Source organism: Rhinolophus sinicus, chromosome 17, assembly GCF_057876585.1.
Source record: "Rhinolophus sinicus isolate RSI-liver-muscle chromosome 17, RSI-T2T, whole genome shotgun sequence".
Taxonomy (NCBI): Eukaryota; Metazoa; Chordata; class Mammalia; order Chiroptera; family Rhinolophidae; genus Rhinolophus; species Rhinolophus sinicus.
Window position 1 is genome coordinate 21,666,561 of NC_142517.1, and position 65,910 is coordinate 21,732,470.

The 65,910-nt window shown below is 38.5% G+C and overlaps 1 protein-coding gene and 2 long non-coding RNA genes across 5 annotated transcripts; 1 reads left to right on the plus strand and 2 right to left on the minus strand.

Moving 5' to 3' along the window:
* Positions 1 to 318: 318 nt before the first annotated feature.
* On the minus strand, positions 319 to 16,657 carry LOC148754741 (uncharacterized). Of its 2 annotated transcripts, XR_016019731.1 has the most exons (4): positions 14,839 to 16,657; positions 14,038 to 14,175; positions 5,588 to 8,648; positions 320 to 1,164 (listed from the first exon to the last, which is right to left on the minus strand). It is a non-coding gene; the product is annotated as an uncharacterized LOC148754741 (long non-coding RNA). The 2 variants fall into 2 exon arrangements; XR_016019730.1 differs by having other exon boundaries at positions 319 to 8,648.
* A 31-nt stretch (positions 16,658 to 16,688) lies between these two features.
* Positions 16,689 to 41,824, minus strand: LOC148754742 (uncharacterized). The gene is made up of 3 exons (XR_016019732.1): positions 41,415 to 41,824; positions 20,954 to 21,029; positions 16,689 to 19,618 (listed from the first exon to the last, which is right to left on the minus strand). It is a non-coding gene; the product is annotated as an uncharacterized LOC148754742 (long non-coding RNA).
* On the plus strand, positions 40,696 to 57,295 carry BTG3 (BTG anti-proliferation factor 3). 2 transcript variants are annotated; one of them, XM_019732034.3, is made up of 5 exons: positions 40,696 to 40,833; positions 44,592 to 44,770; positions 48,736 to 48,873; positions 53,541 to 53,748; positions 56,631 to 57,295. In XM_019732034.3, exons 2-5 carry the CDS (start codon positions 44,598 to 44,600, stop codon positions 56,868 to 56,870), a joined length of 759 nt encoding a protein of 252 aa, XP_019587593.1. In that variant the 5' UTR covers positions 40,696 to 40,833; positions 44,592 to 44,597; the 3' UTR covers positions 56,871 to 57,295. The 2 variants fall into 2 exon arrangements, with proteins under 2 accessions (XP_019587593.1, XP_088650302.1); XM_088794176.1 differs by lacking the exon at positions 40,696 to 40,833 and adding an exon at positions 41,412 to 41,435.
* Positions 57,296 to 65,910: the final 8,615 nt, after the last annotated feature.

Sequence of the window (65,910 nt, forward strand, 5' to 3'; positions counted from 1 at the left end):
AAATATCAAGTGTCCAGCAATGTAAAAAGCAATCCTTTTCAACCATGAAAAATAATGCTATTATTTAAACCTCAAAGAAATCCCTTGAAATATTATTTTATATATATATATATATATATATATATATATATATATATATATATATATATATATTTTTTGCTGCATTCAAGGCTGCTAACCTGAAAATAAAAAAATTAGTGGCAGGCCACTCACCTTTTTTTTTTTTTTTTCACATGAGTATTTCAGCAATTTTATTTCTGATAAATTTGAACAAATGTGCCTGCTTTAGTATTTGGCTTGGAGAAATTTTTTTTGGTAAAAATAATGCAAAGTCAAAAAAAAAATGCAAAGTCATGTTTTGTTTCTGAAATGTTTATTTTTCCTGAGATTCTGACAGATGGTCACAGATTTCAGGGAACAACTTAAAATTTAGATTTAGTTTGGCACCTTGGAGTCATCATTCAATTTATAGGGTTATTGACCTAAAAAACACTAATATTCAAATGCTGTCCAATTAACATATCTTGATTCCTTGAAATATTACAGCTGTCTTCTTTACGCTGCTTGAAGTTGCTAAGTAGAACCACTAGTGAAATTAAAATGTAAACCTAGGGACTAGGATTCTTCATTCCTAATTCAGCTAGGGCCCAGCTCTGAATTAGAATACAACAAAACCCTCAGGTTTCCTGACAAAGAAGCATAACTCAAATGCTGTGTCCACAGACTCCGACATGCAGCTTTGTCTTCCTGACTTGCCAGCCACAATCGCTGCAGAAGCCACCATGGACCTGTAAATTAAGGCAACTCTTCCTTTGGCTGGAATTTTCTTTTCCCTGGCTTTCTTCTTCCAACAAAACAACAAAATGACTGCCAACCTCCTCTTCTGTTCCACAAATACTTCCCTACAATGGAGGGTGCTTTGAAAACACACACTTTGAGGTTATTTTCCTCCTCGATGAGTTCGTTTCAGCCTTGTGTGTTCAGGAAGGAGGACCAACCCTTCTCCCCAAAGAGCAGAGGAGTGACTGCTTACAAGTAGGAAGAATGCTCCTGGCTAGAGGAAGGGAGTTACCAGCTCCGGCCTCCGTATCACATCCCTGCCAAGTAACAGTTGGTAGGCTGCCCCGTGATTTTCCACACTCCAGATTCAGAGGGAGTGATGTTCTTTTTCATTCAGATCAACCCGAGAAAAGAGAAAAAAATAAATAAAGGAGCAATAGGTGTGGCCTAATTCACTACCGCCTGAACTCCTGACAGAGAAGCAAAACCTTCTGACACCTGCATGTTTGAGCAAAGCTCAGCTTCATCAGGAATGTGGAGTGGAAAGCCGATTGCCAGCAGGAAGAGTTGGAATTGCCTTAAGCCAAGCTGCAGAGTGTCAGTATAGGTTATGACTTGATGGGATGCCTGAGGCCTTGACATCTCCCTTCTGTGGTTTCTCCCCAGCTGGTGTGTAATAGGAGCTAGAGAGAAAGTGACCTGAACCCAGAGTTCTCAGGAAATTCAAGAAGAAAAGCTTCTGTGGAGCAAAACTGAACGTACGTATCTTCTTCTTAAAAATACCCTACACTTTCAGTAAAATTCTGTGTATTAGTGAGTGAAGCAAATCCAGCTCTATTGTCTCCATGAGGAGAGAGGAGAGAGGATGTAAATAAAAGAGCTGCTGAAATAACTGTCTTGGCCCAAGATGGATCCTTTCCTGACCAGAGGGCCATGTTAGCAAACCAAAACTGAGATAATTTTTGTATCCTTTAAATGCTCTGCTGGACCAGAAACACAGTATATCCTGTCTGCCAATCTCCAAACGCCAAGCCAACTCTGGCCCTTCTCACCTCAAAAAAAGGTTAACTAGGTGGCCCCAGCCTATCAGATGCTTTCTGTCTCTTCCTTGTTCTTTATTCACTATCCTATGAAAGCCTTCTCTGAAAGGAGACTGCCCACTTCATGAAGTGTTAAATAAAGTGTGTTTTTATCACCTAACCAGTCTTCTGTAATCATTTTTTCACAAAGCCAAAGACATGTATACACCAAGCCTGACAGATCCACATCAGATTTTCCGTCCTTCCTGTAGGGACGAATGTTGGTGCCACGTAACAGGCATTGAAACTGAAACTTGGAAATGTTACATCACTAGCTCATGGTCAAATGACTGTTATAAGACAGAGTCTGAATTTGAACCCAGCATGGCCAAACTTCCAATCGGGGTGTGTCCTTTGTCTTAGTGGCTCCCAAATGCCACCCCCTGGGCTGATGCCAGCATCCTTGGGCAGTGTGGTCAAAATACCTGGGCCACCAGCTCCAGAAAATCTAATCCAATAGGTCTGGAATGAGACCTGGAAAACTGTTTTTGTTTGTTTTTTTACATATCCTTGACATTTTTCTGCAGCCAGACTTGGGAACCATTGCATTATATACTCTTCTAAGCTTTTTTCCCCCATCAATTCATTAATTGATTTCACGGAAATCTTAGCTCATCTCGTAAATCAAAGTACAATGCATCTATCACTTTTAGGGAATATAGGTGACCTTTCTATGAACCGTAAAATATATTTTCCAATTATTTAAAGTTGCAGTGGTCCTTTAGAAAATGTCCTCGAGTTGGGACTCAGGGATGCTTCTTTATGTTCAAAAAATTAGGGTGCATCCTTGGGACTAATTTATCACTCAGAATTGTCTTGCTGCAAAACTCTATAGTTTTCTGCAGGGCTCAAGATTTTCCTTACCTTTTGGTGGCTGAGAATACCAGGGCTACAGATGCTCAAGGCAAACTCCCCATCTCAGACATTTTTTATTTACTACACCCTCTGGGCTTTACTTATTTTAGACGTAGGGCTATGCATCTGCTTCATCCAATTTTCTAAAATACACTTTTTCCTAAGACACTTTTTTTTCTTTTGGCTTCTTGCTAAGGACTCTGTTGAGCATTTCTTGAGGCCTGAGGTTAAGCTTTTTATATCCTATGCTCTCCAGCTAGAGGTTCTGTGTGTGCACCTATATCCAGGTCTCCCAAGTTTACTTCTCCTTCTCACTCACCTCTTTTCTGTGAAGGGGGACACAGCTAGACTAAAGCAGCCAACTGCAGTCCTGAGGCCAAACCTAGCCTGACATCCGTTTTTGTAAATAACATTTTATTGGAACACAAGCAGGCCCATTCATTGGCTTGTCTATGGCTGCTTTCACGCTACAGTGGCAAAATTGAGTAGCCAGAAGTAGACAGACCATATGGCCTGCAAATCCAGAAGCATTTTCTATCTGGCCCTTTACAGAAAAAGTTTGCCAGTCCGTGCACTAAAGGAACATTTCCAATGAAAATATTTATAAATTTTCCTCTGATAGAGAAACACCACATGGACTTCCAGGATCACTCCACACCACATACGAAGTGAGGATTTTGTTGTCTGCCTATTTTTCTTTATTTTTAATCTGTAGCTTTCGGTCACAAACATATATATTCTTTTTCAATCCCGTGTTCAGATTTCAGTGGTTACTAAAGAGGCAATACTAGGGCCTAAAATAACACAGTCTTATCACTAAAAGCCACTTTTGAATATACAGTGAATCACCGTGTTACATGGATAGGGGAAGGAGTACCGAGAAGAGTATTTGAATCTATTAATTTGCCATAATGCTCTCCAATTACCCTTTCTTCCTCCTGCTAAAATGAACCCTGATTTCACCAATTTGATTTACAGTGCTGAAAACAAAAGGAAACAATTTTTTCTTTTGATTTTCCCCAAATCATCTTGATAACCGGTAATGACACAAAGTATATACCCGGGGTACCAAAAAAATGTACTTGTATTCATCTTTTGTTATCGGTATATATTGAGTATTATAATTTTAATAGTTTTTTTCCTTTCTTAAAATGTGTGTACCTTTTTTTGGCACCCTCCATATCTAACAAAATATTAACCCAGGAATAAATTTTTAGAAAAACAATCTCATTTCTTTCTATGAAAATAAGAAGCAACGTGCCTTTAAAAACCTTATTACTGTTTTCTCTTTTTTAAAAAAACTTTTATTTATTTAAGTGTGTTTTTCCAGGACCCATCAGCTCCAAGTCAAGTAGTTGTTTCAATCTAGTTGTGGAGGGTGGATCGAACCAGCAACCTTGTTAAGACCACTGTGCTCTAACCAACTGAGCTAACCAGCTGCCCCCATCTTATTACTGTTTTCAAATCTCACAGATTTACTATAGAAAATCTTCTGGATTTAATATGTGATGGTTGCAGAAAAGCAACAGGCTTGTAGCTGAAATCTGCACCTGGTCTGTAATCGTGCCCACTTCGCCTGCCGCGTTCTTGATACTTAAAAGTACCAGCGCGCCCTCTTGCGGTAAATTGCAGTTACTGTTCTCTTCTACTAAGAATTTAGACGTGTGGTATGGGCCCATTACGTTTTATGTAACTCATTTTACAAGAGCCCACTCCACCTTACATTTCATCTGTGATTGATTCATATGGAACAATAATCAATAATATATGCTGAGACTTGCAGAATGACCTGCTAAAACTTCCCTGGACTGTAATGAAATATGACTACCAGTGTCTGACACCCAGTCTGAGTTCCCAAGAGCAGTAATAAATCCGCCATCCATCTCTGGTTCATAGAATTACTTTGTAAGAAGAAAAAACGTAAAATCTAACATTATCATATTCTTGCATATACGGTGTTATCAAAAACTTCTATTTGCTCTGCTTTCCAATTTGAAGATGTGGATATATACATAAGGGTAAATACTTTTTATCAAAGGGCACGTGAAAATTCCCCTACATGGAAGAATAAAAAGGCTTCATCAAAATCAAATCCACATCCCAGTTTCTGGTTGTCTCCTTTCAAAGGGAGCTTTGGGTACCTGTTCTGGCCGCTCGACTTTGTGAATTCATTGGTTTGGACTATAGTGCAAGCCCTCTGGAACCCCTAGTTTGTATTTTGACACTTGTGAGACCAACTACCCATGATATATCCTCTTGACTGCTTGCGGTTTTTTTGTTACTGTTTGTAGTTTTAAATATATACAAGCCCCACCACTTACTAGTTTAACTGGGATCCCTTGAGAAAGTTACTTTAACGCTATCAGCCTTAAGTCCTCATCTGTAAAATGGACCGATTAATAATGACAACTTCATGTAGCTGTTATGAGGATTAAATATAAGAATAAAAGCTAAGCTGCCCAGCTCAGTGCTGGTCACATAGGAAGAGTTTAATAAGTGCTGCAATCAGTATGATTTTGAGGTTTCTGAACATATTCTAACACTGATTTCTTCATATTCCTCCTCTCCCTTTGTCACTCCCCCCTTTTCTAATGTATTTTTTGTCTGTTTATGTTTGCTTTTGCTTCCTGTGTAGCAATGGAAAAGCTAGGTTTCTCAGTGTGGGGTTTTGTTTTAGAGCCCTACATTTCAGTAGACTTATTACTATCTCTAACCCGGCAGACTGCACCATAGGGCCAATACCAAGAAATGTGAATAGTGAACTATCTCTGTGGTACTCAGGTATTTGGACCCCGTTTTTATTGGAGAGCTGAACTAGGTCTCCAGAAAGATGTTTTTTAAAACTAGGAAGAGCAATACAATGAAGTACTTACTGTCTGTACTTTCAGAGGTCAGGAGATTTTCTTCATCTATCTGGAAGCTTCTAATGCAAGTTGCTTTCGTGAGGAAACACTCCCCCATCATGGATCTGTCCATTAGAAGAAGAGTAAACATTGACTATGATACATCACTGGACAGAAAGATGCTCCAACTATTGCGGGTAATATTTTGTCCACAGCTTCATCAAACATCAACAGTGACTTTATAGGTCAGCTCCAGCTGAAAAAAGTAGTTATTTTAGAACAGTGATTTCTCAGTTTCCTTAGCAATGCTGTGATATCACGTCAAGGTTCTTACACTCAAAATTAGGGCCTAAACATGTTTGGTGGTTCTCCGTATACAGCTCCTTTCGGGCGGGGAGGCCTGCGGGGTCTCTGCTCCCGCTCCCCATACAAGAACGCAGGATATGGTGAGGCCAAAAAGGAACACCCACGGAGCCATAGGTAGGGGAGTCATACCACTACGGTCTCACTGGAGGCTGGGTTCACTGGACATGTGACCTGCTGTCCGTTTTCTCTGCAACTGACCGATGACTCTCCTCCACTCCCCTCGGCTCTCCTTCGTAGCCGCAGCAGTTATATTAGTGGCCAATGGCTCAATGGCTACAGCTGACGGCCAATTAGCCACAGCTGATGGCCATCTACTACCCGAGCCAGCACCCCTCCACGTGAGGCCGAGAGCCTGTAAACTACATTATGGGGCTCTGTCCCCACAGCTCCTATTTGCAGATGTTGCAATCTCCTCATTATATGTAGCAAGCCTAAAATATGCTAGGGGTGGGGGTGGGGTGGGGACTTTTCAAACAGCTAATATTTAAAAAATAGAATTTTTACCTGTGCCCACTCTGGTATCCACGATTGTTGTCTGTTACCTAGGAATTAACTGGTGAGTTGCGAGGAATGATCACCATAGTAACTAGAAGGACACTGCCACGTTGTAAATGTGGGAAGATGTTAAATTTAGATCAAAGTGAGTATATGTCACATTATCAACCCTCTTCCTGTAGGAGCTAATTTTCGTCAACAGATCTTCCTTATACATCACATGAAAGGCCCTTTTTCTTCCTTTGTGCCAATTTTCAAAACTGTTTAAATTAGCAAAATTTTATTTTTGGTCATCAGAAATACTTGTTTTTGTTTTCTCAAACTATAATCATGTCCCAGTGCTAGTTAGCTTTCACTGGATGATGAATAATACAAATGTCTTGTGTTTTCTGGATACGCACTTTTAAGTAACGCTTTTATATTTTTAACACCAGAAATACACCATCTGACCTGCATTGTGACTGTTTGCTGTGAGTCATTCAAAAGCTGGCGTGTTGTAGGATTTTACTGCTTTTTGTGGCATTAACTTCCCAAGCCACAAACAAACAGCCTTCATACTACCGAGATGAGATCAAACAGTTGATGGCATTTATATTTTCCTAAGCGTCAGAAAGAATGCAATCCCACAAAATTAAATGCCTTCAGGAGAAAAAAAGTTACCATGTGGATGTTTGACATCAAAGACAGAAATATCTTCCATCTCTGTTTAGTGTTCCCAAACTCCAGGCAGCCTTTTTTTATAATTTTGCTTTTTCTCCATTCTCTTTCCTTCTTGGCTCTCTGAATTATAATTAGGAACCTGGAGGATAGATTTCCTTCACTTGTGCTCATTTTTAGTAATATACAGAATCTAATAAAGGACCGTTCTGCTTCTTCATAAAAGATTGATTCTGCTTCTTTGGTGTTCCCGACACAAACCTGTGGGGTATTTGGCAACTGTCTCACCAACAGTGAACTCCTGAAAGAGGGCTGTGTTCCAAGTAGTGCAAAAGCTTGTGTTGCTAGTTACATGTCTTGCTTTGTCCATCATCTATTGTTGTCTAAAAATAACAAACGTTCATGATCCAGCTTTTCACTAAAGCTTTCAGGAGAAGTTGACCTTCCTTGGATTGTGTCTCTGGAAGAGCTGAGTGAAGGGCTGTACTTTGAAAGACTGTATTTTGCTTCCAACCAGACCCTCTGACAGAGCAGGCTCCTCCCATTGGTCTGGACTGAGGAGTGGATGAGAGGTGCAGTATTTCCATGGTCCAATAAAACCAGCAGGATACAGTTCGTAACAATCGAAATATACCCCCCTCTTTTCTGCCTAAAAGTCCAAGAAGAATGAGGTATATAGTTCATTACCAAAAAGAAACAGTCCTTCTAGTAACTAGTCCAGAGAATGGCCAGAGGTGAAATATTCATTTTCCAATGAGTTGCCTGACAGTCTTGGTAGAGTCTGTCTTGAGTAAGAGCCCAGGAGCCCCTTCTCCCTACAGTCTCCTTTCTCTCCCCACTTCTCCCATGATGCCGAGTCTCCTCCCTGGTGCTGGCGCCATCTCGGGAGTGGAGTAGACAGTAGGATTTCTTAAAGTAATGATGGCTATTTCTCCTAGACAACTCAAACTCCATTATACTTGCATTCTCCCTTGTAAGGAGAGGCTTCGGCATTTGAGAATCTTCTGATTAGAGCATTTAAAATCAAGATAAACCGTTTTACTTATAACATTGACAATTGTACATAGCATCACGTGCAATGAGCTTAAAATTTCATTCACTGAAGTCTGTATTACAAAAATCCCCTCATCAGAGGTAAAGAAAGAAGAAAAGATAAAAATCTATATATACATATCCATTCAAGAAGTCTGAACATGACTTACTGCCTTCTTTGAACCAGGAATTGTAGTAGGTGCTGGGAGTACAGAAATGAGTAATTCACAGGCACACTCTCAGTGTCTATAAATTCATAAATTAACTGTGGGTGGTGTAGGAGTGGTAAACAGACATATAAAAAGTTAATGGCAGTGCAGTCCTGTGAGAACTTGCATCTCGATATGAACAAAGTATTACATTGGCTCCGATGAAGGCACTCGTCCCTGGGAGAGGCTGGACAAGTGGGAGGAACGCAAAACAACACAAAGGAAAGCACATACCTTGATTAATTTTCCTGGACGTAGCCTCAGCAGAGCCATTTCCAAAGTGGGCGTGCGCCATTTTACACAGTGGGTCCGCATTCCACACTGGTGTGTAACTATCGTGAAATAGACACAGCCACATATCAAGTGGAGATGCCAGGAGGCAAAGGGGACATGGGTTTGAATAAACTTAAGATGCTCAGACAGACCACTGTAGAGTGTATTCATTTGCTAGGGCTGCCATAACAAAGCACCACTGACTGAATGGCTGAAACAACAGGAATTTATTTCTTCACAGTTCTGTTGCCTAGACATCTAAGATTAAGGTGTTGTTAGGGTCAGTATCTTCTAAAGGCCTCGCTCCTTGGTTTGTAGATGGCTGTCTTCATCTGCTGTCTTGATATGGTCATCCTTCTGTGTGTGTGTGTGTGTGTGTGTGTGTGTGTGTGTGTGTGTGTGTGTCTTAACCTCCTTTCTTATAAGGACACCAGTCATATTACAGTCCACCCATATGATCTCATTTTACTTTAGTCACCTCTTTAAAGGCCTTATCTCCAAATGCAGTCACATTTTTAGGCATGGGAGGGTTAGGACTTGACAATGATTCTCTCATTGACCAAACTTTGGTCGAGCTCTTCTGAGCTCTTTTTTTGACTAGGCCTGACCTTAGGCTCCCATGCCCTTCCCTGTAGAGTCCATTTCTAGCAAGAACCCTGCTAAGTCACTTTAACCAAAATCACCCATCATCATCCAGGCGAATTGATCAACCTGGTCTGCCTTCAGCAAGAATCCTGCTAGGTCCATTTAAGACAGAATCCTCCCTTACAGATGACGTTTCTTCTTAGTAATTTCCCATCTACTGACCCTCCCCACCACACACACACACCCTTTTTCTTGGCTACAAATTCCCATTTTTCCTTGTATTTGGAGTTGAGGCAATCTCTCTCCCCTACTACAAAACCCCAGTGTAGTGGTCCCTATACCTATTTTGATAGTCCCCAGGATAAAGTCGACCTTACCCTTCTCTAACAAGTGTCATGAAGAATTTTATTTTTAACAGACTTCAACATATGAATTTTGGGGGACACAATTCAACCCATAACATAAGATCTTGACTGGCAAAGGTATGGTAAGGAAGCTCTAGTCACAAGCTTCTCCTTCAGGAAACAGGGAGAGGGAGAGGGAGAGGGGGAGGAGGAGGGGAGGGGAGGGGGAGGGGGAGGGAGGGGGAGGGGAGGGGAGGGGGAGGGGAAGGGTGGGGGAGGGAGGGGGAGGGGAGGGGAGGGGGAGGGAGGGGGAGGGGAGGGGAGGGGAGGGGAGGGGAGGGAGGGGGAGGGGGAGGGGGAGGGGGAGGGGGAGGGGGAGGGGGAGGGGGAGAAGAGAGTCCTGGTTTTCTTAGAGCTCTGTAGGACATTGATTGTTTGGGACAACCTGGAGAGTAAGGAGGGGAAAAAAAGGAGAACAGGACAAAGTAGTTTGTTGTCATCCTATAGGATGACACTTCCATTTAGTTTAGGAAAAATAAACTTAAGGAAAAAAACAAAATCAACAAATGTTACGACATTCTGCCATATGTATCTCATGGCAATTGAAACTCCAACTACTATTTCACCCCCAAAGAATCATTTTTATAATTATTACCAGTTATTGACTGCCAACTAGGTCAGTCCAGCAGAGAAGGCAAGGGCAAGGACCCTCGAGTCAGACAACCCAGCATTTGAATCACAGTTCTACCACTTACCATGGTTCCCCAAAAATAAGGCCTAGCTGGACAATCAGCTCTAATGCGTCTTTTGGAGCAAAAATTAATATAAGACCCTTGTTTTACTATAAGACCGGGAATATAATATAATATAATATAATATAATATAATATAATATAATATAATATAATACCAGGTCTTATATTAATTTTTGCTCCAAAAGACGCATTAGAGCTGGTTGTCCAGCTAGGTCTTATTTTCAGGGAAGCAGGGTACCATGTGACCTTGAACAATTCAATTTCTCTATGCCTCATTTTCTCGCCTAGAAAATTTGAATAACTGTGTCTTCCTTAGAGGGCTCTAGTGAGGATTATATGAGATCGTAAAGATTATTGCTATCTATTATTAATATTTTTCCGGGACTCTGTATAGGAGGTGCTTTATATATTTTATCTATTTTAATCTCCTAAAAAAGTCCTACGAGGTATATATCAGCAGCCCCACAGCCTCCTAATACTCCACCTGCCCCTGCCATCACTGACAACTTCCATGAGGAGATTCATGAGAGTTTTACTCCCGAAAACTGATGGAAAGAGTAGCTTCACAGTCACTTACTTCTTCTCTTCTTTGGATGGTGCATTCTATTCTGCTTGTAGCTGCTCTCCTGGCATAGTTTCTATGACAACCTGTCTCTGGGATATTTTTATGTTCATCCATAGTACTCATGTCTCTTCTTGTTACAAAAAGAAAATCCATCAAATAAAGCCTTACATAAAGGTTTTGTTAATGGAAAAACTTCTGTTCATGGGGAATCTCAAAAAGGAACCATGATGCTACATCGACCACGGCAGTACATTACTTAAAACTGCTTTTGTTTAAATGTTATAAAGCCCCATATACAACTCATTCTCTCCAGCATAATAACTGGAAACATGTATAATTAGATCTCATAGTTACTAGTACAACGCAAAACAGATGTCCAGTTTCATTCTGATGTTGGAGCTTTTGTAAAATTTGTGTCTTGATGTTTCTTTTGGCTTTATTGTTCATTGCAATTTGCTTGACCATACTGCAGTATGTAAATGTTGGGAACTCTCTGCACAATCTAATCTATACCCTAGGAATGGATAAGCGTATGAAGTGGCCTAATAGAGTTAATACCCTAAGAACTGGCCAGGCAGTAGTCGACAGTATTGTTGTCAAAACGAACACCAGAAGTTTTATTATTTAGCATGTTGTAAAGAATTTCTAATTGACGAAATAAGTGGAGGTTAAGTCAGGCCAGTGTTAGAAGTTGGGCATCTCCACCTTTGCAGGAAAAACATATAAATAAATACCTGTCCAGGCAGATACTTCATACCAGGGGGACACCGGTGAGGCCCTGTGCCTCTCCCATCTGTGGATGATCTTGTCCTCCAATCTGAAAGGCCTGACCTGCCTTCCATCAGTACCTGCTTGTCTTGGTCTTGAAGGTGAGGGTCATTTTGTCAAAGGTTGGGCCTGAAAATACTGCAAGTATACACAGGCAGCATGAGCATTTTGTGCCTGCTTGCTAGCAAATGTTTGTTTGCTTAGAATATTATGGTCTGAAATGTGCTTTTGCTGCAACTGCCTGGTAGATGAGGGGTGGGTAGGAGACACAGAGCTGACATGCCCCCTGAAGGTGCTGGAGAGTTCTGATGATGTCCAAACCGACCTGACATGGCTGGGATGGTAAAAGGCGTTAAGTTCGTTCAAATTCTCATCTTCTATTCTTCAACATATACCTCATACTACCCCTGTGTACCTGAATTTCCTCCTGTCACACTAGAACTTGTCTTCAAGAACAGGCTCAGTGATCTTGACACAAGGACAGCCTACGGGTCAGCATACTGGTATTATATTCAGACAATGTAGAGATGCTCTGGTTTCCATAACCACCACTTAGGTACTGAGTCATGAATCCTCATGCTAGCTCCCAGACTCTGTTTTGTTTTGTCTTTTTTCCTTTTAAACAGACTTTATTTTTTTAGAGCAGTTTTAGGTTTACAGCAAAATTGAGAGGAAGGTACTGAGATTTCCCATTACCTTGTCTTCACATACACACACGACTTTCCCCACTATCAACACCTGCCGCCCCCAACCCCGCCAAGGGGTACATATGTTGTAGTTGGTGAACCTGCACTGTCACATCATTATCACCCAAAGGCCACAGTTTACATTAGGGTCCACCCTTGGTGTCATATATTCTATGCGTTTTGACAAATGTACAATGACATATATCCATCATTAGAGCATCATACAGAACAGTTTCAGTAACCTAAAAATCCTGTGTTTCACCTATTCATCCTTCAACATATGAACTGGGGTGGGGGGATGACCCCTGCCCCCACCCTCCACCCCCACCGGCAACCACTGATTTCAGTGTGTCCATAGTTTTGCCTTTTCCCGAACATCATGTAGTTGGAATCATACGGTGTGTGGCCTTCTCAGATTGGCCTTCTTCACTTCATAATACACATTTAAATTTCTTCCATGTCTTTTCATGGCTTGGTAGCTCATTTCATTTTAGGGCTGAAAATATTCCACTGCCTGGATGAACCAGTTTGTTGGTCCACTCACCTACTGCAGGACAACTCGGTGCTTCCCAGTTTGGGCAGTTATGAATAAAGCTTCTATGCATATTCACGTGCAGGTTTTTGTGTGGACATAAAATTTCAACTCCTTTGGGTGAGTACTGAGAAATCTGATTACTGCATCATGTGATAAGAGTATGCTTAGTTTCATAAGAGGCTGCCAAACTGCCTTCCCATTTTGCATTCCCACCAGCGGGGACTGCGAGTTCCTGTTGCTTTTGGTGTTGTCAGTTTTATGGATTTGGGCCATTCTGATAGGTGTGTAGTTGTATCTCCTTGTTGTTTTAATTTACATTTCCCTAGTGACATATAAAGTGCAGCATCGTTTCATATGCTTATTTGCCATCTCTATATCTTCTTACGTGAGGTGTTTTTTCAGGTCTTTTGCCACTTTTTGAAATCAGGATGTTCGTTTTCTTTTGTTGAGTTTTAAAAGTTCTTTGTATATTTTGGCTAGCAGTCCTTTGTCAGATATATCTTTTGCAAAGACGTTCTCCCAGTCTGTGGCCTTTCATTCCCTTGACCAGGCTCATTGTCAATGCAGTGAAAACATGTGTATATGCTTATGCATTGGACTGATTCATTCATCTTTTCTTTCATTTGTTCAGCATGTATTTATTAAGCACCTGCTAAGTCTGAGGCACTGTACCAAGCACGTGGTAACCAACATAGGCCTGGGTTGCATTTGCCTCTAAGCCATGATAGGTCATAGTTTAAATCCTCAAACATGTATTCATACCCTTAGTGATTTAGCCTCTGAAATATTGTGGAGCCTGACCTGTTTTGATCCCCAGACACTGCCCTGATTACTCCCCTTATTGCAGATAAGCACACCTAAGTGGTCTCATTTTTCACTCACATCTCCCTGTCCCAATTCTTCCTCTGCACACAGGCGATATTTATCCTTCTAAAATTTATATACAATCAGGTTATATTTCTGGTTTTAAAATGTGTATTACCTATAGCTGTAACAGATATCAGTTTATTCTATAACACTGGAGTGCAAGAGACATCATTTCTCTTAACTTCTTTAAAATAGTTAAATTATGCTGAGCCCCCTTCTACTCAATAGGAAACACAATTTCAGTCTTTGTATTGGGCTCCTTCCTTCCACCAGGGTTCTTCTGAAGCGTACAGGAATCTCTTACAGAATATTCAAGAATGGGCCCTCTGGTTTACAATGCTCACCTCTGATCTTCACCTTGACTGTATCCAGTTGGTCCTATGAAAGTAGGTAAAGCCAAGCCTAGCTCTTTAGAAATATTTGGTTTCTGCCCAGCAATACAAAAACATATGAGACAAGGAAAAGCAAAAGTTAGACACCTTCTTTGGTGGTAGAAAGTAAATATATATATATATATATATATATATATATATATATATATATATATATATATATTTATATGGAGAGAGAGAGAGAGAAACAAAACCATTAAGTAATGTTTCAAATTATCCTGCTTTGTGGAGAGAGTCCAAATTCTTTAGCCTGGCTATAAGACATATCTACACTTTCGAGTTTCACCTTCATCCTGTGATGTGCTGGAGCCAGTTCACACCAGCTCATGAAAGCCAAGTGCTAGACTTTCAGGCATGTTGTGAGCCAGTTGCTAAACATAGCTATTATTAAAAATTAAATGGTATAAATATCACTCCCTCCCCCTTCCCATCTCCCTAGAGAGCCTTCCCATCCCCATCTGAGCTCCCAAAGTACTTTGTCAGTATTTGTATTACAACAAATCTGACACTGTTCCTGATTGTTGTTTGCACTAAAATATCCCCAGACTATGATCTTGTCAATAAGACTTTTCATTCATATGTGTCTCCCTTGCTCTGTGACGAGGGCCCGGCACATGGTAAGAATTCAATAATTGTTTGGTGAGTAAGTGAGGAAATGACTCTTGGAGATTAAAACCTATTCTCTTCCTGATATCTTGGGATCTCCCCTCTACCCAGCAGCACCCACGGTTTCCCAGCTCAGGCTTTACATACCTAAGTCTGAGTCCTTCCCTTTTTTCATCAGTCACCACAGGAAAATCTTGGTTTCCCTCCACAAGAGAAGTGACTTTCATTCTTCAAGGCTCTTACTCCGGGGTAAGAATTAAAATACAGATCAAACTCAAGTAGCAAAGAAACACAGAATATTTAACAATACCCTGACATACATAAAGCCAATTACAAGTCTCAACATCCATATGTAATGTCCTTTGTACATGAGCCGAAAATGGAAAGTTTATGTGACTGGACGGTAAGTCAGTGCAGGGGCTCTCTTCAGCCCAATCGATACTTTACAGACAGAGCATGAATTTGGTGAAAACTGTGGGAATGGCTAATGTGCCTAGCATTGTTGGGTGGGTTGGTAATGGACAAAATGGCCAGGAGCATGGCTCATTATAGCGATATGCCTGGGAAACATACTTCAGAATAGAATGTCATGAACATTCTGGAAGGTTCATGTCAGAAATGTGACAAAGACTGGGAAAAACAAAGGTTGAAAACCACTGCTTTTGATTTTAGACTGTGCAACCTCAAGTACAGAACTGCTTAACCTAATTTCTGATTCCACAAACAGCTTTGGGGAAATAGTCATTGCTTTGCCCTAGTCTTCCCAGAACAAGAACCAAACGTCCCTGAGGACACCAAATGACACCACCACCCCACCGCCAAGCTGGCACCGGCAAAGATGTAGGCTATTTGCAGAGAGCACACCGCCTCTGCTGTGAGTGGGCAATAAACTACCAGGGAGATGCATGCTGCCTGCCTGGAGACAGGGTTGCTAGGTACCTCTGAAGTAGTGAGACCGAGAGGTGTACATGATTCCCCCCACACTTCTTATTTTACACAGTGACAGTCGTAGCCTGGAAACAACAGCGAAGAATGGCATCTGTGGTATTAGAAATAATGGCCAGCCAAGTGCCCTATGGGGCACGAGGAGCGGGTTGAGGCTTTTATCAAGAGCAGGAGAAAAAAGTAATGTGATTTGGTTTCACCATAATTGCTTAAGCAGCCTGGGTGAGAACTAATTATGAGTTCATCTGGCTCCAGAGAAACCCCCCTCTTCCCTTCTCCAGGATGATACTGAAATATCAGCATTGCATCACCAGAAATCACTCCCATTGGTGGCCTTTCTTAAGGCGAGCAGCGTGCTCAGTCTCTCTGAAAGCCACTGGAATCTGTATAGACCCAGGAATTTATATCTTTCCAAGGCAAATAAAATATTCCTGGCACTTACTTGTCACTTGAAAACTCAGAGTGCTTGCCCGTTATTACATCATAGAGGAACTGTTGTTTTCAAAATGTGGGAGTGATGAAATGCAGAGAAGGAAAGGAAGGGACACGTTACAGGCCCTATGTCACTACAACAGCCCTGCCATTGTTAGATTTGAGGGAGATCCTGGGTTTCAGAACCATGCTGTTCATTGAAGATATCTTGACACTCCAGGGCACTCACCAGGCTCCAATGGCCCTAAAGAGACAAGCACATTTGCTCAGAAAGTTGGTCGCCTAACTCTCAAACCAGCAGTGCTAACACTGGAAGTCAGCAGGATGGGACTTGTATTCCATCTAGGTTAGTAGTCCAAATTACAAATCTAGATGAAAGCTAAGTAACGCTGCTATACTATGCTCTTTTGGGTCCTATGTGAATGAAAATTAGGTGAGCTGGATTGTGGGAGTAGGAGAACATGGGTTCAACCTGGGTTCAAATCCTGACTCTGATGCTTAATAACTATATGTGAGCTATATGCAAGTTAGGTTGGTGCAAAAGTAATTGTGGTTTAAAAGCTTGAAAATAATTGCAAAAACCACAATTACTTTTGCACCAACCTACTAGTTGCCTTCACTGAGTGTCAGATTCAACTGAGAAATGAGGTAAAAATATCAGTCTTCTTGCAGCATCTTCTCCAGGATGATACTAAATAGTAAGGATGAGAAATAATATGTAAAGTGTCTAATGGCACTTGGGACAGAGAATATACAAGATAAATGGCAGCACCTGTCCCAGTTCTCTCTAGGTGAAAAAGCCTAATCTGAGCACCTCTACATGACTGGCACTGTGGAGGTTACAAAGACATACCACTTATGAGTTGTGTCTTCTAAACCATCACAATTTAGATGGGGAAGGGAGTGGGGCAGAGGAGGAATAAGGGCTATGTGAGACAAGCAGCAACAAAACAACACTATAGAATTCGATTTGAAATCATGTGGTGCAAACTCTAGGTGGGGTAGGAGTTCAGGGGAAAGGAAGAACAATCTGAGTGGGGTAATAACTTCAAGCACTTGAACAGAAAGACAGATACAAGTGGTATCTGCCAACGCTAAGATTTACTCAGAAGTCAAACTGTCGATTTAACAAAAAAAAGGAAGACCAATCCACTGAGAAAAGGCTCGTTATAGCACCCAAAGGACTGGATAGTAAAACCAGCCAGCTCTGGGTCACACTCTCAAAGAAGATGGGAGCTCTTTGGAAGTTCGAAGTGTGGACCTTGGCTAGGCTCACAGGTGGTGGATAGGAGCTATGAGGCCATCTTTATTTTGCAAATAAAGTCAGTTTACGCCTAGAAAATGAGGAGCAGAAATGAACCATTCAACTCCATAAAAAGTCCAAACTACAATACAAGTTTAAAATGTATTACTTTATAAAGTTAAATGGCTTACTGTACCCATGACTCTGCTGATCTCCCTTGTCATAGATTCCTTTAAATATAAATTGGGCTTATGCCCAATTCCATAAACATGGATGAATAATAAATAGCACTTTATTTTCTGTAATTCATAGTGATTTGAATCTGTATCCCCAGGAAAAAATTCATCATTCATCATTATTAACCACCTGCTTAGTGCAAGAAGAGGGAAAACACAACAGCACTGATTATGTATTTAAGTTATACCCATGCTTTATATTTTGTACAGATTTGCCTAAATACCATATGATTTTGAATATAAATATTTTCTCCAAAAAAGCATGCCATAGAAATAAAAGAAATTGCCTTCTATTTAAGTCTCTACAAAGCCCCTCCTATTGTAGGAGGTCTATTCAATTATTTTAAAAAGCATGTACCTGAATTAAAGGTACAATTTTTCCCCACATTTTCCTTAGAGATAAAAAAGTTCACCTTAATTTGAACCTGTACAAAGTCTCGCCTGTTATGGGAGGCCTAGTCAATTATCCTGATTTAGTTTCAATAAGTAGAAGTTCAAACTGCTTGTAGAATTCAGCTAAGAAAATAAATAAATAAATAAATAAATAAATAAATAAAAAGGGGGAGGCAAAAATATTTTACATATTGAAATTATTCCTGGAGGTATAAATTCTAAATTATAATAGTTGGGTGAAATTATAAATTCTTTTAAAGATCAACTGAAAAAGCCATATAGTAAGTGATTAGATTGGAAAGTTATAAATATAGACCCATGGTATGGACTGAATATTTGTGTCTCCCCAAAATTCCTGTGTTGAAATCCTAACCCCCGGGGCCAGCCCGGTGGCTCAGGTGGTTGGAGCACCAGTGCTCCTAACGCCGAGGTTGCTGGTTCAAGTCACACATGGGCCAGTGAGCTGCGCCCTCTACAGCTAAGATTGTGAACAAACAGCTCTCCCTGGAGCTGGATTGCTCTGAACAGCCAGAGGTTGGCATGGCATGTGCTGCTGTGTGCTGCCGTGGGCTACTGTGTGCTGCCAGGAGCCGCTGGTGGCCAGCGTGAGTGGCCGGCAGACAGCGAGAGCTGCCGTGAGCTGCTGTGAGCGGCCGACCGACGACCAGTGACCGACTGCCTCAGCTGGGGAGAGCGCAAGGTTCATAATACCAGTGTGGGCCAGGGAGCTGTGTCCTACACAACTCGACTGAGAAATAACAGCTTGAGCTGGAGTGAGGAAGGGAGGTGGAAGAAGGAAAAAAAGAAAAAGAAATCCAAACCTGCTGGCCAAGTGTTGTTTATGAATGACTACTTGTGTCTTGGGAATAATTTCCCAATGATAGCATCATACACAAATTCCTTTCATCCCTAGTGCGGCCAACTTCTCTTCTAAGCTTCCTGTAGGTTTTCTGTTCTATGTCATGATTCCTGACTCCAAATTTTCCCACTCAATTTCCCTATGGCCTCCCCCATGTTTCACCTGCCTACATTTCTTGCTTAGACATATAAACCTAGTACTTCTAGATGGTCCTATATATTTAATCTGCATCTTTAATTATAACAAAATCCTTGAAAAACTGTAAGTATGTCTTATGCTTTTTTGAAAACCTAGCACCTGATTCTATTCTTGCAACAGTATGGACACATATAAATATTTCCTGGTGATAATTTATTGAATATACATTACGTGATACAGTCACTTTATACATGTCATCTAATTTAATGCTAAAACAACTCTGCAAGGTGAGTTTAATATTCACCATTTTACAGATAAAGTAGGGGAAAGAAAGGGCACTGAAAATTTCACCATAACTCTGAGTGTAAGAAATATCACATTATTTTGTGTAAATCAAATTGAGTTGCTTAGAGCAGCAACTGGCTGGCAGGAAATTCCATTTCAGCATTTCTCGATTGCCCTCCTCCACTCCCATTTCCAGGTGATAACAAAGGTCAGGAGTGAGGGTGTCTTATGCAGTCAAAAAAATTGGTCCCCATTGGTCCCCATTGATATGCTCATTGTCCAGGCCACATAATCTGGTCCCTGAGGGAAGTTGTACTCACAGATAAATTTGAACAAGTGTCTCTGTCATGTCAATTCCTGAGATCATGGCTCCTCGAGTTCTTCCTCTTTAGCATCCTGTGGCAATCCACCAAACCAGGAGTTAACCAGCAGGACTTGTGCTGTTTCTTTGGAAACTACCCAAGTCCCCTTCCCCTTGCTCAACTCAAGGAATCGCTTGCCTATAGTCAGTTCTATTTCCACGCACCTCCCAACCCCAAAGCTCTGTCTTTCTTCTCTTCCACTCTGAACGAGGTGGCCTAATCCCCATAAAGGGTCTAGTGTTCCAAAACAAAATGAACAAAAAGGAATAAAGCTGTCCTCTGGCAACATCTGCTTTCCATTCAACAACCCAAAGCCCCTGGGGCAAAGAAATACAATGGCTTGGCTACTTTCTTGGAATGGGAAAGGAAAAAATACCTTTAGCAGAGAAAACAAAGCACAATTTTTTTTTATTGTAGAACAATAAAAATTAAAATACTACCTCTAATATAAATACACATATACATATATAATATAAAGAAGCACGTATTCATATAGTATATTTAGAACATACACAGTGGTTGAATGAATACCTGTGTGAAAGGGAGACTTTCACTGTAAAAGCAATAACTTTTATTATAATGACCTGTCTTATCTCTAGTCTTCTTCTAGTATTGCCTTTGAACCACATTCCAAACTCAGGGGAAAAAAACATGTTTATAAAACTGCAAAGGTCAAGGCCAGTAATGGAAATTGATTTTACATGCTCAGCGGAGTGTTTTTAAAACCATGGAACAGTCGAAGGGAAAAGAAATCTATTTAATTACTCGACAGTATTTTGTAGTCCATTAAAAAGGCTCCACAATTGTCTACCTCTCCTGAACCAACTTAACATAAATCCCTCCCATTAAAGAAGCACTTCTTAGAAATTGCACAGAGTGCACCCTTCTGAAGAGGTGAAAACTCCAGGGGATGAACTCAAACTGAGAATAATGATTACTACATGAGGACAAGATGCTTCCTATAAATGTTTGTAATGAGGCAGAAATGTTCATTTGAAACTCCTGCCCAACACCTGAGTAGCTGGTCCCTTTGAACATGTCTTTTTCTCCCTTCACTTTCTATTTGATGAGATCATGGGGAAGAAATCAATAATAGCCTATGCTTCAGGAAAAATTACAGTCCATTTTTGTCTTTATTCTTTTTGAATTTCAGTCTATCATGGTCAACACTAAAATCTTTTTCCCACATTTCAAAACAAATTCATGATACGTAATTTGAAATATGATTTTACTGTTATTAACAATGGACTGCTTTTTAAATTCTTACCATTTTAGATGGGAGACAAAGAAGACGAAAACGGTACATAAATTAGGCTTAAGGAGCTGTGTAGCTCAATGACTATTTGGTTATACAAGCAAGTGTGCTTACCTTGATAGGTCAGTGCGCAAATGAGTCTCTTGGGACAATTGTTCTCCAGTTAGGGGAAGTCAGACTGCAAGTCCTTCTAAAGATCATTACATTCATTAGATCATTAATTCAATTGATTCCATTTAATTAAAGTTCTTGAATAATGGCAGAGTCAAGTACTATTGTCTGGAATTTTAGTAGCCTTTCTACATAAACCATAATTAATTAATTATGCATTAACTATTCAGCATCTGTTCTAAGATAGTAACTTAGAAACCACGATGATTTGTAACACCATTATTAGCTTAAACAAATTATAGTTCAGGTTGATTTATAGTGCTCGCTCTGCCCATACGAACAAGATTTTGCTATATTCAACTGTTATGTCAAGGTAGGTACCCATCTAAAGCTACTTCAACTCTCTTACCTGAAATTTGGCTTTCTCCAGATTCCTTCCCTTACAGCCTATTCCATTACAGCCTCTTCCCTCTTCTAGTTCTAAATCTGCAAGAGAGTTGCCATTTTTCTTCTTGCAAACTGTGGTTTCCAGCCTGTTTTTGAAAAACTGCCCTCAATAATTTCTATTGCTCTTTTTGAAATTCATGCTATTTGCTTATATTAGCTAGGCCCACCTCAGCCATGTATTCATGCCCTTCCATAAGGTTTTGAACAACTAGGTTTGTTTTCTTCTCTATCTATGATAAGCTAATAAATGGGACCTCAAAATGCACCCATGCCCTAATCACTGGAACCTATAAAAGTTACCCTTCTTGGAAAAGGATTTGATCTGATTAAATTAAGCATCTTGAAATGAGGAGATTGTCCTGGATTATCTGTGTGGGCCGTAAATGCTGTCACATGTGTCCCTTATATGCGAGATGCAGAGGGAGATTTGACACACACACAAAGAAGAAGGCAACGTGAAGACAGAACAGAGATGTGAAGATGCTGCCCTTGAAGACTGTAGTGATCACAAGCCAAGGAATGCCAACAGTCATCAAAAGCTGGAAGAGGAAAGGACCCATTCTCCCGTAGACCGTCTGGAGGGAGCACACCCCTGCCGATACCTTGATTTCAGCCCAGTGGTACTGATTTTGGACTTCTGTCCTCCAGAACTGAGAGAGAATAAATTCCTGTTGTTTTAAACCAAGCGTGTGGTATTCCAGAGTCATAAGAAACTATTCTATTCTTTACTTTCATTCTCGAAGGCTTTATCATCTATATAGTGCCAAGAAGTCATACAGAAAACCAGTAGAGAAGGATTCATAAAAGCCTATGCAACATCTCAAGAACAAGGAAGTAAACAATATCTGTAAATATTACCAAAAGATTGAGATAAAAATTTTAAAGTGTCCGCGATTACGGAATTAGGAAGTCTTCAGTAACCACAAGAATAGTTCCACAAGAATAGTTTCAATATGGTGGTACGGATGGCAGTCCCTCTGATGAGTGATGAATGGGAAGTCAGAAAGATGAAATCCATAATAGATGCAATTTTCAAAAATTGTGTTTGTAATAAATTCTGGGGCCCATAGGCAGGGACTACGCCCTCTCCCAGCAGGAAGTAGCAAGAGCAGTCACAGCTTGTATTCCTGGATTTAAAAACTGTCTTAATCTGTTTATAAAGAGTAATTGTAGTTGTTTTGTTTCCTCTCTAATCTAACCTTACTGATTTTACAGAAATAAAATGAACAAAGGACAAAGGGGATTGTAACAGTGACCTTATATCTTCTATTTTTGAAATTTAAACTTCTGATGTAATTCAGCTTGACAGTGGTTTGGCTTAGGACTTTTTGAAAGTTTTTTTTTTTTTCTTTCTTTGCTTCCCTCACCTCCACCCCACAACCTTGAAGACTGTTTACTGTGCATTTACTATGCATACCGGTTCCAAAGGATCTCTTTACTTCAGACCAGTGAGCACACCTGGCTGGTAACTTGGGAGGAGTTTTTTTGCATCTGTACAGGGTTCACTCCTGACCCTGGGGCAGAAGAGCCTCTAGGATACACCTTTTCCTAAAGTTGCCTGGCCAACTTCTCCTTCCTTCTTTCTGCTCCTCCAGTGTGTCTATAAGATCTTTGGTGATATTAAAAGCAGGAAGGCAGTCTTTGTGACAGGGAGTCCACTGTCTTCCTTTAATGCTGGCATTTTGGAATAAAACCTACTTTTCTTTTCACCAAAAAAAAATAATAATAATGTTTGTACATAGAAACATAAGGTATGGAGCAGAACACAGAACCAAAGATGAATGTATTATTCTTAAGGAGGAGACTTGAGGATATTCATAAGAAACCAACAAGTAGAGGGAGAAGACTAAACACACAAGAGGAGAGATGCTTGATAAAACAAGGTCTCTGAAGAGATGGGCAAGGCTAAGCACAAGCTGCTATGTTAAAAGATCAGCTATGGACAGACAGAGGGACACCACTCTGAGATGGGAATGAAGAAAGTAAACATGGGTGAGAAGATAACCAATTCTGTGTTAACATATGGCAGATTGCATATGCTCTTCAGTAATGGAACTGTACCACTCCTCCGTGGAAAGACGGTCTTTCTCCTAACCTTGAATCTAGGTTGTTCTTAATGACCTGCTTGACCAATACAATGCAGTAGAACAGACATTCTGGGACTTCCATGCTTATGACATACTTTTGGAATGCTTGCTCTTGGGCCATTCATACCCAGCCACCATACCATGAACAGCCACATAGAGAGGCTGGCACCACGTAGGTGCTCTGGTCCACAGCCCCAGCCCAGCTCCTAGCTTACAACTAGCATCAGTTGCCCAGCCAGCTGGGAGAGACATCTTGGGCATCCAACTTAATCAAATCTTCAATTGTCTATAGGTCAAACTGTCAACAGCTCAAGCTGCAATAACATGAAAGAGCCAAAATGACAACTGCCCAACTGTGCCCATCAACCCACAAAATCTTAAGAGACAAATGATTTTTGTTTTAAGTCATGACATCCTGGAATGTTTTGTCACCCAGCCAGGGAAAATCAGAACATGGAAGAATGGGGAGTTAAAGAATTCATGCTTTATTTTCTCTCAGTTGAGTAGAAGGCTAAATGATTCGGAATAGCTAATATGAGGAACAAATAATTGATCAGGGAAGTGTAGAAAGATTGTTCAACAGTGTTGAGGGTCCAATTCATGTGATAGACTCTAAATCTGTGATGACACCAATCTCTTTTATGATTTTTCTCTAGTAGAGCTCAAAAGATTCATATAGGTTTGAGGTTTGGCAGTACAGATACACAGAAAAACAAAGGGCCAAGAGAGAAAAGGGTGGTGCTGAGAAAGATGGTTAAAGCAGTAAATCAGTGCCTAAGAGCAGGGCCGAATGATGCTTTAGGCACAAAGTTTAGGGCCCACAAAAAAACGTTTAATTTCTTTTAGGATCAGAAACAAAAAACAAACTTCTGGGCCAAAGAAAATATTATAATATATATTAGTATGTTTATCTTTATGTAAGTACAATTGCAAAATATAACTTTTTTTAATGGAGAAAGGGGCCCATGAAGGCAAAATGTTTAGGGCTCATAAAAGTCATTATGTAGTCCTGCCTAGGAGAAGCAGACAATATGAGAAAAAAGAGAGATGCTAAGGGTCAGAGGTCTTCATGAAACTATTTTGAATTTGTAGCCAAATTAAGAGGTCAAGAGACCTAGAAGAATAAGAGATTGTGAGGAGGGAGTGGAATGTGAGTTTTAAGTTTTTAGAAAAGAAGATGGGTCTCATAGATGATGAGAAGTTTTGAGATATGTTGGTGAGAAATGCGAAGGGTAGTAGCTGTTGAAGTAAAGAAAATCAAGGACCATGGTGGATAGAAGATTGAGAGAGTCATTAATACTGAAGTGATCCACAATGGCGGCAGGAGTTAGAAAGACTAGGATTCTAGATGGACCAAAGATTTGTGTGTAAAAATTGAAGTACTAGAAGAAACAAAGGAAATTTTTTCTTAGTTGGCATAATTGGCAAAATTCACCTTAAGTGGAATTTTGAGAAGCTCCTTAGTCAAGTTTTACAATAATGAAATATGTTTTAAATATTTCTTTTCTACCAAAACTAATACGAAGTTCCTTTTTTTTAATTGAGATATAATTGACATATAACATTACATTAGCTGCAGGTGTACAGCGTAATGATTGCAAAATGATCACCACCACAGTAGGCCTAGGTAATGTCTATCACCATACATAGTTACAATTTTTTTGTAGTGAGAACTTTTAAGACATACTCTCTTAGCAACTTTCAAATATTCAATACAGTATTAACTATAGTCACCATGGTGTACAGAAACTTTTCAATTATCTCAAAATAGGGGAAATATAGGAATGATATGAGATCTAGGTAGCAAAATGGAAAGGTTGATAAACTAAACAATATACAAATAAAATTACTCTGCATGACACCAAAACCAAAATGGCAATTCAATAAACTAGGAAATAATATATTGCAACTCATATTTCAGTAGAGGTCTATTTTCCTTATAATATAAAGACCTACAACAAAACAATAGGTCAGTAGATAAAGGTTCTGCACACAATTCCAACATGTGGATTCCACCAAGCAATTCTCTGACACCTGCTAGGTGTTTTACAATTCAACCCAATTCTGACATCATCTACCAAGAGAGAGCATCAGACTCCACAGGCTAAGGGCTCAGTCCTACAAGACTGCCTTCCACTTCAGATGCCAATCACAAGTTCAGCTGTTATCTGTGCTTCTGACCTAACGGCTATAAGTCAGAGGTTCCCCACAACCTCTTCCTTGGGTTCACTTAATTTGCTAAAGCAGCTCAGAACTCTGGAAACCCATTTACTCAAAGGGTATTAAATGATACAATCAACAGCCAAATAAAGAGCTACATAGGGCAAAGTCCCAAACAAAGGATCTGCTGTCCTCTTGGAGTCCAGCATGGTGGAACCAGGAAGAGTTCTGGCTCACAAACCCAGGAGCTCTCCCAACCCCATCCTTGTGCATTTTCATGGAGGCTTCAAAAGCATGATTGATTAAATCATTAGTCATTGGTGACTGATTCAGTCTCCAGCCCCACTCCTCTTCCCATAGGACTGAAAGTTCCAATCCTCTAATCACTCAGTTGCTTCTCCTGATCTTAAGTGCCAAAAGTCACCTCATTAACATAACAAATGATATCATATTGCTCTTGTCACTTAGGAAATTCCAAGGTTTTTAGGAGCTCTGTGCCAGAAATGGGAACCAAGACCAGAATACTTTTTTCGTCTTATAAATCATGACATCACAATAGGCAATGGAGTTGGCCAACAGTTCACAGAAAAGGAAATACAGTGTTAAACAATAGAAATGATACACATCCTCAAAGTGCAATCACAAATTAAAACTTCAATGAAATATTTTTCAATTGTCAAATTGACAAAGGTGAAAAAAATGAATAAAATATTGTGTTGGCAAGGATAATGGGAATCTGACTCTCAAATATTGCTGATGACTGTAAATCATCACACAGCCTATGGAGAACAATTCTGTCAATATTTACTACAACTTAAAAAAAAAGTAAATAACTTTAGATGAGCAATCTCACTTCTAGGAACTAGTGCCACAAATAACTTGCAAATATAAAAGATGTCATAGGTAAAATGTTATTTATAGCAGCTTGTTTGCAATGGCAGAAGACTTTTTTTAAAAAGGAAAATTTGTATGTACTCTTAAGAAAAACTATTCTAAATATTTTGTTAAGCAAAAAAAGAGAAAGGTTTTAGAACAGCATATATAATATCCTATCATTTGTGTATTTCTAAGGAACAAACAATAAACATACACACACACATATGCATATGATTATATTTGCATAAAATATCTTTGGAAGGCTATCCAAAAATTGGTGATAATAGTTGCTTCCAGAAGAGTCCTAGGGGACTAGAAGACAAGGGGGAAGGATAATTTTTATTTCACATTCTTCTTGATAAGGAACCACTTATAATCCTCAGTGATCCTGGAAGCGACCACATTAGTTGAGGAAGGGTAGTGGGTGTTAGAGCTGGGTATCATACAACTCAAAGAAAGAGGGCTTTTTGGATATGATTGGAGAGTCAGGGTTTGGAAGTCACAATGAAGGTCTAAGTGAATGTCACCTCCTGGCCCACATACAGATGAAGAAAGAATGGACAGCATCTTTAAGGCAAGCTGCCTGAAAAGTAATGATGTCAAGGAAAAGCCATGTTTACATTAGGACAAGAACACAGTGAGTTCCGAGAAGAGGTTGAGGATGTTGAAGAGAATAGAATAGGATTGTCAGAGAGCAATAGAAAGTGTTGTGAGAGAGGTCAGCAGTGGGAAGCAATGAGAAGATGACTCAGAGAAAAAATGTACAGAATAGGATGGAAAAGAATAAGAAGGAGATGCCCTGAAGAGCCTGTATTCTAGACCTGAGGGTGACAGCCATGAGAGGTATGAAAGGAAATAACAGCTAACAAGGTTCTGTGGTTTTATTAGTGTCGACTTGGGCTCATGCCCCAAGTGACCCAACGGTGCTAGCTGGTGGCCCAGACTATAAATGCTGAGATGGGCTAGAACCTACATGTTAGCAACTGTTTGACTATGGCATTTATTCTACAGATTCTTTGCACAGTGGCCCTAATAGAAATTCAGTAAAAAATTATTTCTGTGCCACCACAAAATTCAACCCTAGGTAGTACTGACCACCCACATGGAGGGCCTTTGACCCCAACCTCATCATCAAATTGAAATTTCACTCTTACCTATTTTCCCAACATTCCCAATCACTCACTGTAATTCTACCTTCAGACTGTGTGGTTTTGATGGCTCTGCATCACCCAACTCCAGATGGGACACTGGACATGGGCCTGAGCCTATCAACTCATCGCATTCTCCAGGCCAGGCTAATTCGTTTAGGCATGGGCAAGTGACCCAACCCAGACCTAGAGGCAGCAAGCCTTTTCCTGAGACTTCCAGGAGAGAGGCAAATACTCCTTTCTGGTGGCCTTAAGTCTGAGAAGTTGTATCTGGTACTGCTGCACCCATTTTAACCATCACAAGAAGAGAGGATGTCTAAGAACGGTGCCAGAAAGAAGGAAAAGAGCAGAGATCCTGGGAGAGAGATGCTGGGCCCTGATGCATCACAAGTCCCTGAGTATAATTTTCAGCTACGTGATCAAATACCCCCACTTCTACTTCAGCCAATGTGTTTGGTTTTTTCCTGTCCAAAGCAAGAATAGAGTTCAAACTGACTCAGCTATTATTATTGATGAGCATTTTATTGAAAAGATAGTATATGTCAAGATTGAAGAACATAATTGAGATACATATTTTAATTACTCAAAATTATGCCAAGCTGACAATTATTTTTATAGTTTGCATATTACCTCAGAAAATAGAACTATTAGGTTGGTGCAAAAATAATTGCAGTTTTTGCAATTTTTAATCTTTTAAACCGCAATTACTTTTGCACCGACCTCATAGAGGGGAACTTCCTCAAACTGATAAGAAGCTTATAAAATCCTATAACTAGTGTCATATTAATGGTGAAAGACTGAACACATCCCTAAAATGGGGAACAAGGCAAGAATGTCCACTGCCACCATTTCTATCTAACATTGTTCTAAAGGTTATAACACTATAATAAGGTGAGAGAAAGAAAGAAAAGCAAACAGATTGGAAAGGAAGACACAAATCTGTTTATTCACAAATGACATGATCATATATGAAAAAATCCTAAACAATCTGTAAATAAGCTGTTAGATCTAAATTTGAGTTTAGAAAGATAGTAAGGTTCAATGTCAATATACAAAAAAACAATTGTATTTCCATATATTAGCAATAAACAATCAAAAATTAAAATTTACCATTTACAATGGCATCAAACATACAAAACGCTTAAGAATTTCACAAAAGATGTTTATGACTCATATACTAAAAACTACAAACATTGCTGAGAAAAATTAAAGAAGATTTAAGTAAATGGTGAGATATGCCATGTTCATAGATTAGATTCAATATTGTTAAGCTGTCAATTCCCTCCAAAATGATTTATAGATTTAAGGCATCCTAGTCAAAATCCAAGCAGGCTACTTTGTAAAAGTGGCAAGCTGATTTTAAAATATATATGAAAATGCAAAAGATTCAGAATAGCCAAAACAACTTGTAGGAAAAAGAACAAAGTTAGGGGACATTTTGGATTTTTTAAAGTATTTTTCTAGGAAGTCATTTGTAGAAGTTATCCATAACTACTGGATAAAAGACTAGAAATACCTTTAAGAAAAAAAACCTTATTAAATTTTGCAGCTCAAAACCCTTTTAGATTTGAAATATTTTAAAAGTAAATTAGTAGTTGTCATGATCTTGAGAAATGCCTGAGTGACTCCATCTTTCAGACACCAGGTGAAAATAAAATGGGATGGGGTGAAGGTATGACATGGAATTACCTGCTAGTGAAGAATATCATGGACAGGAAGAAAAAAAAACCTAATTTACTAAATAAATTAATGTAGTGGTAAATTTACTAAGAAATGCAAATAAAATGTCCTATTATGTAGAAGATATTTTACAAATAGTTGATGCTTATAATTATGCTTTAATAAAGCAAAGTCAGTTTTTAGAAGCTACAGAAAATGCACTGAACTGGGAATCTGCTGACCTAAAACTTTAGTCCAGGATCTGTCACCAACCAGCCTTTGGACATGTAAACTTTACCGCTCTAGGTCTTAGCCTTGACATCTTCAAACGGAGGTAACTGAAGGAAATAATTTCTAAGGGCCCCTTCCAGATCTATACCAAGAATTCCATGCAGAACTTTATGTATTTTTTTTTTCAGTGTTACTACATTTTGAAATAACTTCTATTCATTTCTTCTCTATAGACTCCAACTCCTTAAAATTTATACATCTTTATTAGAGAACATTACTATGGGATTGTTGTGGTTGTGGTAAAGAAGTCAGGGTCTAGGAGGAGATGCAAAATGGCGGAGAAGATAAACATTGTGCCTGCTTCCTTCCATGAACAAATTAAAATTACAACTAAATTACAGAACAATCAACCTGGAGAACCATCTTAAGTTTGGCTGAACAGAAGTTTTATAACTGAGGCTATAAAGAAGCCACGTCCTGACTGTTAAGAGAGGTGGAAATGCGGAACTGGCTGACCCCAAACCTCCGTGTGGAGGTTGAGAACCAGGAAGGATATCTTGGCTATGGAGGTTACCCCCAAAGGAGCGAGGGATCCCAGCCCCACACTGGTCTCCCCAACCCAGAGTACTGGTGCTGAGAAGAGGAGCCCCCACAACAATTGGCTGTGAAAAACAGTGGGGATTCCGATCATCTAGGTGGGATTGGAAGGCCGTGGGAAACCCAGGGTCCCTGCACAGACTTTCTCCTGCCAGGCACTCACCTTAGGCTCCAGCAGAGGGACAGTAACTCAGGGGTGTCAGAGACATACGGGGGCAGAGTGAGTTGTATTGCTTCAGATTGAGGGCTGGAGGACAGTCACCATTTCCCTGTGAGGAAATCCTCCTCCAGTGCAGGTGGCAGGTGGCCGCCATCTTTCTTGAGCCTACACACCCCGCCCCCAGGCCAAATCTGAAATCTAATTGGTCTGGTGAGCTTAGCAGCTCTGTCTTGCTGACTCACTGGGATCCCGCCTCACCCAACTTCCCCAACACGGGAGGTACTTTCTCCAAGAGCAGCCAGCCCTGCTTTCATTGCATTCTTTTTTGGAAAACTATCAGAGTCCGACAGACCCCAGGCTGGCGGCAACTGACCTCAGTGTACTCTGAGACCTTTGCTGAGTAACTTCAGGCTCAGCCCTCGCATCAAACCAGAATTTACATTAACCTGGTGACCACAACTCTTCCCACTCTAGTGACTCCCTGAAACTCTGACTCACCCAACTTGTGTACCACATGAGGCTTTTTCAGTGGCTGAACCATATCAGTGGCTGAACCTTAAGGGAGCTGGAAGGTGGCAGCACTCCACGGGGTATCCTGGCTTTCTGTGGAGCTATGTGGCAGTTGTCCTGGGTTCACAGTGTGGCCTCTTTCTCAGGCCTCCAGGGTTAGCAGAGGCAGCAAACAACTGCAGATTGCTTTGCAGCTCTTATCAGGTAGTCCCCGGCAGGTCACAGGCAGTGGGTGACAAAATAGACTTCAAAAACAAAGGCTATAACAAGAGACAAAGATGGACCCAGTAATCCCACTTCAGGGTATTTATCTGAAAAAACCCAAACACTATTTTGAAGGGACGTGTGCAGCCATATGTTCACTGCAGCATTGTTCACAATGGCCAAGATGTGGGGGCATCCTAGGTGTCTGTCAATGGATAAATGAATAAAGAGGACGTGGTACATATATACAATGGAATATTGCTCAGCCATGGAAGGGAATGTGTCCTTGCCATCTGTCACAGCATGGATGAAACTGGAGGGTATTTTGCTGAGTGGAGTGTCAGAGAAAGACAGATACAATGTAATTTCGCTTATATGTGGAATCTAATGAACAAAATAAACAAAACAGAAACAAACTCATAGATACAGAGAACATATTGTTGGTTGCCAGATGGGAGGGGCGTTGAGGGTGAGTAAAAAAGGGGAAGGGATTAAGAAGTACAAATTGGTTGTTTCACAGTAATCATGGGGGTGTAGGGTATAGCATAAGGAATATAGTCAATAATATTGTAATAACTATGTATGGTGCAGATGGGTACTAGATTTGTTGTGATGATAGATGGGAGGGAGTTGGGGGCAGGGTAAAAGAGGTGAAGGGATTAAGAAGTACAAACTGCCTGATCACTGCACTGTACACCTGAAGCTGAAGCTGAACAATAATGAATGTCAACTACAATTTTATATATATAGTTACAAGAAGCGGAGTACAGCATTAGGAATAGAGACAGTGGAAATGTAATGGCTGTGTGCGATGTCAGAGGGACAGTGGATGGGGGTAGGGGGATTGACACTGTGTGAGGGATATAAATGATAAATGTCTAACTATTACACTGTTTTGTGCACCTGAAACTAATAAACAAAAACAAACAAAAAAGAAGTACAAACTGATAGTTACAAAATAGTCATGGGATGTAAAGTAAAGCACAGTGAATATAGTCAATAATATGGTAATAACTATGTGTAGTGCCAGGTGGGTACTAGACTACTCAGGGGGCTCATTTCTTAAATTATACAAATGTCTAACCACTATGCTGTACACCTGAAATGAATATAAAACAATATTGAATGTCAACTATAATTGAACAATTTTAAAAAGGAAAAATTGAAGGGGAATAAGAGGTCCAAATTGCCTTTGTAAAACAAATTTCCTTTGTATAAAACAAATAAGTCATGGGGATATAATGTACAGCATTGGGAATATAGCCAATGATATTGTGATAGCATAGTATGGTGTCAGATGGTTGCTGGACTTATCATGGTGACCACTTCTTTAGGTATATAAATATTGAATAACTACGGTGTACACCTGAAACTAATATAATATATGTTAGCTATATTTTAATTAAACTATTTTTAAAAAGAATAGGAAATCAGTAGCTATAAAATGGCTTTCCCTTTCTCCATCTAGAACCAGTAATGAAGGCATTTAGCATGTCTCTACCACTGATTACGGATATTTCTATTTTTTCTTCTTTCTGCAGTCCTCTAAAATGTAGTCTTTGACACATCACATGCATAAAGTACTAGTTATTTCTCTCTATTGGTTTCCAGAGCAAGCTAGGGTATAGGAGGATACATAAGTAAACTTAAAAAGGTTCAGCATTCTAAGTGGAAATAACTAGTTCAAATTCACCATCTCACCTCTCTGCAGCTACATCTGAAAAGTTCCCTCTGATATTTTTGTAAGTCTGATTCCTTACTTACTGGAAGAACTATTGCGCTTATAAGGATCTTGTCCAAAAAAAGCCCTGTTTAGCTTTTCTCTTTCTAGTGCATAAAGCCAGAAGTCAAAAAGATAAGCAACATGAATGACATTTATAAAGTGTTAAAAAGTACTTGTCTTAAATTTAACTAGGATAGAATGAGGTACTCCTACCTTAAACTGCCCCGGGCAGGTCCCAAATAGGAGATCATCCCTATAGCACTCCACTCTTATGTGGAATTTAAGAAAGATGAAATCGCTCTTCTGAAGATCATACTCCTGGGCTCATGACCTTTTGAAATTTTCTTTCTTCTTCTGTTCACTTTATTCCGGAACATACCATCAGTCCAAAATACCTGCTAATCTTTACTAGTGTGAGGGAGGCCATTCTGAGACATAAGCATCATATAGCTAAAGAAAATTCCAGGTGTGGTCTCATGTTACCCAAGTACCTTAGCACAGGTTTAAAGAATTGGATTTACACCTTGGGACCATCTTGACCATTGCTGCACCCAGAATCTAAGATTCCTCCTTCAAACTCATCATACCTACACACACAGGCTCTGACCTGTTTGTTCCCTTTAGTTTTAAGTAGAAGTTGTATCACCAGTGACCACCTGAATTGAAAACTTGGCTTGTGTCTCTTAAATGTCGCCCTTGGGAAACCTTGACCAGTTTGTCCTAACCCCTTTTAGCTGAGCCTCCTAGAGTTGCATATCAATATGCAACTCTTATTCTGCATGCTTTCCTTATCTGTTCTTTTCTGTAGTTCTTTTCGTAGTTCTTCCCATTCTTGATCTTTCCTAAGGCTGTTAATTCACATTGTATTCTCTTAAATTTCCCTCTGAACCCTTAAAGTTTGTGTTTTGTAGATTTTCTAACTCAGGTGCCAATCTTAACCTACAGACCCTCCACTCTTGGAGACATGTGTGAATTTTGTCGACCTCAAACAGTCCACTGTGAATCTTTTATTTCGTGGTGCTGAAACTGGAAGTAAGTTATTTATACCCAAATTCAGACATTTTTTAAATAGTGTGAAATAAAGCTCAGCTTCCCTTTGTTGTCACGATAATGAAGTAGTGTTTAGTCTATCACACTTGGGGGTGGCTAGGTAGCACCAACAAATGTCCTTAGTTTATAGCCAATCATAGGGGCAATAATGTGGAGAAAGGTATACAATGATAATCTATAGAGAAATGTATAAAATGAAAACAATATCAAGAGTAAATGTTTTTAAAAGCTAAAATTGTTAATATTTTCATGTTGATTTCACCAAGTCTCTATGAGAATGGATATTTGATATATTGAGGTGCTGCTGGAGTCTATATTTATTACTTTACACTAAGCTTTCAAAGGTAATTCTGGCAATGTTTTAGTGTATTTGGAATTCATAAAAATTATTTCATTAAAAAATGCAAGTTGACATGTGAATGCTATCTCACACTTAAGTAAAAACACAGTCAGCTGCCGCCTGGCTGCAACAGTACTTTCATTTGACACTTTCAAATATGTGGCGTAAAAAGTAGTAGTACGCTGGCCAGCAAAAAGCAAAAGAGCGTGGAAAGCATTGGGGCAATGAAATTGGGTAAGAGCACAACATTTTCAGTTCGACTGTTTTATTTTACAGTCTAAGATTATAAAAGCAACAAACTGTAAAAGTATACTAAACCGTTTCTCACTGAATTCTACATGATTCTACAGTAAATATCATAATCTATCCTTTCCTTAAGAAAAATTGTTAGTTCTATATTTCAGCTAAAGAACCTACAATGCCAATGTAATAATAATCTATTTAGTAGGTTAATACATTTCTCAAATTCAGTTCACTTCCGATTCAGCAGAGGGAAAATCAGAGAGATTCCAAGTGTGAGAAGAACAGCGTGCACTGTTGCTGGCTCTGAGCTGTAGGGTCCCATGAGCAAGGACCAGAGAGAGGTTCTGGGAGCCATGGGCAGACCCTAGCTGACAGCCAGCAAGGAAATGGGGACCTCAGTCCTGCAAACATAAGGCATGGGATTCTGCCAAAAACCAAAGAAAACAGCTGAGCTAACTCAACTTCTGACCTACAGAACCGTGAGATAGTAAATTTGAATTGTTTTATACTGTTAAATTTGTGGTAATTTGCGGTCATTTGTTATGGTAGCAATAGAAAACAAATACAGACCATGACACTGGATGAAAATGAAAGGGGAGTGTAATAGGAGATGAAATGAGAGGTGTGGAGGATGGATTGGAAGAAGGTAAATGAGGGAGCAGCTACGGTGGGGCCTCCTTGTAGAGCACTGTAAGGCCAATTGAATGAGCCAAAAACAGTTGAAAACTCAAAGGATGAGTCAAGAGGATTTGCTCATAAATGGCCCATTGGGTGTTAGGCAAAGAGGAGAGATTGTTGACTCCCAAATCATTGGCCTGAGCCAAGAGTAGAAGAATTGTACTGACATAACAAGCAATTCAGGAGGAGCAAGTTTAATGGGGGTTGAGAGGCAGGGGCAAACAAGGGTTCATCTTGAGACATGTTATATATGAAATGCCTTTCAGACATCTAAGTGGAGTTCGTTAAGCTGTTAGATATAAAAGTCTGGAGTTCAGAGGATTGTCTGGAGCTGGAATTATTAACTAGGAAGTCCTCTCATATCAAGTGTTCAAAGCCATGAGATGATGAGTTCAAATACCAAGCAAATGAGTTTAAAGAGAGGAGTGGTGCTTTGTGGCTCACCCCTTTTCGAAAGTATCTCTTAAATTGCATATTTTTTCTGTTTTGCAGATACAAATATATGAATAATCCCACAAGCTAAAATACTGTTAAATGTTTAGTTATGTATTTCATATTACCTGCCTTTAAAATAAAATTGAATGAAATCCAATTATTATAGAAAATCCAAAATAAAGAGTTATTACAAATATAAGGTCTTCCAAATTAAACATAGATACTATAGTTGAAAAAGCCCATTGAAATTTGCATAAGCTATGCACCCATATCAAAAGACTAATGAATTATGTTCCTCCAATTGTTGTTGCGCAGAGACATTTTAATGTCCAAGAATTGTGTACATTCTTATATAACATTTATGCTGAACATCTGGTATAAGGAGTATTATCCTTCCAATTCATTTTGGTTCCTCAACACTATGAAAATTCAGTATTTACATGTCTGCAATTAAAAACAAAACAAAATTACCAACGCAACTACTCTGTTCTGCTCTCATTTCCTTCCACACATACTGCCCCCCATCGTGTTTCACTTCTTGTTAATGATTCGGGTCATAGCTAGTTTATTATTTTCACCAACTTTCTTCCAGAAAAGAAAAAAAAGCATTTGTGAGCCCTTTAGACTAGTATAAAAACACTCAAAACTCTTTCTGTCATAATCTCTGTGTCATAAACATCTCTCTGTCGCTCTCTCTCAAGGTAAAGCATACAATATGGACACTTTTTATATCACACACACACACACACTCACACACACACACACACACACACACACACACACAAAGAGTTGTAGAAACCTTCCTACAAGGTAGAGAAAAACCTGACCTGCTGCAATTATCTGCCTGAAGAACAGTTACAAAATATTTTTGCCAATCACATCACATCACAAATAATTATTAATGTGATAACTTTATTAACGTCATAACTTTAGCTCCATGTTTTGAGCTTCTTCTGGACTGGGTGTGGGGTGGGGAACATGCTCCGTATGGCAACACCTCGTTGGATCACCCGCTGACAAAGCAGATTTTTAAACCTTATCCATAATCACCCTAATTGAACCATCAAATGTCAGAACTTGTTGGTGAATTTGATGAATTCTAGCCATCTCTGTGGCGCCACTAACATTGCCCACATTAAGGGAGTGCCACTACCTTGGAAACAATTTCCTCAGGCTTATGACCTCTCCCCCTCCACCTGCCTGTATTGAAAAAGTAGTAAGGAAGGTTTGCAATGCTGCCCTCACAAGTCTGTGAAACTTCCTTTCAGTTGGAAGCACCATCAAATCCAAACCCTTTTATATGCCTACAACACTATTACCTTGATATCTTTTTGTGGCACCTAATTTATAATACAACATATAACATGTAACACAGATTGTACATATGTCTCTACCTCCTACTAGATTGTAAACAATTTGTTTATCTTTTGATCCTAATAGACACACTGTCCCCAATATTCTGGCACAAATATTTTACATGATTATGCAAAAAAGGGCCCCTGAAAACTGACATCCAGTCCTCCCTCCCCCACCCCCACCACCGCCACCACCACCACAACTCACTGAACCAAGCAAAGAAAAGTGAAAACAAGGGGATTTGTTTTCTCTTTTTGTCTTAAGAGATGAATGGATGCTATGTATGTATGTATGTATGTATGTATTCCCCCATTTTTTTATTAGTTTCAGTGGGGGATTTGTTTTCTTAATGAAAGCATGCTTTATGTCGCTCACTAAGGTATTTAATTATATTTAAACCTACGGATCTTGTGCCTTTGCCAAAATAATATTGAATGAAGATTGTTGTGATGGTTAAATTTTATGCATCAACTTAACTAGGCCATGGTGCCCAGTTGTTTAGTTAAACACGACACTAGATGTTGCTGTGATGAGTATTTTGTAGATGTGATTAATATTTACAATCAGTGAACTTTAAGTAAAGGAGATTACAGTCAATAATGTGGGTGGGCCACAGTCAGTTGGAGGCCTTAAGAGCAAACACTGAGGTTTCCCGGAGTAGAATGAATACTACTTCCTTGAGACCATGACAGAAATTCTGCCTACGGATTTTGAACTCAAGACTGCAACCTCAACTCTTGCCTGTTTTCAGCCTGCCAGTCTGCCCTACAGATTGCAAACTTGCCAGCTCCCCCGATTATATGAGCCAGTTCCTCAAAATAAATCTTTCTCCATATATGCATTCTATTGGTTCTGTTTCTCTGGAGAACTTTAACACTTGTATTTCAAAGCAGTTCCTTCTTTTATAATATTTGCAAACCTTCTGTTAATTGAATATAACTCTATTCTTAATTTTGTTACACACAACAAGGGTAGGGGTTTGTACACTACTTGTTAACAGAATTTCTCTCCTGTAATGGAGAACAAGAGAGTATTGTCAAAGAAATTCAACAACGGTACCTCTCCTGCCAAGCAGGGAAATTTTACACCAGAGGTTTTTAATATGAGCCCAGAATGTGTGGCCCATCTAAGTATTATAGCCTATACATTCTCCTAACTTAGTTCACAAGAATTAACAAATCTGAACCAATTACCAACAAAAAAATCTGAGAAGCTGGATCAACGTATTTTCTGAAAAAGATGGGACATGTCTGAGGTATAGTTAGGGCAGGGAGGATGGTTTCACCAGTTAATATAACTCAAAATAGGAAGTTGGTGTGTCCAGTTTCCATTGCTTCATTCATCAAGAGAGTTTGTGTTGTGACTTTTGGAAGTCACTTATACTGCATGATGTAATGGAGAAAATAATGAACATTACTAATTTTCTTTATGCTTATGTTTTTTTAACCACTGCCAGTTGATGTATATTTAAGAAGTGAAGCAAAGAAAGTAGATTTAACTTACTTTAATTTAGCCAAATAGTTAAGTCCTGGAAAACTTGAAGAAATATATTGAAGTGTTTTTAGAATTAAAGAGTCTTAGATCCCACTTCCTAGACCTCCAATGGCCTCCAAAGGCTGCATGAACACTTTTCCCTGATGTTACAAAAGAGAACTTTCTCTGTCCACTACAAAAGTGACAGTTTAGTATTCAGATTCCAACTTGACATGTGGATTGAGAAGATGGTACCTGAGACTGTTTTGTTTTCAGTACTGAACTTCTCTGAGCTCAAACGAATAACAGATTTTAAAGACTTACACAGTTACTTACTGGAAAATGAGTCCTGATTTGGAAAGCTAGTCATAGTTTTTGGTGACTGAGTGTGAGTTGTGTTTTCTGTAATTTGGGGTACAAGCACAGAATGTGTGTGATTTTAAAGCCCCTGCCTTAATAAGGTGGCTCATTTTCAAAAGAAACCACTTGTGCTAAAAGCAAACTACACCTATTCACAGACCATCTTAGCGAACATTTAGAGTTCACTGTGAAAGGAAAAATACATATTAATGTGTAATTGCTTGTATCAGATATGTTCCCTCTTCCAGCCTCAAAGAGAAGGGTCCTGCATTGTTAGGCCAACTCTTTGGGGCTTTTGTGATTCTGACTCAGGAGGAAAGACAACTGAGGGGAAAGATCTGAAGCACACAGCCAGGGCTGGAGAAGAATCTGGCCAAGTTTTGAAAGACAGAGGCACACAAGCAGCTACCTTGTGTGAGAACAGTGGATGAGAGAGAAAAGACGTGTTTAAGATGTGTTGTTTGTTATTTATCTGCTTCACAGTATTCAGGCTAAGGTACTGCTCTAAGTCTGGACCATGTGGGTCACAGATTTATAAACATTACACAAAATAGCAATCTTGAGCTACAGAAATTTCGGAACAATTTTTGAGTAATGTTTGTGGCTACGTAGGTATTTTATGAAATTGCAAAGATAAAAGCTTTCATTAGTAGAATAACCTCAATCAGATTGTTATGAGTTTAGAAACACCATCATATCTCCTAGAATAGTCTAGGGTATAAATATCAGTAACCTCTTTAAACTGACCAGTCCAGTAGCCCTAGGTAAAAAACTATAATTTAAAAAAAAATAAAGTTAATTGTACTGGTCTTGGGATTGCGTATTTATAACAGCTAAAAAATTGTTTTGAATTGCTAATAGCCTATAATCACTAACATCAGTAATAAAAATTTTAAATATTCATAAAACTGGGCTGAAAACATGCTCCCAGGCCTAGTGGGCCGTGAGGAATCTGGTCAATCTATAACTTGAACAACCAGTTCTTGAATAATTTATAACATGAAAAATGGCTCCTTTTAATAATTTTTAAAAAGTAGAAATATCTTGTATTTTGGGGGCTGGCTATATTAAAGTTCTTTCACAAAACGAATACCATGGTGTCGATTCAAAATAAAACTTTCTTCAAAAAGTCAGTGTACATTTTCCACATTTGTATTTGCTCAAAAACTAAGCTTTGTATCTGGAAAGCCCTTGAATAGAGAAGCATCTCAGAAACAGAAAGCTTGGACTCCCAAAGTTTCATTCATTCAGTCAATATCCCAGGAGCCTCTCCTTCATGCATGCAGGACACTGTGCTCAGTGCCAGGCTGGGCAGGATAAATGGGTCACCAAAAGGTAGTCTCTGCTCTGAAGGAAGGACCCAACTAGGAGTTCGAAATAACCTAAAATATAACACGGTGGCTGCACAGTTGACATGCCTGCAATTAGTACTGCTAGGACAAGGCTCAGTCCATTAAATGCAGTCTTCCTTCCGTCCGGCCCGTGTTGTGCCCCCCACGCCAAGCCCTGGGTCTAGAGAACTGGAGCTCTACAGAGCTGGACCAAGAACTCGCACTCCTGGCGGGAGGATGTCAAGGGCGCAGAGCGGTAAGGAGAGACCAAAGAGGGAAGCAGAGGCCCAGTGAGCCCTGGGATCGTGGCCTGCGCGACCCCCAAAGATGCTGCAGCAGGTAGGGCCGGCAGCGAGGATCGGCTCCTCCCCGAGAGCGGGTCTTCCCTGGAAATCACAGCCTACAGCGTTACGCGGCCCTCGCCGTCGGACTGGAGGGTCTGCGCCTGGTGCCCAGCGGCCCGGGTCTGGGGGACAGGCTCTAGGCGAAGCCACGCCCCTTGGCTCCTCCCCCCAGATGCGCAAGCTGGTCCCGCACCGCGCCAACCCTTTCCCGGGTCATCGCCCCTCCCCTCTTCCGGGCCGCGAGCCCCCCGCGCTCCGCCTCAGGTCCGCGCTCGCTCGCGCGCGCTCGCCCGCCCGCCCGCCCTCTCAGCGCGCGCTCGGCTGCCCGACGACGCGGGAGTCGCACGCGCGGGACAAGGCTAGCTGCGCTTCCCCGCCGCCGAGGGCTGGCTCGCTGAGGCGGCACCCTCGGTTCAACGCCCGGAGAGGGTCGGGGCTGCGGAATCTACGGACACAGCGGCGGCGGCGGCGGTGAGGAAAACTGGCTGGGGGAGGCGGGCATGTTGGAGCTGAGTGAGGGCATCAGGGGGAGGGTGGTCCGGCGCCCCTGCGGCCACGTCGAAGGCTCGCTGAAGGGCGGCGCGCAGAGGAACTGGGAGGAGTCCTGGGTCGAACCGGGTCGCATCCGCTCCGGCTCCGCGCGAAGGAGCGGCTGGGGGGCGCGGGGGCGGACGGCTAGGGTTTCCGCGGGACCCTCGGCGGGATCGGGACTGAGGAGACGCCGCCTCGAGGCTTCTGCCACGTTTCCACCGCGCGTTGCCTTTCTCTTCGGAGTGGGCGACAACCCTGCGTCTTCCCACACCCTGACACCCCTCTTCCGCGTCCGTGTGTTTTCTGGAGCCCAGCTCGCTAAGGGGAGAGCCGGACACCCGGAGACTGGCCCCTGCCTGGGGGCCGCAGACCCGCGAGCAAACGGGCTGTTTGGGGGGAGGAAGGGGATGGGGCGCCTGGGCCCTGCCCCCTGAACTCGGGAAACACCGCGATTGCACAAGTTGGACGCGCTTGCAGACCGTTCTCTGAGACGCGGGTGGAGGTGTTTGATGCCTACTCACCTCGCACGCTTAGAACCGAACGTGAGTGCTTAGCAGCAGGTTCTGATGGCTGAGAAAGTCCAGCTTCCGGCCCCGTGGGAATCGTGTCTCCTCAGCGTCCGGAGCCCGCTTTGTGACGCTGCTGAGACGGGTCCAGGGCTCGTCACCCCTACGGTCAGGGGCCCCGCTTCCCAACCTTGGAAACGTCTAGCAGGAGAGAGATTTGTTTCTAGAAAACGGTTGCAATTAGCTTTTCGTTACAAGGGAGGGAAAAGTACAAAGTTATCAACTGGAAGGCAGGGCTGGGTTTTCCTCTGGGTTCCATGCGCGCCCCCAGGAGCAGAGGAGCCTGTGGAACAAAGTACAACTTGAGGAGCAGCCGCCGCGGTGACGACGTCCCAGGATGACGTCACCGTGCGATATTTAAAATGGGAGCTTTTCGCTCTGAGTGTGGGTGGAGGAATTGCGGCCACTTAACTCTAGGCGCCGAAGGTCCTATGGGCCCTGCTTGCTTCTGGTTTCACTCTTCTGACTTTGTAACTCTCCCTCTTTTTACCTTTTGGTACTCCGAGAACACTGACTGGTGGAAGTATTTCTCAGCTATTCCAGGCATCATTTCTTCAAACGGGGGAAAAAAAAAAAGTAATTCCATATGACTCATCTTGTGTTACAACCGAGAGCAACCACTAAGTGGTTCTTTCCTTCCTTTCTTCTTTTATTTTTGATATGAAACAAAGCCAAAAAAAGGGGCTGGGGAATAACCCCCCCCCCCCCCAAACTCGTATATGTAGAACATAGTTGGCAAATTTAATAAATGAGGGGAATGATCTAGCTAAGGATTCAGTGCATTTCTTTAGCGTGGTTCCTTGTTTTCTTTGGTGGAGTGGAGGCTAATGTAGTTCCACCAGCAACTTTTATCCCAAACCATATATTAAATTGCATTGGGTTTTCTTTTCCATCATAACGTGGTGGAAAATAAATATAGCTTTATAAAGTGGAAATGGCTCACATTTTTTTCAGAAGGAAGCTGCACAGCAGTTGTGGAGGGCTGGGGTTTTGGTGCCTGCACACTCTGATGTGCAGCCCGGTACCTGGTAGCTGGCCATAGAAAGTGGATTTGGCATTCTAGGATTCCAGGAGGAAGGTTTGGGTGTCTTCCCATCCAGGATCAGGGTGGCTATGCTGCCAGCACACCTCTCAGATAACTATATAGAATTTATTTCACAGTGAGATCCCTTGTTTGAATTTGCACAAGGAGTAAGGGAATCATATTATGAAGAGAGACTTTAAGAACAGGTTTGAGAAAAAAAGGAAGTTAACAGAATCAGCTTTTTTTTGAATGTGTGAGAACACAAACTATCAGATTAGTCGGGTTTTATACTAAACATAACAGAGGCTGTAAGTCTTAAATAATTGGCTTAGAAAAAGGTGATGTTGCTTAGTAAATGCAGCATCTGAATAACTCCCAAGTTACAGCAGCCAAATGAATGAGCTCATCGCATAAAGACAGAATATACATCGAAACAATCCCAGGACAAGGTTTTTTTGCCTTTATGGATTAATCAATGATAAATCAAATCTTCCATTTAAAGATCTGCCTTGAGGCACTTCCAAAATGCAAACAAATTTCTGATTTTTTCTTTTTTTTTCAGTTTGATTTTTCTGTAGATGGCCCTGAGTTTCCATTCTCTTAAGAGAGCATGGAAAGCTGCTATTTTTTTTTTACATCTTGTAGGTGAATACAGTGGTTGCCAAAAAGAATGTATACAAATTTTAAGAAAGGAAAAAAGTATTAAAGTTGTAATACTCAATATATACTAATAACAAAAGATGCATATCGTGTTTCCCCGAAAATAAGACCTAGCTGGACCATCAGCTCTAATGCTTCTTTTGGAGCAAAAATTAATATAAGACCGAGTCTTACATTATGTTACATTATATTTTATTATACCCGGTCTTATAGTAAAATAAGACTGGGTCTTATATTAATTTTTGCTCCAAAAGACGCATTAGAGCTGATGGTCCGGCTAGGTCTTATTTTCGGGGAAACACGGTACAAGTCATATATACATTTTTTTGGCATCCCGAGTATTTCTGTTCCTGAAAGAATGCTTATAAACACTCCATACTGAATTTTTTTTCTTTATGTATAGCAACTTTATTGAAATATAATTCACGTACCATACAATTCACATTTAAAATGTACAGTTGGTTTTAGTATATTCATAGAGTTGTACGACCATTACCACTGTCAGTTTTAGGATATTCTCATCACCTCGAAAAGAAACCCTATGCTCATTGACATCACTCCTCTTATCCCTCCATGCCTCCTACCTCTCTAAGCCACTTCTCTACTTTCTGTCTATATATTAGTATTTGCCTGTTTTGGACGTTTCATATAAATGGAATTATACAGTTTTTGGTTTTTTATGACTGTTCTTCTTTCCCTTAGTATGATATATTCAAGGTTCATCCATCCTGTTGTGTGTGTATCAGTACTTCATTCCTTTCTGTTGCTGAATAATATTCCATTCCATATATTTATTTATCCATTCATCAGTTGATGGACATTTGGGTTTCCACTTTTTTGCTATTATAAGTAACGCTGCTATGGACATTTGTGTACAAGTATTTGTGTGGACATATATTTTCATTTCCCTGGGATTTGTAGGTAGGAGTAGAATTGCTTGGTCATATGTTAACTCTATGTCTAACCTTTTTAAGAACTGACAAACTTTTCTGTAATGGCCCTGCAATACTGGATTTTAAAGTGAACATTTTGTGTTTTAAAATTCAAATTACTTCACAGAATTTTAAACATAAATTATCGCAGCTAAATATTGACACATTTAGTAAAAATTATACAGTGGTATTGTTATAGTGGTATTATTACAGTGCTTCCCTGAGTGATATCTCTGATTTTATTTTAGCCAACATGCACAATTTGGTGTGCTCTCTTTACTGAACTTCTTCACAAAGCTGTGATAAGATTCGTAAACAGTATTCTATAATAAAGTCTTTATGGCATAAATTGGTGATTGTTCTCTACTCCAGATATGAGCCAGTGAATGACAAGATAAAATTGGAAGGAGGAAGGGGAGCTGAAAGAAGGGATATTTTGCAGAGCTTTATTTTCCAGTTTTATGTTTTGGGGCTTTTTGTTTTTTCATTTTTTGAGAAAAACTTTTATCTTTGCAGGGAAAGATGAAGAACGAAATTGCTGCTGTTGTCTTCTTTTTCACAAGGCTTGTTCGAAAACATGATAAGTTGAAAAAAGAGGCAGTTGAGAGATTTGCTGAGAAATTGACTCTAATACTTCAAGAAAAATACAAAAATCACTGGTATCCTGAAAAACCATCAAAAGGACAGGCCTACAGGTAAAGGGTTGGATTGGAATAAGTGAAGAGGCTAATCAGCTCCTGAAATGAATGCAAGGTCAAAGGATTGAAGAGTGTCCAGTCTATGCCTTTCATAGTTTATCTGCAGAATACATAACTCTGGGTGTTTTGGTATTTTTTCCTTACTCATTTTTTAAATACATGTTTTTGCTGTTAGCATCCCACTGCCTGGACTTGGGAGGCTGATACTGTAAGCTCATAGGAGTTAGTCTTTTTGTGGTTATAGTTTGGCTCCAGGTTGCGTGAATTCTTATATATAGCACAGTACTTGGGGGGTTTTGCAATTCTAGAGGACCTCTGAAGCTATCACCCATAAATGGGCACAGTAGGAGTTGAGGGAAATGAATCTATAGAGGTAAATTACATGCTACATTCTTTTTTTTCAAAAAATAAAAATTTTAAGGCAAATGGAAACTAAGGTTATTGGACCTAATATGTTCTTGATACAAGATTAATTTGATTTATACTATGCATGATTCTTTATGGGTGAAGCCAGTGTGACTATTTTATAGGTGAAGGTAACTTCCTATGATCCGCAACTGGTAAATATTAGCTGTAAGATTTGAATTCCCGTACAACTGACCCTAAATTCCTAATGGGCTTTCTGCACACCACACTGTGGCTCTCACAGGGAAGGTAATTCTCACTTGCCAGCTGTCTTTTGTTTTCTGGTTTATAAGTTACACTTACAGCTTAAAGTAAAGAAGAGCAGACTCCTGCAGAACATGTCCTGGCATGCTCACTCCCTAGTATTTATGTGACCACTTGGAAACCTGACTTGAGAATGTTCTGCTAAACTGGTCTGTCAAACCTTGTCCCATTTGTGGATGTGGTCACAAAAAATAAAAGTGGAACAGTTGTGGCTATCATATCTACAGAAATTCTTGATGCATATTGCTATCCCCAAAGTTTCCTCCACAAATCAGAACTTCTGTGCTGTGATGTAAAAAGGGCTTCCTTTTAGTCACTAAGCTGTTGCAAATGCAAAACTATTCAAGGAATCTGCAAGGGAGGTGAAAATATGATTTATTTCTCATTTGCTAAAAGCCAGGTGAGCTTGTGTTCTATTGAAAAGAAAAGAATCAAAGTAATTGATTTATTTTCCCCTTCATTTTTATCCAAAGAGGTTTCCTGGTAAATTGGAAAATGTGGGGAATTAAAGTGGAAATATGGATGTTCTGTATAAAGCAGACTCAAGTTACTTATCTTGTCACCTGATTCTCTTTAATATTTTTCTGCACATCTTCATTTCTGATAGAGTGAGCTTTTGTGAGTTAGAGCTGTTGAGGCTTTTTACACTGATGTAATTGACATTGGACAAAGGCTTTTGGAAGTGCCAAGCCACTGTACTATTACTGAAAAAGGAGACACTGTCAAGTAAATGCTTAAAGGTCAGACAGTGTACAGTTTCATTTCCATTAATTCTAAAAACTTCAGGGAAAAAAGTTAGCCAAACAGGATTAAATTGGCATGTGATCAGAAGTATCATTAAGTCATTTTGAAGCCATCTTTGAAGTAGAAAACTATTAGACTTAATAGTAGGTCACTACTATTATAAAAATGAATAAAATATAGGATTAACCAGAATTAGTATACTCTAATCCATAAGGTAGGTTGGAAGTGTTTTTTCTTTTAATGTGTTTATAAATTTAAGTTGTTTCTCCACACTATATACAAATAAGATGCTTCTGGAGGGCAATTTGGCATTGTTATCAAGATGTGTAAAAATATTCACACTCTGAACAGTAAATCTAAACATCTATTCTAGAAGCATAATCAGAAATGCACACAAATATATATATGAATATGGATGTTTCTTACACTTTATAATTGCAAGAAATTGGAAAGAACTAAACTGTCAAATTAAGTAATTGACAGGCTATTTTTATGCAACTCTTAAAATCCTGTTTTGAAGAGTGGTTAATGGATAAGTAGTCAGTATATAGAGTGAAAAAGCAGCATAAAAATATGTAAGTTATGTAAATTTTGTTGAAGCAGAGTCTCTATTTAAGCATCTGTATTTACATATATATATTTTTAAGCTTAGAGCCTACATCACTCTCAATGTAGGTAACAAAAATACATACGTAATATCTAAGATCTGCCTCCTTACCCTTGACTGCTTTTGATCCTAGGGCACCTGGGATTTTTGAATCAATCTACACAACATTAGAATGTGTAACATAGGACCATCTTACAGAAACGAACAAACAGCATCTTACATACTATAAAATAATTTATTTTGCTCTGAATTTGCTAAATTGTGATGATATTAAGACAGAATAAGGTATTTAATAAAATGAACTTTGGAGTCTCTTGGTCTGGATTTGGACCCTGGATTCACCACTTTCTGACTGAGTGATATGGGCAAGTTACTCAGATTCTTTTTGCCTCCTTCTTAAAATGAGGGAAATAGTATCTAATTCACAGGATAATTGTAAAAATTAAAAGTTAATACATGCAAAGCGTTTTAGGAAATTGTCTGTTGCATAGTAAACATTCAAAAAGTTGTTAATCACAGTTAACCCTTGAACAGTTGACACAGGTTAGGGGCGCTGAACCCTGCACAGTTGGGGGGGGGTGGAATATATATATATATTATGTATAACTTTTGACTTCCCCCAAAACTTAAGTTACCCTAAGTATCTGAGGGGAATTGGTTCCAGGACCCCCACTTGGATAACAAAATCAGTGGATGCTCAAGTCCCCTATGTAAAATGGCATATATCCTTGCATACAGTTCCCAACGGAGGACCAAAAACAAGGTGTTGAAAAATCTGCACATAAGTGGACTTATGCAATTCAAACTTTTCAAAGATCAACTGTATTATTATTTAGATAATATGTATTATCTGTTACCTAATGAGAACTTTTTCACTGTTTTAAATGAAAATAGAAATCAACTTAAAAAATTTAAGTTTTAAAAACCTTAAATAGCATATTCTATTGATGTCATTGTATTATTTAATGGTATAATTACTATTCGTCAGTTACATTGTATTTTCCATATTTTTAGAGCTTTGGGTCTGAGGAAGTGAAATGGCTTAATCTAAATTCATCCAATAAATACTAGGACTTGTACTAAAACCTGGGTTCTCTTGATTGATTTCTTAGTTGTAGGCATTAAATACTTTTCATTGTAGCTACCATTACTCTAGGTAAGCGGTATGCTTATTTTAACCTGTATTTTTGCATTTGTACAGGGAGCCACCTTTGAGCATTCCATCAGGTAGATGAGGTATTTCTTAGGTTAAAAAATAATGGAACCAGAGGCTTTATTGGTTGAGAAATTTTTTCACTTACTTTGACAGTGATTGAAAAAAGAAAACCTATGAGTAACAAGTTAAATGAAATAAGCCAATAACACTTTTGGATTATATTTTAATCTTAAGTATGTGATATGAATGCTTCTCTGTCCTTGACTGATTCTATATTTATTGAACAATTATAAGTAAGGCAAAGAACATCCTTCTTAACACTTGTTTTATTACCTGGGACATATAAGCAAGGTAATAACAGATCAAAACCTGTCACAAGAATTAATATTATTTGAAAAATTGGTTGAGATGTTTTGTTAGTTGGAGATTTTGTTATATGTGAACTCAGTCTATTAAAACTTTACCTTCACGGCTCTGAGTAAATTCATGCAACTTTATACTCCTTGCTCATTTAATGTACATATGACCTTAGTAGTTTCTAGGTAAAATGAGGTAGAGCCAGTTCTAGTGATTTCCCTGGGCTCACACAAAAGCCCTCTTTTTACTAGACTGGGTAGTTTGTTGATGCTGCCTCTTTGCCTTTAGTTCACATTTACTATTTAGGGTAGATACATTCCTGGGTTCTCCACCAGGGTATTTTTTTTTTTTCACATTGTAAAATACTTACAATGAGACTTAAGATTATAGTTCTCTTAAAGCTATTAACTTTCCTCCACTTTGTTGTAGATGCATTCGTGTCAATAAGTTTCAGAGAGTTGATCCTGACGTTTTGAAAGCCTGTGAGAACAGCTGCATCTTGTACAGTGACCTGGGCTTGCCAAAGGAACTCACTCTATGGGTGGACCCATGTGAGGTGTGCTGTCGGTGAGTTCTTGAATTTGGTGACTGAACTGATTACCTTGCTGGAATTGACTTTATGAAATTCTCTCAGGTACTGCCTGCCTGTGTATCTTTATGGCCAGAAGCTGGTTGCTTGGCTTTCTCAGATGTGGGTTTTGTAAAGTACTCTTCTGGAAGTGGTAGTGAAGGACTGGTTATATTCCTGTTTTACAGCTAAAGAAACTCAAAAACCCTGATGGGCAAGGGTTTTTCTAGAGCTTTGCCAGGGTGCTTATTTGTAGACCAAGAAGTAGAATTTAAACACCTAGACTCCTGTAGGTCTATTACTGTTTTCTTTCAATGGTGGTGCACTTGTCTTTCCCCTCTTCAAAATAGAAAAGAAGCCATTCCCAAAAAATACTGGATAATAACATTTGGTTGGTCTCTGTTTCTATTCTTACCTCCCATTTGGGTTAAGTAACTGATTGATATATTCATGGTTTTGTTTTCATAATGGAAATTATTTCTTGTCTTCTAATGAACAGAATTGTAAAAGGTTGAGTGTTAGGTCTGAAGTTTAATTGTACTCCTTTCTAAAAACATTCATTGTGGACCAGGCATTCTTAATTATGGCATTTTTAAAACTGAAAGTATCATTCGGTTTTCAGGTAGTTCAAAGTGTGGTAAATCAGAAGAAAGAATAAGCAGATTACAACGGAGTGTGATTTGTGCTGTAATAGAAATATGTACAAAATGCAGTGGTTGGTAGCACAGTGGAGAAAATTACTGCCTCTGCTGAGAGTCAGGAAAACTCTATTGAGTAGGTAATACTTGAACTGGTTAGGGAAGGATGATTAGATGAGAAAGAGGGAAGGACATCTCCAGGCAGGAGGAACAGGATGAGCACATTCTGGGAACCCCCTATGAATGGGTTGTTTTCTACAGTTGTTCCTTAAGGTATTTCTCTTTGGTTTTGAGGTACAATTCACCTGTTGACTGTAGTGGAAATGCTTTTTGATGAAACCCTAATACATTCCAAAGGTAGGTATTAACAATAGCCTTTGACTTGATTTCCAACAATGAAAGTGGAGCTGAAGACATGTCGTGCCAAAAATACATGGTTATTCTTCCACTGAATTTCTGGACTGCCCTGAAGCTGTTTATTATAAGCTGTTGGTATAAGCTTTTTGCTTTGGGAAACTGGGTGTAGGTAGTAAGTAGATTCTCCAACACTTCCTTCTCAGTTAGAAAATGGAAGAGCACGATATCTCAAGTTTTGGTCCAAAAAGGTCAAATAATTTTAGATTCTGGGACTAATTAAGGACTCACCTGAGGTCAGGGTCAGACTTTGTAGACTTTGGCCACTGAACACCTGCAGGAGACCTCAATATACAAGAAACAAGTATCACTAAGTTACTGTATTGATTTGCTTACATTTTTTCAGTCCCCAATTGGATCCTGATTGACTCTTACGTAGTTGTAATATTGACTCTTTTAAATAGTTGCGTAGTTTTCCAGCCCATAAAGTATTATAAGCAGCATCTGAAAGGGGGTTGTTCATAGTAGTAAAAGTTACCCCCAAAAAATGTCGTATAGTCAGCAATAGAGGCAGGAGCTAAAAAGCTGAAGAGTTGGTACAAATGTATTATTACACAAATAATAAATATTTAATACAGCAATCTTAAATCATTAGGGTAAAGTTTCTCTGTCCAAGGATGTTAAGAAGTCGTGTAATTATGTAAATATTTTGGATATATGTATTTGAAATGTTTATATCTTGGCACCTGAAAGCTTTAGTTATGTAGACATTCTACTTAAGTGGGTACTTCATTACTTGATGATGTCAGATAATGAAAAATTATTGTACTTTCATCTTGTTAATAAAAGAAAATCTTTGCATTCAGTAGCTTTCTTATTAATTTTGTATATGATTAAAATTTTACCAAACGTTGGCTGTTACTCAATTTTTTTCACAGATAATAGAAATCACCTTCAAAATATGGGGTGCTCATTCAGTGATAACAGGACCCACAAAAGAAAGGCGTGTTAGCAATTGTGTATAAGTGGTGCTACAAAAGGTAATAGACGAGATTTAGAGAGTGATTAGTGCTTTTGGACCAAAACTGAAAGGAAATACTCTGAAAATTAAAACAAAGCTAATTTAGCAGTTACACAATTGAACGAATATCTGAGATTCATTAAATATAATAAATCATTGGTATACTAGAGACTAAAGGTTATGAAAAAAAATTGAAATTCACTCCAAGAGAACGTTCTTCATAGTCTGAGTTACTCCATCAGGATAAAATATTGGAAGGGCGCAGAGTGTCACATAGTTAGAAAGGTTATTACTTAGTGAAATGTTTGAGAGGATACAGAATAGATAACATCTTTCCGATAAGAAGCTGGCAGCTTTATTATCTACTCAACATATTTCTATGCTTTTTAAAATAGTTTCTATAATCCTTTTCCTGATAAAAAGCATTAGATACTATTGATTTGTTTCAAATTAACTAAATTGGCCTTAATGTTTTAGAAGTGTGTCATTGAGAAATGGAAAGTTTAAAAGTTGTTCATTACTAATTCTAGGGAATTGACTAAACATTCTAATGTTGCAGTAACATAGTAAGCGGCTTCACTTACCGTGAAGAGAGCGCTCATACCAAAATACTACAAAAGGAAAGATGCAGAACCTAATTGAACTTGCATGTCAAAGAAATCTGAGTTTAATAGAGCTAATCCTTCAGTCATTAGATGTCTGCCCTTGATTTAGGTCTGTGCTTCTACAAAGGCAGGGATTTTTCTCAAATTTCCTGCTTTTCTTTTTTGCCTGAATTTTGACTCCATTAATGGGCAAAACTGAAGGTAGGCCTAACCCCATTGTTAATATTGACATTAACATATGAATCAACTTTTGATTGTATCAATGTTTGCTGAGTCTTTAAATGCTGGAGAGGATTTAGGGGTAAATTTCCATTGCTAAAACCCTATGCTAAGTAAACTTGAAATTATGAGATGTGAATTCTGTGTTGTGAGGAACTCCCCTAACTGTTCAGGCATCTTATACTAAGAAGAATCACCAGTGGAAGACCAACCAGTATCCAACCAGCTCCAGCGTCTTCACCCAGCTGATGGGGAACTGAGGCCTGGAGAGATTAAGTGACTTGCCTATGGCAGAGCTAGTTGATGGCAGAGCCATAACCGTGTCCAGTGCTCCTGCCATCCTGTAGCAACTCCTCTCATGAGGTAAACTGAAAAAGAATACAAGAGGGAGTTATGCACCATATTTCGGTAGCATTTATAGCCCTATTCAGCCTGTGAGAATGGAAGACAGCACAGCTATATAAAGAAATAGAACTCACCTATGAGACTATTTGCTTTCTCTATGAACTTTCGAAGGCTTTATTGTGGTTAGGCTTTTTATTTTATTGTGGGTACCCTGATTCAGAAATAATTTAAGACAAGAGTTATTTGAAATGAAATTAATTGACATCATAGTCAATTATACTTCACCCTATTTTTCTATTGAAGTTCTCATGTTCTTAAAGCTTAGAATCACTTTGTCTAACTTTAATTACTATTGTGTAAGAACTGCTTAACAATTCATTTTCTTTTGTTTACTAGAAATTGTTTGATAGTTTTTATATTGTGCAAGCTATTTAAGTAGATTTGTGGGTTTCTCTTTTGTCCTCTGAATGAAAACTCCTAGTTTTACTGTTGATTATATTTTCCCTCGTTGCAGAAATTATTTTCCTTTTTTTAGTAATCAACGGCCAAAGTTACATATTCTGACAATTATTTTTTTTAGATCAAGGCTTTAAAAACATTTTGCAAGAATAAAAAAAGGCTTGCTCATTTTATTTTTTAAAAAAACTAAAATGAGAGGTGAGCAGTTATTCTAGAAACCTCTATGAGGTAAGCGGTATAATTCAAGCAAAACCCCTTTATTTTTCTCAATAGTTTTTTTTTTCTTTAACCTCAGCAGTTGCCTCAGTTCTCATTTTTGTTGGTGTGGATGTAGGAAACACGGGCCCCTTTTTATTTAATCATGATGAAAGTAAATCTCAGGAATGTCTAGTTGACTTGTGACTTGAATTATTAGGATCTACATTACAACAGTCAGTTAAAAATACATTAGAAAATGTTACTGCCAATTCTAATGGTACTTAACAAAAATGTAATCAAAACAATGAATTTCTCTTTGCTGTTTTATTTTTATTAGGAGGCAGCAGAAAATAAAATAGAGTCATTTTTACTGTGGGTGCCAAAAACATGTATATAAGTGGACACTTTGGTCATTGTTGCTCAAGCAGTAGTTCGCCATAATCAGAAGTGTCTGGACGCTGATGGTAACCACTTTGAGCACCTCTTGTCATTGCAGAAGTCAAATGTGACTTGTATTTATCTTTTGTTATTGGTATATATATTGAGTATTACAATTTTAATAGTTTTTTCCTTAAAATGTGTATACATTTTTAGGGCACCCTCTGTATTTGTACTTAAATAGAACAGAAGTAGAAAATTGTGGCCTGCGTGTTAGCATGGAGCTGGGTTAGGATACTATACATGTAGGGTCAGGTTCTAGAAGGGTTCCTTCTTTGCCTTGGACCAGTGGCATGTCCAGGCCTGTTTAATTGTTTTTATGGATATTTCTTTGTTGATGTGACTTAAAGGTTTGTAATACTTTTTTTGTTTTTGTTTTTAATTCCTAGGTACGGAGAGAAAAACAATGCGTTCATTGTTGCCAGCTTTGAAAATGAGGATGAGAACAAGGATGAGATCTCCAAGAAAGTTACCAGGGCCCTTGATAAGGTTACCTCTGATTATCATTCAGGATCCTCTTCTTCAGATGAAGAAACAAGTAAGGAAGTAGAAGTGAAACCCAGTTCGGTGACTGCAACCCCAAGCCCCGTGTACCAGGTAACTGAAACAGCTTCGTATTGAAGGTCCATGAGCAGGGCTTTGCCAAGTCATTCCAGGTAGTTTCACTCATGTTGCCCAAGGTTTTTCTGATTGAGATTCCGGATCACAGTTCTTACCTTTCCACATGAAGCTGCACCTCTGAGATGTAAATAGGTATCCTGAGTCACTTCATCAAAGGTCTGCTTCACTACTCAATAAGTAGGGTAAATATGTTTCAAAAAGTGTGGTAAAGAAGATTAAAAAAACCATGATGATAAAGCATTCCTGATGTTTTGAAAATCCTTATTATATTCAAAAATAGCCACTCATTTTTTTGTAGTCTTTAACACTTCCAATTTGTACCTTTAGGTTTAATTTTCTTGTTCTTTTCCATGAATAAAGAGAAAGTTCACTAAATAATGCTTCAGTTAATTTTTCACTCAAGCCAAAATAATATCTCCTTTTTAACGGTTGAAGAGTTACATAGCTACTGTGCGTGCACTTATATGTTCCTTATTTACTATTTATATCCCACATACCAAAAAATATCTAATGTACTTTTAAAAATTCTTAACACAACAGTACTCAACAGATATTTTAAAGTCAAAAAATTTAAAGACACCTTTTGAGTTGAGCCTCAACATGTACATTTTTCTAATTTTGAGCACAGTTGACCCTTGAACAACATGGGTTTGAACTGCACAGGTCCACTTATGCAGGTTTTATTTTTTCAATGAATACCTGTCGTACTGTTTTTCAGTCTAAGGTTGGGAGTCGAAGGTGTGGTGAGCCATCTATGCATTGATCTACACAGGACTTGAACATCCTCAGATTTGGGTATCTTGAAACCAATCCCCTGAGTCCCTAACCCTTGTGTTGTTCAAGGGTCAACTATATATTTTTTAAAATATACCTATTTTATATTATTAGGTTGGTGCAAAAGTAATTGCAATGTTTGCAGTTATTTTCAACCTTTTAAACCGCAATTACTTTTGCACCAACCTAATAATTTGGCCTTAATTAGACATAATGAAATATACCAGGTTTATGGTAGAGTTGGATTTAGGCTAAAATGAAAATTTAGACCTTAATCAGAGTATCAGAGTTTTGAGTATGAAAAACTAAATCTTTAAATTCAGCATACATTTATATATAATGAATATCCTTTCAGTATAACTTAATTTTTAATTTCTAATTTCTTTTTTCAGTTGAATTAACCCTTCCCAGGCTTGAGAGGAAAATTAGTTCTGGTGATTATCATATTTTTAGGGATATATGTATGTGTGTATTATAAAATAACATAGCACCTGCTTTTAAAAAACAACTTCAAACAGTATAAAACAGTATAATAGTGACAAGCCTTCCCTCTCCCACCAACCACTAGTCCTGTGCCCTTCCGTGGAGGTATTTATTACCAGTTATTTTTATATTCTTCCTGAGAGATTTCCCATATAGATAAGCAAACATAATATTTGTATTTCAGGGATCATTTTTAAGACCTTTGCCTTAAATATATTGGGCTTTTTTTTCTTTCTCTGCTTGATGTATTATATACTACAAATTACCATTGTTTAATTGCCTGCAATTCATTAAGATATGTAACAATTTTATTATTTGTTGTTGCTCAACAAAGCAATAATGCAATTAAGTCCCAAGTTGAATTGATTGCTGATAATACTTTATAAGTAAACTGACCTTTAATTTTAGAATTTATTTTAAAATTTAATTGTATTAATTTTCCCCCATATTGAAAAATTGTTATGATAAAATTGTAACAAAGACATGGAAATGGAAGTGTCTTTCTTGTGCTTTTTAAATAAAACATTTCTCCTTGACATTATATTCACTAACCAAAAATTTCATGAGAGAATCATGGTTATTACAAGCCATTGTGTAGGATGCTGGTGCAAGTGTCCAGTTTTAATCTTCCTCTCTAATTTGCATTTTGAGCCTGCATTTCCAAGAACTTTAAAAAGGGATCATCAAAGTAAGGACAAAAATTCGTAGTTTAGGGATCTTTGTTCTATCTTTGCGTACTTCTAAAAGGTACCCCCAAGATAACTCCCCACTATTTAGGAAGTAAAGATTATATCATTTCTCCCCAAATTCATCTATAGATCTAACTTAGTATCAATCAAAATCCCAAAAGGCTTTTTAACTTAGAAAGTGACGATTCTAAAACTTAAGAAGAAGCATCAAGTTGGAGGCCTCATACTAATACAGAGCCATTATGTTTATCAAGGTAAGTGTGGTTAATGGTTCAAAGATACACAAATATATTAATGTAACAGAATAGAGTCCAGAAATAGACCCACATATGTTCAGTCTTTTTTTTTTTTAATATGCCAAAGCAATTCAGTAGGGAAAGTCTTTAAGAACTGGTACCTAAACAGTTGGATAATCTATATGAAAAAGAAGAATCATCTAACTGCTACTTGACACCACGCACACACAAACTAGAGATGGATCACAGACCTAAACATATAAGCTGAATCTCTGATGTTTCTAGAAGAAAACAGATTTTATTTTTATAAAGTTAAATTTGTAAAATTTTTTTCTTGTGTGTGTTCTGTCCCCCAGAAGAAATCTTTGCCTATCCCAAATAATAAAGCTATCTCCTTACAAGCTTCCATTCATTCAGTGTTGTGATCTTTTCTAGTTGAAATAACCAGAAAAAATTCTGGTTGCTTTAGATTGCTGTGTTTGAGCTTACTCCTTTTGATTTATTTAAAAAATATATGAGGTTTTTAACATACTTAGACTTGACCATAGGAATGTCACTCTTTGGGTTGTGGGTGAGTGATTTTGTTTAATGAGGAATCTGGAAACTCACCTAGTTTTTATGTAACACATAGATAGTTTTTCCTTTGAGTTAACTTACTGTTTTCTCTTCTCTACAGATTTCAGAACTGATATTCCCACCTCTTCCAATGTGGCACCCTTTGCCCAGAAAAAAGCCAGGAATGTACCGAGGAAATGGCCATCAGAATCACTACCCTCCTCCTATTCCATTTGGTTATCCAAATCAGGGAAGGAAGAATAAACCGTATCGCCCAATTCCAGTAACGTGGGTACCTCCTCCTGGAATGCATTGTGACCGGAATCACTGGATTAACCCTCACATGTTAGCACCTCACTAGCTCCTTTTGATTCTATTGATGTTGAGAAGGTAGAATAAGCCTGATTACATGTTAAAAGTTCATATTCATAGTAGTAAAGTTAGATGGGTCAAACCATCAAACTTATTTTTATAGAGAAGTTATTGAGAATAATCTTTCTTAAAAATATATATGCACTTTAGCTATATTGATATAGTTTGAGAAACTTTATTAAAGTTAGTCAAGTGCCTGAGTTTTTAATATTGGACTTGAGTATTTATATATTGTGCATCAACTCTGTTGCATATGAGAACACTGTAGGAGTGGACGATCTGTTCTAGCACCTTTGAACATTTACTTTATGGAGAGTATGTAAGTTATTTATACACAAGGAAATATATTTTATGTCGTTGTTCAGAAGAATTGTGTGAAATCATGTAGTTGCAAATAAAAAGTAGTTTGAGGCATGACAATGTGTGCTTCTGTTCCGTGCATAAAAAAGAAGGGAGAGAGCAAAGGGGATGTTTCACTTCACTGTTGAAATATTTAGTAAAGAAAAATAGAATAAGAATTTAAATTTTCCTTTAAAACTTTTTTTCAAACCATACCTTTCGCAAAGACTATATTATCAAAATATGTATAAAAAAATCTAAAATTAGTTGTAGCTAATTGAAAATATAATAAAACATCTTTCAACCATCAGAGTCACTATTCATAGACTTTCCTAGCCAAGAATTTGGCCCATACTAACTTTGATACGACATCTGATTTTATGTGCATAATGCCATCGCATAAAGTAGAAAGGTCCTTCAGCCACTCTTAATTTCTGTGCCTTGTGCTTTTCTCCAACACGTTAAAATCTTTACTAGAGGTCTAAAATAAAAGCAGATAATACAGTACTTCATATTCTTCCGTAGTCCTTCATATTTGTACCACTGTAATTCCATCAGTCTTGTAAGTATACTTGAACTACAAAAAAGAGATAAGAATTTGACCAGGTCTTATATTAATTTTTGCTCCATAAGACTCATTAGAGCTGATTGTCCAGCTAGGTCTTATTTTGGGGGAAGCAACGGTATGTATTACATAGTACTAATTTCATGAGAAAAAAATTAGTACCTTGAGGGAGAAAAAATCCCTATTATTAAGAGTATTAAATACCTGAAAAATAAGCTTTAACAACAGAAAGGAGTAAGTCCTATAGAAAAGTTCATAAAAATTTTTACAAATATAGTGCTTGTAATGTCACTATATCAATAGAGCGGATGGTCCGGCTAGGTCTTATTTTCAGAGAACACATAAGGCCAATACAAGAATGATCTGTGTCTACTGATGTACAGAGTTGTCCACTGTATTGTGAGGAGTGAAAATAGGTGCAAAAAATGATAATAGAACTTAATGGGGTTACCATAGAGAGTCTCAGAGTATTCAAGTAAGTTGCCCCAGGTGACCTAAACTAGCAGGGCCTCAAACCCCTGGCAGTGTGACTCCAGGACACATGCTTTTAGGAGATAAGAGGGTTGGAAAGAGACTAAACCATTAATAATGCTACACTTAAACTGTTAATAATAGTGTGTGAGCATTTTTTTTTTTTTTTTTTTTGCATATGGAAAATAAAAGATTTTGGTACCATTGGTTTATTTTACACTGGATTTCAATGAAAAATGCTTTTAAAAATGGCCACTAGAGGGCATCAGATATTTTCCAACTTCCAAGCTAAAGGTTGTATTTGCAAATAATCTCCCTTCTCCACAAAAAACATTAGTGGTTAGTTTAAATCATTGCTTTTCCTATGGGTCTACATGTAGAAATTGCCATTGGTAATGGAGATTTTTTAGTTAAGTATGTTATAGTTAGTTATATATACAACAAAACATTTACTAGAATTTTCTGTTAATAAAAGTAATGCTCATTTAAGGAAACAAATAGCTGAAAACACAAAGATTAAAATCACCTATAATCCCTTCAGCAAAAATAACCACTGTGAGTATTTTAGTGGATGGGGATATTTAAAAGAAGGAGCTTTTAATTTTATACTCCCATACTGTTGTGTTATGCAATATATTCATTTTGTGGTCAGTTTTAAATGTGGAACATTTTATTACGTCATTTTTTTTTCTAGAACATGATTTTTAATAGTTTCATGGTATTCCTATGTATGTGCGTTAATTGATTGAACCGATCTTTATTATTAGGTATTAAGCTACAGATCTCATTTGGATATGTCTTTTCAGTCATATACTAAATAGTATACCACCTTTGTTGAGGGTGGGATGAGGGGAGGAGAGTACTACTTTCAAGTCCAGAAATCAATGGACAAATGGATCTCATAACAGAACTGCCAACTTTTTGAAATCACATACAAAATAATAGACAATAAATTTTTTAGAGTCAAATTGATAAAGCTATAAAACAACATAAAACATCCAGTGTGACTGACAATTTATCTCACTAAATTCAATGGAAAAAACATTGTTTTTGCATCTTACAGATCATCAAACACTTCTAAAGAAGTAAAACTTACTGATTAAAAATTAAGTATATTTAAAATTTTGAACTTTGTGTAAAGAGAGTGGAACATAAAAATTATAAAATTCACTTTTGTCATCTGTGTTGTTATTAAGTGAAACCTATTTTACGTTTCCTAAATAGCCCAGTGATAAGACAGATAATACTTAAAATCTGCTGTTGATAGCTAATAAGATCCTATGGTAAATAATTTTGAAAATAACCATTTGTGGTGCTTGATACTCACTGTGAAATCTGGAAATACACAAAATAAGTTAAAATACAGGATCTTGAATAAATACTGGCATGCAGCTTTACAGTAAAATCCCTCTCCCCCGATACAATTAAAGAGTGCCAATCAAAGTTTAAGTAGGAAACCATTAAAAATTATATATCCCTAAACAGTGTTAAATGTATAAAATATATCAGTATACTTCCAGTCACCAAATTTTTAATGTAAAGAATTTTTCTTACAATTTGAGTCAATGGTGAGTTAATCTGTTTTCTCTATAACGTATATCCGTAATATATCAATCTTCAAGTTTGGTTTCTTTTTTGAAGGAGTGTGCCAACAGAACCATTTCCTCAGGTATGTTGTCTTCACTGTATCTAGTACAGTTGATATGTATAATTTACTCAAATTATTTAATCAACATAAGCATAAACAGGTTGGGTACCAATCAAAGCAGACTTTTGTCAATCATACACTCCACTGGGGCCACCATGGGCCCCATGTGCTCTGGGCATCGGTGAGCACGTTGTGAAAGGGAGCAGAGGGCGCTGGGTAGGCCAGAGTCTGGTCTCCTTTCACAGGCCTTCTCCTCAGCTGGTGTCGCCGGGAGCAGAGTGAGGTGAGAAAGCGCCACACACTCCAACTCTTTCCTTCTTGCCTTTCATTTAGTTCTTAGCCGGGCCTGCCAAGGACTTGAGGTTCCTAGAAAAATACTAAACCAGGAATCAGGAGACCTGATTTTGTTCCTACGTGGTCTTTCTGAATCGATTTTTTACATAAAATGATACTAAACTAGGTAACATATAGCCTATGGATATTTTGGGGGGGTTTTGTTTTTATAAAATTCGAACTGCTATATAAATTTTCTTATGTTTTGCCCATATTACAGAAAGTTTAAATCAAACCCACATAAACATGGTCACAAAGTCCTGTTGGGTTACTATACAGTCCATCTTTACTTCGTCCTGGACATAGTATCTTAGTTGGCAAGGCTGAGATAACATTTCCTTTCACGTGTTTTACTTCGTGTTCTGTTATTTCTGTGACCACATAAAATCTCCCCTTGTCAGCAGATCAAAAGACTGGTGGGGGCTGAGTGCTGGAGGACTGATTTTCCAACAGGTTGCAGATCATTGGGATCTTATCTCGCTCAGAATTGGTCGTCCTGTTCCTAGAAATGTTCTCACTGATGACATTTCTGGGACAACATGAGAGGAAAAGTGTCCTACTTACCAATATTAAAAGAGCACAGTGCCAACTAGCCAACATTCAGCTTGGAATAGTGTATGACAGCTGACCTGGCACATGACCCACACACATCTTCCTTTCAAGCGCAAGATAACTAATTCTCTTCATTGCATTAGTTTGTGCTGATTCTATAAAACTGCTCTGGGCAAAAACTCCAGAAACATGAAAAAACCAAAGATAAATGAAGACGAAACACACCATAATGGGAATACATGTGGTGATGGTCAACTGAACAAGTTACAGAATTTTAAACCATGAGATAATTTTCTTCTCAGAGATCAGGAAAGAAAGTTGGATAAGAGTACTATGAGGATTTGGGGGGGGTGGCGATAAGCACTCATCCATTGCAAGCGTAAGCTGCTACGCTTAAGGTATTTTAATAATAGCTATCAAAATATTTTACTCAGCACCACCTCCCTTCCTAGAAATTTACCTTAAAGACATATTTATACATGCAAAATGATGTAAATACAAATATACTGCTTGTAATTTCACTCATATCAAAAAGATGAGGTCAATTTAAATGGCCATGAATTGGAGACTGGTTATGTAAGTTAGAGGGTATCATTGTGATGTAAATATTAGTTTTGAAAATAATAAAGTTTTAGATAGGTAGATGTACAGATAATAGATGCAGATATAGAATGATCTGAGGATTTTTTAAGGAAACAAGTGTATAAAACTTGTTTTTGGAAAAAATATATATATGCATATGCAAATATAAACAGTGAGTAAGTATGGTAGTGGAGAGCAGTGCAACTAAAACCTCGGAGAGAAAAAGTCCGACTTCATCCCAGACCTAGTCAGAATCTCTGAGGAGCATTTTAGAAACTTATTTCTAAAATGTTCCTCTGCTTCTCGAGGTTTTTATAATAATTAGGTTTAAGTTGGCTCCTACTGAGTCAGGTCAACCCGTTCTGTTTTGTGCAAGTTACCTTTTTAAGCGTTGTGCACCTTCCCCTCACCACACGTACTCACTTTTTCTCGATACTGCCCTGTGGGAAGAAACCAGACCAGTTGTTTTGCAGAACATATGATGCAAACTTTTTGAATGCATATTTGTTCCCAGTGACGTTTCCTTTCTAAAAACTCATTATTTACTGAGCAATATGCCAGCCAGTTAGGAACTAGGGATAAAGGTGAATAAACCAGGTTCAAGCTCATAAAGGGGATATATTGAGTATGTTAAATAATTAGTATTACAAAACGATGTGTGCCATGAAAAACCTATACCGGCAATATTGAGGGCCCAGACGCACCCCCAAGTTAGCTTTTGAGGGACCAGGAAAAATGTGTCAGCAGAGGAGATGGACTTTGGACTTACACTTGCAGGGCAAATATGCACTGGGCAGGTAAACAGGAGAGGCTGTTCTCTTGTTGAGGAAATCGCATGTTCACAAAGGTTTGAAACCCTAGCTCCCAGCAGGCACCTAGAGGGGGACCCAGGGGTGTGGAGAAATCCACCACAGAAAACGGAATGGGCTATGACCCTTTATATCACATTAAAATGCCCTGGTTTTTAATATGCTCATACTTAAATTTTAAGACAACCAATCCAGTAGGACTGGGAAAGGCAAGATCACGATGACTTTGTTGGAGACTGGCTTCTGTCATTTCCTGTGTCTTCTCCCACCTCTCATTCTCCATTAGTTAGAATTTTCACAGCTCCACAGTGAAATGAGAAACAAACTGATCATGGACCTAGTCCTGGGTTAACTGAACTGAAATTTATTACTTGGTTCTTCATTAACTCCAGAAATTCTTTTTCTGTAGTTACCTTAGGACAATAACTTATTTTTCTAGTTGTCAAATTCAGAAAAATAACAAAATAACAAATCACTTAACAAAACTGCCTTCCTGATCTTTTCACTATTTCCTTTCATTGCATTTAGAAATTACATTTGATTATGCCTTAGACTTAAAACTTAATAACACATTATATTCAGTTTTGTCTCCACTTCCTCCGTTTTGCCATTTGGTATTTAATTAACCAAAAATATGACCTGGCCTTTAGAGTTCCAAGATTAAAATATAGACTAAAGACATTAAATTATACTGCTTCACTTAGCATATTTTATTGTAATCTTGGTTCTTTGAAAAATCTGTGTATCATTATAAGCATCCTAGCTACCAGGGACAAATGCAGAGACTTTTCATTGTATCAGTTCTGTTTCTTTAAAACCTTCCATCATCCCCGTGATACAGGTATTTTTATCCCCCTTTTAAGCACTGGAAAACTGAAGCTACGTAAGAGTGGTGTTCAAACATGTCTGACTTCAAGGCCTATGCTTTTCTCCTTTTAACCTCTGAGTAAAAAGTTTCATAGTATAACTACCAGTGGTTCTCAACCTGGGGGCAATTTTGCCCCCCACTCCAGTGGACATTTGGTATGTTTGGACACCTCTGGTTAGCACATCTGGGGGAGGAGATGAATGCCACTGGCACCTAGTAGGTAGAGGCCATGGATGCTACTAAACAACCTACAATGCACAGGACAGTCCCCCACAACAAAGAATTATCCAGCCCAAAATGTTAGAATTGCCAAGGTTGAGAAACTATAGTACAAACAAAATATTCCTCAAAATGCCTTCTTACAGAAGCATTACTACCAGATCCTGTTTTTTTTCTGAAATCATATTTAAAGTCAAAGAAAACAGCTTTAAACTATAACCAGATATGTTATACATAATACATATATCCATGCATTTTTTAATGCAACTGAAAAACTCTTGAGTTTATACTGTAAAACAGTATGAAATGATCAGAGAATTTTGGAGGTTTCAGCCTCAATTACATACCTGTCATAAATGCACAGGAGTGGAGAAACACATATGCATGTTTGACATGTTTTCACTGATGTGTGATTGTTCTGATCTTTATTGTTTAATAAAGTATGCAGGGTAGGTGGAGGCAACCTTCACTCAGAAAAGCAGGAACAGCAAGCATATTGAAGCTTTATAAAGTAGACGTTTTTAAAAAGCACAATGAAGCCACACCATGAGTCAGAAAACTACTTTCTCGATTTTATTTTAAAAGTACACAATGTCACAAAACTAGAGCAAGTTCTTGGTTTTTTTAACCAAATTTTGTTAATTTCAAAATCTGCACCATTGGATATTTAACCCAGAAATTTTAAATACAAAAGTCATTATTGAAACAGAGACTATCAATTCTCTACTTGCATATGTGAAGTGTCAAAATATTTTTTTCTCAGTAGTACAAGTGCATTTACTACAAAAGTTCACAGTTTGGGATGAGAATAGGTGCATCAGTGAATTGTGGTTCTCTTAACACTTGTGTCAAGTTAGTAGAAAACACAAAGTTCTTCCTTCATTGGAACTTTTAGTGTTTGTTCACGACCAAAACCAAACCCAGCTGATACTCACCACACTCTTAAATTACAAGATATGGTATTTTTTAAAACTTGATTTTAATAGTAAGAAGCCAGATGCAGCAAATATTTGCTGGTGTTACTATACCTAAGATAATATATTTATTTGCTGGTGTTACATCCATAAGATATTTGCTGGTATTACATCCATAAGATAATACATTTGGTAGTGTTACTATCCAAAAGATAAGCAGAACTACAATTCACAAATTTATTATTCTTCCCTGCTTCTATAACATAAGTAGAATATGTGCTCAGTTATGGACATTTTAGTGTCAAAATAGGCACATGAGTAAAAAATCCAACTACAGAATATGCTGCCTTTATTGAAAGAATATCCAAAGGCATTCGAAATATTAAAACTTGCCCAGAACATTTATACTAAACACAGGAATATTACAAAGATATATGTACATTATATATTGTCACAAGCCACTAAAAAGTTAAAATGGTGTCAACATTTTCTACAAACTACTCCTTACATGACACATCAAAGCATTAACTACATAATATGGACCTTTTCTGTTCACACTGGAATTAGGCATCTGAAAGCCCTAAACACTGTAGAGATGAAGAGATTAGAAAAAAATTATAAACGTTCACATAATTTCAAATTTACATGCTGCACGCACACAAAAAGAATGGCTATTTTAAGAAGCCATACATTACAGAATTTGATACACAATTTCATGCAATGAGATTCTTTTTTATATGTAATCAAAATATTTACTTGCCCCTTCACTATGCTCTAAATTTCTGGAACTCAATTTTGAAGATTATCTTTTAAGTAAAATTAAGTATTAATCTGTACTGATAATCTTAATTGTGTGTCTTGATTTAACTTCCCCCTACAACACACTCGGGCTGGGCTTCCACTGTAATGACTCCACTGCATACAGGTCAAATTTAAAGTAAGTTATTTCCCCGGAATAACTGGTCAGTGTAAGCAATAAGATTTGGGGGCGTGGGGGGAGGGGCTTCTAACAGGGGAATATTAGTAAGAATACCAATAAGAAAAAGAGCACCTGTAAACTGCATATTCAAAGCACGGAACTGCATCCTCTCCGGTATCTCTTCCTTTCAAGTTATCCTGTGTAACTCAACACAAGATGGTGTCGTGTCTTTTAGATGTAAAGTGGAATCAAATGGTTCTGCCTCGAAGATGCAGTCCCGTCCTGGACTGATGTTGTTTAGCTCTAATGGAAATGCCTGAGTAACAATTTTTTGTTGAATTGCTTGATATTATCAATAGTAATTCTAGAACAAATATTTAATCTCTGTTTCAACTGAAATTATCAGTGAGAATTGTTTAGGAAGTTATCAGTCCCAATTTTTGAATTGACTGAAATTTACAATGAGAGTAGCTGGAAACATAGCCTAAACCTGAATTCTGTCCTGTAAACATCATCACGCCCAATAGATCTCTTCTGGTTAAACAGCTAATTTTTTATGAGCCCATTTCTCACGTAGTAGGTGGTATGGACCTGAACTGAAAGAGCTTCTGGAAGAGATTCTGATTTACTTACAGTTAAATTCTAGACTTACAGTGAAGTCTAAGGGAAGGAAGGCCTTCCATATGTCCATTTTTTGCAGTAATTTCCACTTACATTGCATAATCTTTGTTACATGAAAATGGGAAATTGAAAGGACCAAACATTTTATTAAAGTTTGTGCTGCTATTTATTCTTATAATATCTTATAAG

What these genes read in the sequence shown, in the direction of transcription:
- BTG3 (XM_019732034.3), top strand. Translation starts at nt 44,598, where the DNA reads ATGAAGAACGAAATTGCTGCTGTTGTCTTCTTTTTCACAAGGCTTGTT. An exon ending in TCAAAAGGACAGGCCTACAG is followed by an intron (nt 44,771 to 48,735) that starts GTAAAGGGTTGG and finishes ACTTTGTTGTAG; the next exon opens with ATGCATTCGTGTCAATAAGT. An exon ending in CCATGTGAGGTGTGCTGTCG is followed by an intron (nt 48,874 to 53,540) that starts GTGAGTTCTTGA and finishes TTTAATTCCTAG; the next exon opens with GTACGGAGAGAAAAACAATG.